The sequence below is a fragment of the Varroa jacobsoni genome, unplaced genomic scaffold (assembly GCF_002532875.2).
Source record: "Varroa jacobsoni isolate VJ856 unplaced genomic scaffold, vjacob_1.0 scaffold_1321, whole genome shotgun sequence".
NCBI classification, from domain to species: Eukaryota; Metazoa; Arthropoda; class Arachnida; order Mesostigmata; family Varroidae; genus Varroa; species Varroa jacobsoni.
In genome coordinates this window covers 107,051-173,527 of record NW_019214223.1, presented here as the reverse complement: position 1 = coordinate 173,527, position 66,477 = coordinate 107,051, and the positions used below count along the sequence as shown (strand labels likewise).

The 66,477-nt window shown below is 41.1% G+C and overlaps 3 long non-coding RNA genes and 1 pseudogene across 4 annotated transcripts in view; 3 read left to right on the top strand and 1 right to left on the bottom strand.

Annotated features, from left to right (window-relative positions):
• The first annotated feature begins 17,714 nt into the window (after positions 1 to 17,714).
• LOC147752316 (uncharacterized) lies at positions 17,715 to 21,443 on the top strand. The gene is made up of 3 exons (XR_015314379.1): positions 17,715 to 17,850; positions 19,090 to 19,187; positions 19,802 to 21,443. It is a non-coding gene; the product is annotated as an uncharacterized LOC147752316 (long non-coding RNA).
• A 24,711-nt stretch (positions 21,444 to 46,154) lies between these two features.
• Positions 46,155 to 51,884, top strand: LOC111268801 (uncharacterized). The gene is made up of 3 exons (XR_002685411.2): positions 46,155 to 46,294; positions 50,937 to 51,267; positions 51,722 to 51,884. It is a non-coding gene; the product is annotated as an uncharacterized LOC111268801 (long non-coding RNA).
• A 7,459-nt stretch (positions 51,885 to 59,343) lies between these two features.
• The window catches only part of LOC111268800 (uncharacterized), a 49,818-nt gene continuing 42,684 nt past the window's right edge, over positions 59,344 to 66,477 (top strand). For both annotated transcript variants that reach the window (XR_015314384.1, XR_002685410.2), the window contains exons 1-2: positions 59,344 to 61,489; positions 62,511 to 62,703. This is a non-coding gene — a long non-coding RNA (uncharacterized LOC111268800). The remainder of the gene's footprint in view (positions 61,490 to 62,510; positions 62,704 to 66,477) is intronic.
• The window catches only part of LOC147752315 (toll-like receptor Tollo pseudogene), a 5,808-nt pseudogene continuing 5,257 nt past the window's right edge, over positions 65,927 to 66,477 (bottom strand).

Here is a 66,477-nt window from a genome sequence, read left to right as displayed (position 1 = left end):
ACACAAAGTACTGGCAATGTCCCCTAACATCAAACAAATACTAAAATATCTCAAGTCATCGACGTCTTGGTTTCTCACGCACACACCCATTGCCGTACAATGCAACCGTGGCACTTGAAATATTAATGAAGACAAAACTCAACGTTGTTGTTGTTGATATTTCAAAAAACAGCTATTTTTACATGGCTGTGTTTCGTGTAACAACCGCAAGGCGCTGAAAATTTTTTGCCCGAGCTAATTATAATTATGTCCAGTTTTGCAGTATCGGTGTGTCGATGCGCCAGTATGTTCCATAGGTTACCCATTGTCAGCAGCGCAGATCTGTTTTGGGTACTTCGTCAATGTGAGATAGCTTCCGTAGCTGAATCGCTTAGCAGCAATGGTATAGGGTACATTATAATCGGTACCTACACAGAAGTGGGTATTTATCGATAGGCATGTGGATAAGTGCATCCGTGTTGTGAGACTGCCCCACGTTCGATGTATCGCAATGTGTCAATTATTAAGTAAAGAGGTAGTTATTTCTTCTTGAGCACATATCCTACTGAGCTATATATTTGGATAACTTTTCGTAAATAACGTATGAACTTGATCTTATCCATTACACGTACGGGCGATCAGGTGTGAACGTACGTACCGCGAATGTGATTACATTATTGAAACTTAGCTTACATTGCTGATTACGAGAATCCGGAATTACTGAAACTGGAACACGTTGCACCCAGCATTGGAATATAATAAGAATAATTAGTAGTAGTAGTAGTGGTAGTCAATCGACGCTACTGCTTTTATGCGTTGTGAAATCCATTATTCAGTGATAATGAAAAATTAATTACAAATATCGCAGTTGCGTTCTTTTCTTTTTTTTTTTCGTCTGTTTTTTTTACTAGGTTTCTTTACTCGTTTTACTAGGTTTTCCTGAAGGAATACTCGATTGAAAAGCACTAGGGTTCTTATAGAAAAATGCTTATCAGCGACTATATCGATATTTGTCACTATTGGAACTACTATCCCCAGGTGCCCAGCTCGACAACTAGAATATCACAACTTAGAAAGTAAGTGCCGCTTCACTTGTATTGATACAATATAGGTAAGTTGTTTACATGATTGTAATTATATTTCCCTTGTGTCTGAATTGCTGACAAATGGGCCACTGTACTCCAATTCAAGTAAAAAAAAGTACCAGATATTTGACTATCGTTTTTGAGCCCATGGACGATTTGATTTATAAAAGAAGTGGTATAGTTTCTCACACTTCCATTTAGCAGCTACTCGGTCAAAAACCTAGATGGCAAACATTGTGGGGCCTGGGGGAAGAGCGGTCTATTTTCATCGAAAAATCACAAGCCTGTTACCTGTCCTCGTAACGCTGACTTGTTGAGTATAGTAGAAAGTGGCAGAAGAAATATACAATTTGAAGAAACACCATGGCGACAGCGAGTTAAGGGGACGGAAAAATTGTAGGGTCAGCGCGAAATCGGGATATATTTCATTAAATCACACTTTGCTATACGGATGACGACGGTGCGACCGTTCCCTCAGAGGGGCCCCTTCTAAGACAAAGATTTGTCGGTCAGATGAAAACCTCATTTGGCTTTTCATATTCAGATGGACAGTTTACGCAGGTCGTTCGGACTTCACATAGCCGACCAGAACGAAAGCAAAGTCTGTGTCGACAAGAAGTCAGATGCGTACTGTATACGCAATTTCCTATGCCGTAATCCTCTATCAGAAAAACCTAATTTATTAAAACTAGTTCCGTGTTGTAGAGTATCTACGATCCGCAAAAAACATTTTAACGGATGGTGACTCGAGTGCCTAGTAATTAAAATGCAGGACCGGTTTCGCATTTGCAATTTCTAGGCGGCGCTAGATCTGTGAAAAGTAGAGTCGCAAATTAAGGAAGTCAAGCCATAAAGATATTTAATAACTGCAGAAGCGAGTTGAGGCAACATTTTTTTATACCTTCACGTGATATCCTAGGAGTTTGAAGGGTGATTTTAAGGGACGACAGATGTTATTTGCACGTTCAGTGGTGGTGTACTGGATAATAGGTTTGCCTGAAGAAGTTAAAGAAACGGAGCAGTTCAGGTTCGAATCGTGGACACCGATCGTTTTGTGCCAGCCATTCGTAGGACATGAAAGGAACCGTTCGGTGATTGTTGTATTGATAAGCATTCAGTGACAGATATATAGGTCAGAAAAATGTTATATATTACATGTGTGTGTGTATATATATATACATATAAGCCGAAATAATTGAATCAAACGTACAGGATCAGTTGGCCGGTTATGAAGATTTACTCAGCCGTATTTTATACTTGCCGCCCTCATTGGCGTCTATATACAGACAACTGTAAAAGGGAACGCAACACATGTTGAGTTGGTACTATTGACAACTTTATAGAACTAGTTAGTCAAATTTAGAACTGTAGTTATATAGTCTATATATACCAAGACCTGGGGTGTTCAGTAACGGACCTTTGTACCCAAATAGTTAACGAGGGTAGATTTAGACAGATCAATAATTTCTCCTTGTCTCAGTGTTCAGTGTCGCACTAAAAACTTAAATAGTCGAGAGACTATTCGACCGTCGGATCAACTATAGGTTAGGTCGTTTAAACAAGAACGCATCTTGTCCTATCTATCATGACAAAGGAGCGGCAGGTTATGTCTTGGCTTTACTAAAACACAAGATATTGTGAAAGTAAGCTTAAAATAAAAGGAGATTCTTTTGGTAGATACCTATTTACCAAAAAGAGCTGTTTTCCAATTGGAACACTTTTTCCGGAGAGTACATCTGTTTCTAATTCTAGTGTAATCCTATTTTTTTTTTACTCAACTTGTGGCTGGTTTCGTTTTCAAGTCGCTTCATAAAGGGCAATAAGCTTTTTAATAACAGCAAATCAATAATATATAATTTCAAAATTAAAAATATTTTTGCTGATCCTACATAGTTTTTTAGTGGTCACTGTACAGCTTGTAATAGCGTATATCTGTTCAAGCATAACCCATAAATAGTTGTTTGAAGTGGTTTCAATAGTCAATATGCAGAAACGACGGAAAATAAGTAGTTGCCCAGTGTGCCGATGAGGATCAGCCTCTAGTGCGCACCTACAATGTTCGAAAATGCTTATCGAAGCTGTACGTATGACGTCAGCTTTTTAGTGAATCTGAACTTCTACTTTCTAAAAAAGGTCGAAATTCAGAAGGCGAAAAAGGAAAACGTATGGTAATATTTTTGCTTCATCTAAAACATCAGACATTCCGGCAGAAGCTTGTGCATCAGACGGCATCATGCTTCGTTGGTCCTTGATTTCACTTCCCTGTATTATAGATGCGCTTCGTTTACGTTTAGAAAGGAAAGGCCAGATGCATCTATTGGGCCCAAAACCCTTTGAAAACTATCCCCCGTCAGTGCACATGACCTTTTACCTTCTTCAGACAGGCTGGCTGGCTGGCTGGCTGGCCGGCTGGCTGGCTGGCTATCTGCTGCTCAGGATACAGGGTGTTCTTGGGTTACGGGGTTTATACTACATCTTATCTTTTGTACCAGAAACGGATTATAGAAAAAAAAATAATATGCGAGATGGATGTGTGCAATACTGTGTATTGGTCAAAAAGTTAGCAAAACTGATAGAAATCTGGCACTGATTTCTAAACATTTGGAAGCTTCGATCACTTATTGTCAATATATAGTTTTCTGCTTTTTTACGTTATACTGTTATAGCAAGAAAATCACAAACGCTTCTAAAGCTAACTGTAGGAGAAACTGTAATTTAAATGACAAAACTTTACGTTGTAGATAAATTCGAAAAGATCAACTATATCAGTCAGTGATCGAACAAATTGGGTGAGTAATCTTATTTTATACGAAGTGGAATGAACGATTTAGCGAATGTATAGGAAAAACAGTGGGACCCATTTATTATGGCTTAAGGCAAAAGGGTTTGGAGATAGCGAAAATAGGAAAGCATACGGAAAAGACCAAAAATTCGTTTTATTTCTGAATTAACATGTTTTAGTAATAGCTTTCAAATTGTTGTGAAGTCTCGTTCCATAGAAGATCCCGATCTAAAAGAGACTTACCTTTAAAGGCATGTCTAAGAAGGATCTGTGAAACCAGTCCCAATCGTTGTTTTATCTCGATCGAGTTTTTCTAATCTAATCACAAACGAGTTTCATAGCACTTATCGATATCTATGCTACGGCGCGTAACAATAATATATTTAATCGTAGTTATTTTTGCCGCTATTATCTTGTAAGGACAAGCTGTAGAGCAAATCAGTCGGTACTGGTGCGTTGTGGCAACAATCGGTAGTGGCAAGAAGAGAGTGAATCTTCCGAGCTAAGGGATTAGTAAAATTGAGGGTGGACAAAGCGGCTGGCCAACCTACAAAGTTACGGTCTGCGGTGGAGCATCTAATAGAAAATGTGTAGACAGCCGCATTACTGTCGAAATTACCAGTTTTTGGCTCTGCTAACAAGTCTAGATACCAGCGCTAGCAGCAGCCAGATCCGGTGCATTCGCATAGCTCGGAACAAAGGACTTGTATTGGATGCAGACACCTGATGATGCCCACCATGATATTAGGTCTTGAGATGATCGGAGTGAGGAGAATCCACCGGAAGAACTCGCACCTGAACAAGATCTTCAATGAGCTCGACACAGGACTAGATACTCTGGGGCGCGTACTCGTTAGTTGGGTCCTGATTAAAATCAGAGATAACACAGCACGCCCAGTAACGCGACCCAAGGTTGAAGGTATGTGCGCTGTCACTTTGGGAAGCTATACATGAGGACAAATATGGATCACATATGTGCCCGTACTAATACGTCATTACCCTCACTAGCCTTTTAAAAGCATTCGTTTTGTATTGGCATTAAAAAGTACTAGCGTAGCAAATAACAGACCGGCCCTTAAAATAAGCAGAACGCTAGCTTCATTATGAGCTTAGCGTTTCTTCCATAATATTCGCCGGTTGTCGAATACAATGATACCGAAGATAAGCGACCAAAAACGAGCGTCCGCTTATACCCTCTCGATACAAAATCAACGGCGGGTACAGTAGGTGGGCATAGTTTGATTATGCTCTAATTGGACCATTGGACTCTATTCTTGAATTGGGAATAATAACCCTCTGTCTACCTATGCTGTTTGGATAGCATAGTTCTTTATCACATCTGCCCATAGCCCATTGATGTCGAATCATCTGCGTTTGAACGATTAGGACATCACAATCAAATGTTTTCTTTCTACTGCCACGTGTTCATTCCCTTCTACCGGTATAACCAAGTTAAACAATACCGGTACATTATGCTCTGCATGAAAGGCCATGCCGACGACGTAGCAGATGCAACTGGATCAATAGACAGCAACAGGGTGCTTATAAGACAAGACATTTCAACAGCATGTACAATTCACCCATTTTGTTGTCGACATGTTAATTAGCAGCCCTCTGACTTTTGCTGTTTTGCTTGAACATCTGCCCTAACAAAGGCTCCTATGAAAGACACAATTGAAGACCAATCGTGGACCATGGGAATGCTCATAGTATTTATCGAACAAATCTACGCAGTCGAGGGCTTACACAGATGTGTCTAGCAGAACCCGAAAGGGCATGTATGTGCTTTCACATTTAATCATTCTATGACGAACAGCTCAGATGCCATGGTTGGTCTTAGTTCATCACTTACAGGATTGCGTCAATACACGTGACAGGGTACGTGTCTTTGAATTACGTAGCGTATCGTGTTGGGGCAAAACAAGACACGCCAACTTTTCACTGCACTTCCATGATATTTAAGATAAGATTGTACACGTAATATTTACTAAATCAAACACTTACACGTACGTTACATCTGTAACAGTGGCGACGTCAAAAATAGTTTTATTTAGAACTTTATCACTCAAAAGCCATACTTTAACATGTTATAAATGAGCAACAGTCAGTAATAACAAGGTTAAGAGGACGAGTTATATTTGTAATTGACTAACATGGGCCGATACATAAATGATACACTCTCAACACCCACCCAGCTTCAGTATAATCTCTTAACCTGGTCCATAAAGGTCATCAAACTTAATGAACATAATTAGAAAAAAAGTCAGTATATATATAATTTAAAAGTTTTTGCTACATTATTTGGATCGCACATACACATTTCGAGATTACTACCCAAAGCAACCAGGGACTAGAGGTCCAATACAGGTACTCTAATTTCTTTGTAATCCGCATCGAGCACTAACACACAACTAAACGTTAGTAACAGTGAATCTACGGAAAAACAGTTACCTTTCAAGACTACAATAGATCAGATTTTAATATTTAAATTTTGCGAAGGGAGGATATTTATGACAAAACAGCCTGTTCGGAAATCAAAACCAGGCAATACGAAAAACGTTGATCTGGCTTGTGCTGTCAGTTCAGGGAAATCGAAAGCATATTTTAATGGAGAAGTAGAAAAAAAAAGTCAATATGTATCCCGGAAAAAAAAACTCAGTTTTGTCCTGTTTTAATTCGAACTCCGGTTCGTCTGTCGCGTAAAGCGTGGACCTGGTTGTATAAGCCTACTACTGCTTACGATCATTCAATACGCAGCTTACAACGACGGCCTTTACCTCCCGCGACGACTCCTGCGAACAGCGGCTTAAGGTAAAAAACAGACCGTTGAAGAAAGCGGCTAAGAGCACGCAAGTCCTGCTTATGAGGGTCTGTTCACCTGAATGTCCTTATTACTGCCACGTAACGATTTTAATAAATGCAAAATATTAATTTGATCTATTCATGGCCTTTTTTCGACTCAGCACACTACGATGGACACCGTGTTCCTGCTAATTTCGTTCATGCCGCTGGCAACGAGTTTCGCTCGTTAGCACTCGCTGCTGTATTTGCTATCAGGCCTGTTATCACGGCATCATCAGACATTTGTACTACATCGCTAGCACCATAACAGGAGCTTCTTGTTTAGAAGCCATAGCTATTATCTACATCGTCGTCAGCATTATCATAAAGTTGCTCTTTTAACCGGTCAGAATGTAACGAGCCACTGCCTATTTATAGAAGAGTTACATCTCCGGCTGAGCTCCTTTCGACAGAAACCGCAGCTCTCGTTGCTGATACTGTTATAGAAGGTTACACCAGCAGCACTGGCATAGTCACGGAGTTGAAAATAAAAAAAAAAACAAAAAAAAAAAGAAATAAAATCAAATCGTTACGCTTTTGCTGTTTTTTTTTTTTGTTGTTGTTTTTTTTTACCACGACCAGTAAATGCTGTCACAGATTTTAGCAGGTCCTGAGTCTTGTCGTCGCATCTATGAGATTTCTCTCAGACGTCTATGTGGCTAGTCCGAAGTCAGCTGACCAAGGAACTTCTTTTCAAGTTCATATATTAACTTTATATACCTGTAAATTTTTCTGACTCGCCGTTTTTCATGGCTCGCAATATTCTTTTTTGCTTTTTAAAAAATCGTCCTCGCAGACATCAGCACCGCAACTTCTGTTGGGTTTGGTCGTCTTCTTCCATCGTGCGTTTCCGACGAACATTGCGCCATTCTCTCACTCTCTCTTTTCCCTTCCCGACGAGCACCGAAGTCTCTGACCGCATAATAATGTGTGAGCTCCTTTTTTTAAATTGTCAATGACTTTGTTCACTTCCCGTAAAGTAACATTATTCCAGATGAGCCCTGCATCAACTTACATACAAACACAAATGTAGAATATAAGATGTGTATTATGAACTAAAGAATGTAGTATTTTAGCTATAACAATAAGCTATTATATGGATGGATGGATGGTTTAGCAGAAGTGTCGATTGAATCTACCAGTCGATCAGAAACAAAAAAAAAATATATATATATAACGTAGACGGTTGGCACGTAAAAAGTTCTTATATATTAAAGTAGTAGCACTTGTAGCTATAACGGAGCCAACTAGAATAGGCTTCAACATTAACAGAAATTCGTCCGTGTTTGGCACTTCATGTATATATATAATATCTGTAAGAACGCATCGATTTCAGAAAACTGACCTCGAAATAGACAATGTTTCCTTTGAGATTTCTCGGACAATGTTTAATGAGCGCTATTAATTTTTATACTCTATATATATTTTGTTTATATGTTTATGTTATTTACGTATCATCACAAATAAAGCTCACAATTTTCACGATACATAGCATTTTGGCTTAGCTAATCCTATCAGATGATTGTAGTTATGTAATTTGAAAGTAAAAAGAGATCTTAGTTTGTGCTCTTGACAGTTACTCAATGGGTGGATCATGGTATGTTTTTTGACATATACGTTACATAGGTTAGCGTCTAGCTTTCTTTGAATCACACTTACATGGAAAAAAAAAAACAAAACAAGAAAGACGGTAAACTGCCGATTAATAGTCAGGTCACAATTTATAAACGTTTGATAAATGGTTACGGTCACTCTACAACGTGAAACGTTACGTGATAAAGGACCGCCTCGCAATTCATGTATTTGCTGGCTTCGCTTGAACATCGTTGACGAAGGAAGGGGAAAATTTCGAAGATACAGTTTAAGGTAGTGTTGCTTGATATTTTCTGTGCAGGGCAATGTCAAAGGCGTATTTAAGGGTCGTAGCTTTCAAAGGTTCGTTTATTTCAAACAGGTTCAGAGGCAGACGCTATAGCAATAACAGAGAATCAATTGTCAAGTCGAATAAATGCAATTTGGGCTAATGCTAAACCATATTGCACAGATGTGGTACGTTTGGAGAGTTTGAAGCTGTTGTCAACATATTTAGCGTATGAGAGGTCGCACACAACGTATACTCCATACTGAATTTTTGCCACATTTTCAGACCACGGCTTTTTCTTCTATTTTTGTCTACATTAGATGCAAAATTCGTCTTCTATCCTCGTTCAAAAATCAATGATTTCCTTCAATCTTTATTCTTGTTGAATCTGTCCCAATCAGCATCGATCATACCGTACAAATCGGTTGCTTGAGTTTGGAACAAGCATCATTATAATTCCACGACGATCACTATCGAATCAAATGTTCTTCATGATGACGATAATTTAGAAAGTTTCACTTAATCCGAACTAAACAGAACAGCTAAGGTGCCATAGCTTTCATTGTCTTACATGAAATACAATGTCAGACTTTTTTTTTACCCCTATCAACCAAACATAAACGGTCGACGTTATACTACCTCGTTGAAAGCGTTAAAGCTCAGCTCAGATTCAGCAATACATCGTTCCCCGCAACGGCGTTCCATGGTAAATATAAAAGTTAATTTTTTTTTAAGAGAAGTTATTGTAAATCGCATTTTTTAAGTCTCATCTGTCGGTAATTTCGTGTAAGACTTCAATTCTCTTTTAATAGTATTCGTTTCCTTTTTAATTTCATAACCTTTTTCCCAGACGGAAACTAGATGAAGTATGGCAACGTGACAGGCAGCTTTTTGCTTGCAGACCATCCATGTTGGGATAGTATGAGCGCTTCATTGTAGGCGAGGTTCCATAGGATTGGTTCCAAGATGGTTAATCTTTTTGGTTGGTATTCGTGCCGACGCAGTGTCTCACTAGGATTTTAGGTTGTTCAGATGGCCAGTTCGAATGTTTGGAAGATATGAGAAAAATCCAGTTCGTCTCTAGTGTGTCCAATATCAAGACCAAGTCATCAAATTGATCATACGTTTTTTACATAGCGAAACTTAGACCCCTTGTCTTCGACGTGTACTTAATAAGTAACTGTAGGCTCGAATAAGTCGATCGACTGTTCTTAAACCTGATATGGTTTTGGCCAAACGCTCCTTTTACTTCCATTTCAATAGCTAGCCTCTTCATGAAGAAGGCTTCAAGTGCCCACAATACCGCGGGAGCCAAGTGGTCGACATATACTCGGTCGTCTAATAAGCTTTCCATGTTTTGATATGAGTACCAGCCTAGCCTCGTTTCCCTCTTATGGCAAGTGATCTTCTTACAATATTTAAGTGGCCATTTTTTGGAAGTTTCCTGGTGGTTGGTTAGCAGATGCCAGCAGATCTTACGGTATGCCATCCGGCTCTGCTACCTTCCTCAACGATATTCTCCCACTTACATTACCTCCTCCTAGATCAGCTTAGTACTGTCCTAATCCTTAATCGCTCCTCTTGGTGCCCTCTCATTCTTGGTGTTCTGGAAACAATTTTTGGATTTTTCACCTGATTTGAAAATTTCGACAGCGTTTCGCTTAAATTACCTTGACAACTGTATACCTTTTTCCTATCGATCGTCTCCGTTTTTTACTTAAATTCTTACAGTTTCTTCACTGTGCTTCGCTTGATCTTGGCCTGGTTTTTTTCGAGCTCACTCAATTGTTTCTTGAAGCCCTTCGTTTAGCCGTAATACATACCCTTCTGGCTCTCTTACGAAATGCCCTGGCTTTTGTGTAACCCTCTCTTGTCTACTAGACGGGATTCGCTGAAGTCTTCTCAGCCTCGCAAGCGGCCACCAGTAACTTCAGCAATGTCCATTATTCAGAGGTGTCTTGGAACACATGACAGGCCTGCAGAAACCCTGATAGGCGCTGTAGTCAATTCCGTGAATGACGGTCTAGTCCCTGGCGACTACTATTGTCGCCTTCCCGCTGAAAGGGTTGTGGCTTCAGGAATCGGGTTAGACCTGGCAACTCTGTTTCAAGAAGCTCTAAAGACTTGTTGTTCCTATCATATTCTTTACAGACCGGACTAGCTTCATTCACGTATACTATCGCCACGTATTTTCTTGCGTGTCACTTCCGTTCACGTGTAAGTTCTTTAGCTACTGCTCCTTCATCAGGAATGCAACATTCTCGTCCGAGGTTGGTCCTCGTTTTTATTCAAATTCTATATCTATTTCTGTACGACTTCTTCCTCACATATTGTCTTGTAACATCAACTGTAGAACAACGCCATTTATTCCGCTTAGCTCTCCGCTTCTCTCCATTGCTGCTCTTTTTCTTTTTTTTTAGCTTTGCATCCACGCCCCTTTCCCGTCAGGACGTTCACTATCTTCTTGAACTCCTTTGCTGCTTCCCTTATGTTTTCATGGATGTTTGAGACCTCCACTGCGGCAAGCTAGAAAGCACTGCCGGACTATTTCCGTACTTGATTTTCTTCAGTTCTCTTTACTTTTTCCCGTGTCACCAATTAAAAATCATAGCCCTTCGCAGTGTCCATCCAGCCATTATACATGTTTTCTTTACTAGGATGAGCCGCGTACCTGTAGCCCGTCTCGTTATCCGCCAGCTTAGCCACTTAAGTACAAGCCACTTACTCCGATCTCAAAAAGGATTTGCAATACTTTTTGCTTCCCTTCCCTTGTTTGCGTATGCCACCTTGACCCGTCTTTATCTGATATTGCTACCCTTTGTTAGCCTCCCCTAAATTTGGAAAAAATTGAGGAGACCAAGCATCGCCTATTCTATAGAAAAAAAAAATGGTTCATGAGTTTTTTTCAGTTCTATAGCTAGTGCTTTCAAAAGTTGCCCACATCAATGAAACATCTTGAATCGTCACTAAAAATGAAAAAGATAAATCTTCAACGAAAATTGAGAGGTAAGACCGGGACCCATAATTTTCCAATTCCGGGCGATCACACGGCTCGAAGGGTAGGGTGCAAGGAGGGTGGGGACGCGTTAAATGCCTCTTTGCACTTTCCGCGGAGCAAGTTCTACAGTTAACTACTCTGTAGTATATAATTCGCCCGAAAATTTTTGCTTGTTCCGACCCCGAAGCAATCAACTGCTTGCGACTGTCATCACAACCTTCAGGGTTTTCGATTAAAATCCAGGTTTTGAGTTCCAAGCAATCGAATTTATCTGGGCATTCGACCTTTTCCCATGCTTCCCGCTACAAAAGCTTTCGACCCTATCGGCTATTTAAAATAGAGGTTATGTCTTGCTTTTCGAGTACGTTTAAGGCAAACAGGTTCACTCAGTAAGGAGCCATTTCCTGGCAGACCACTTAATGTTCTCACATCGGAAGATGCGAGCCACTTACAAGACGACTTGTCAGAGTAGATTTCTCTCGTTTACTTTCGTATTTACATCTTTCGCACGCACCTCTCACTTGTAAAACCGCCCGTAATCAGATTACATGATAAATAATTAATCTTTAATTATAGTAAAGATAATTATGTAACATTTCTCACTGTTACTGTGTAACTAAGAATATTTTTAAAATAACATTTTTTAGCGTTTTTCAGAGCTATGTTTTTATACGCTACAAAAATAAAATATTGATTAAATTTTTTACATAATGGAATTGAAATAGGGAGAAGATTAAATGTGTATATATATATATATATACATTTATTTTTTTATAGAAATTTTTGTAATTTTATTAAAAAAATCAGAAAATTCAGTATAAATGTCATACGTAGATTAATACTTTCTAAGAACCATATTTTGCTTAAAAATCGTTTCAGTTTCCATGAGACCCGCATAACTGATTAATATTGAACGTAATCCAAATAATGTCCAAACTATGGACAATTTTCACATATCATGAGCAGGCTTACACAACAGTTAGGCAACGCTATTTTTAGTCTGCCCATGACATAATCTATTGTGAGTATAACATGTGTAGACGTAATTTTTCGTAAAATTTTACGTGAATAAATATTATATAAAATATCACATTATCTTCATTCTAGTCTTCTTCATCTTGTTGGGGGAAATAAATCATTTTACCCCATAGGTCTTCATCAATACATTCAGGAGCGCACTGATCATGTATGATATCGCACAAAAGGTTCGCTACAATCACTTAGTGTTAGAAATTCACTATATATACATATAGAAGAATCATTCCCTGCCCGTACATTACCGAGTTTCGTCTAAGGCAATGTGCTGGTACACATTGGCTGGCTGCGTCCCCAAAGAGACAAAGTGCATGTAACATTGGTATATTTTTGCAAAAATTTTTCTACTAGCCTATTGACTGTTGACGTTTCTATGCAATCCGCACGATATACCTTTCGTCTTTCTTCTGAGCGTCCAGATAGAGCGCGTTTATTGCTTCAGTTAGCATCGTTGGACGTTGGCTGTTTTCCTCTAGTTACGGAGGCAAACCACCGTAACAAAAGGGTAGCACCTGCACAGCGACAGGAGCCTGCGGCTCAAGCTGGCATCGCGGACAACAGCGCGAGAAGCAAGCACGTTTTTTTTCTAATATTTTGCTTTGTTCTGTTTTTGGCCCTTGGTAACAGCTGTTTGGATCATAAGGAAAAGCATGATGTTTGCGTTACAAAGCAGTTTTGTAGGCAGCGCCACCTAAACGCCTACCGACCATGTCTGCGGCTGTGTATTGCAATGTATATATAGATATGCATCGGTTATTATATATACACATATAGCACTTTCTGTTTTGTTTGCCGGTGAGATCTCTATGGTGAACTTCTATTCGTCGTTCTTACAATTGAACACCGCATATGTAGTTCGTAAATTCCACATAAATAGACTCGAGTGGGATTACACAACATAATAGAAAAGTAGGGAATATATAGGTAAATAAAAATATTTAAAAAAATGTAATTTTTTTAATGGAGCAGTGAATGGTATCACGCACTTTGTCATATCAAATTCCGATACAGCTGTCGCACACAAAGTTTATTATAAGTGACGTTGAAGATTAGAACACGAAAGCGCTCAACTGATGACTCCAGAAGCTGGGGGGCTTTTAAAGGTGATGTAATATAGAATAGTATGCAGAAAACTCGCATACATAGGTAATATGTATAAGACTCGCCGTTATGTTTTTGCATTTACGTAAGCAGATCTTTTCAGAACCTACAATTCGCAGCTATTGTATTATTGGTAATAGAATTCTATGGCAAAGCTGAGTTTGTCCGTGCAGTCTGTGCATGACGTTAATAGTGCCATATTATTATACGATGGCACGGTACCTTTATCGTCAATAGCAGGCGCACCATCTTCACGATCACCAACGTCAACATGACGCTTACGCCATTCATTTCAGTGCTGCTATCGGAGGTTATTTTGTTTCTGCTGTTGCTACCTTCGAAATAAAGGCCCAACTTGTTACATAGAGCCACCTACAACAGATAGGCTTATGTAATTAGATCAGTACACATTAGATGGTCCATGTGAAGGCTATGGTCAATAATGATATCAGGTTATGACTGTGTTCGGCGCAGGCAAATTATGGACGCATGGAATAAACGTCACTACGATCACTACTCAGCAGGAACGCCGCCTAAGCCGCTGACGCGACTACTGATGAAACTCAGTTGCTGGTCTCTCGAGCCCCACCTACGACCGCCCCGTCGCTGAGCGATGACAGAAAAGTGTTGCCGGCGGCGTGGGATCACAAACACGTGCCGACTCCACAGACATCAACCATTGCATACGAGCGTGGCTTTCTCGTTTGTTCGATCGCCGCGCGCTGTTTGCCGATGGTTCGAGTTACCCTTTCACCAGCCATTGGGCGTCTTCCTTCAGCCTTTTGCATACGTGTCCCGGTTGGAGCACACCGTATGCTTTCTATTATACACTCAAGCTATACCCGTCAACACGGCAGTCACACCCCCCACTCCCCACGGTGGTAATCCTCTATAAACCTATGGGAGCCGTGCCGGCTGTACGTTTTCTCGTCACTGTCTCGTCTCCCAGCAAGTAGCGCTGTCCGCCGAAGCATATAACGTCTACCAGCCAAGCGCAGGACCGCAAGGGACACCTATGCAGAAAAAAAAAAGCGAACAAAGAAACATCTATATATGGCTTTAGTGTGGATGGCACACCTTGTAGACGAACGTACCGGGACAATACGAGGTAATACTACAAGGAGATTCTCCCGTACATTCGAGAGAAGAGTGATGAGTCAGTGATGAACGATTCTTATGGAAGCTTTCACGCTTCCTGCTCTTTCGGTTCGCTGCGGTCAATAACAAGTTAGGAAAAAGTTGATAAAAAGCAATTGCTGGCAATAATATTTGGCAGATTCATTGACGCTCTAGTAGATTCTAGAGTTTTTCTTCTATTTCTGTATTGCATGATTTTACAAAGTTTCACAGAAATAAAATACAGTATTAAGCCATAGTAAGGACACATAGGGATTCTTGCCGTGGGGTTCTTGCGTCTTGGCCAACTTTCGCTGACTTCTTGACGCGTAGCCCTTTGAGGAAATCGGCGTAGCGGTCTTTCGTTTGCAATAATTTTTTCAATAGCAAAATTGATTTGGCCTAATCAGCAGACCGTTCATCGCGGCTTTAGATCGCTTTAAAGAAACATTGTGGTAAGATCGTGAAAAAAATATATAGGCGACATATATGCCTTAAAGGGGCTAAAGGTTCTACGCAAGTGTGTGAATACAAAGTTGTTGAAATGATCAAAAAAAAAAACATTTATAGTAGAGTGACCAATTGGAATATCATCTGAAAGCCTTCGAAAAGCCTGTTTACTATTTTTTTTTTAATTACCCGAGGTAACGTGCTATCAAAATACTCGATCGATTTACGCAGCTATGTTGAATTTAAGGGTACTGCTATGATATAGACATAACGCGGTACAGAGTCAGGAGAGCGAATTACAACGTCCAACATTGACGCATTACTCATAATGCAAAAATATAACATACGTTATATACGTAAAAAATATATATATATATGCAAAATATAAAAAAGAATATAAAGTTGTATGATACCTGCTTGACAAGCGATAAAACAAACATTTTATTGTGTTTGCCTACAAGAGCAATTCTCTGAAACACTCGCTCCCCTTGTATATATGTATACAACTATCTACGGTACGTGAACAGCGAGTGTACTGATAAAAGCAGAGTTTGATTGATTCACGTTACTTCCTCTATCAGGAAATCCCTTTATCGCTGAACACCAACCGTTAAGAGTAACTATTTATGAATAGCACGCGCGCACATCCTGCGGGAATAGACGCCAGTCATTTTCTCATAGCGAATATTCCATTTGTACGATACATCAAAGCTTGATTTGCGGTAATAAGTTATACGACAGACGATTCAATGTCACACGGGGTGTCCCTACGGAGTGACACGTATTCACGCCATCTATCTACTGTAAGGCTCTATAAAATAGAAAGTAATACTTGTAATTCCACTTTGCTTTTTTCATCGAGATCACCGTGTGTGTGTGTGTGTGTGTGTGTGTGTAGTTTACGGCACTTATGAAGCAACCTACCGGTTACGAAGGCAGATTTACGTAGCCGAAATCACAGATACTCGGCACTCTATATTTATATTATTAAAATATGGCGGTATTGGGACCATTAATTCGAAACTAAAGAGCCTTTGGTAAGTGGTTCATGAAAGCTGTTCAAGTACACTCAGGATAGGTCTGCTTGGACACCGTATCGTTGTGCACGGACTAGAGTGTTGTATTGCACGCACGTTCTTGCTTACTGTAAGAAGCGAAGTTGATATACAACGACTAGCTTCGATACGTTTGTACAGGCGTCCATAATGCATAACTCGAGTAACAGAAAACAAAAAAAATATAAGCCCGCCATCGGCCACGATCGTACAAAATCAAATCCTACCTATTCAGCCTGACTGAATGCATCAAGCAGTGTGTACGCGCTTTCCATCTAATGACTATAGCGCTTGACCCGCTTAAACGTTCAAGTAGCGGAATATTTGGATTGTCTCGATTAGTGCTTCCAATGACGCCGGCACGTGGGTCGATGAGGCAACGAGTCCCGGACACTCGTTAAAAAGATGGCCAATTATGTAGATCGTTACTGACAAAAGTCTTCGCAGTAGCAGCGGGAGCATCAGTAGCAGCGCTAGTCGTGGCGGTTGAAACCCCTATTGAATCTGTATGCAGTGCAGATACGATAAACACAACTGGATTTTTGCCCCGCGCAGACGGACGTGCCGCTCGCACAACCTGCCTAGTCGAGCACGCGTCCTCTGAACCCATTCCAGCAGGTAGCACCGCACAGGTCATCGGTTTAAGGTTTTAGAAACGCAGTTTCGCCCACGCCCTCAAATTAATGACTAAAATAAACTGAAGACTCGACAAAAGTAAAACATATATAGAAAGCTTGCCTTAAGGCTTAAAGTTTACGATTGGGCAGCGCACGTTGCGTATAAGTTTCATAGCTGTTTCTGTGATAAACTTTTCAAGTTCAGCGAATGGAATTCAAACATTAACAGCTACAACATTCGGCTTCAACTACGTCAAAGATAGAACATAGGTTAGAACGGGTTAGAGATATTAGCTAGTTACATAGGAAATGTCGACAGCAAAATACATGACGGCCGTACGACTGCTGGAAGTAATAGGAGTATGTTTCCGTCCTTGACGTCTAATTGCTTTGTCGAATAATACATCGATTAACGATCGTTGTATCCCGCAGCGGGTATATTCGTTAGTTGCAAATAAACAGCAAAAGTACACTACGAAGAGTACGGCAAAGCTTGTTCGGGGAAACACACCATATCTTAAACAACAAGCAACACTATCTATGTACCGCTTTGTCGAAAAGAGATTAATGGGCCAAGAGAAGTGCGAAGTAGGCCGAAGTGCTGAAAATAGCCGAGTATAACATTCAGTGAGCATTCTCAAAGCATGTCCAAAGATTAGATCGAAAATAAAAAACTATAATGTGCCAATTCAAATTTGGCGCCCTTATTGTCAACTAGTTGTTATATGTACTGAGACGCTGCTCTAAATCTTTACAGGAGTAAGAGCGTCAACCTAATCCCTCGGAACAAAACTTGCTGTGTAGCCTATCCAAACCGTCAATATTTCACTGCGAAAGGGTCGTTAGTCTAGTTTTGTCTACGTTCAAATAGCAATATGGACTCAGATTGAAAATAGTCCCGCACCCAGGTTGGGATTCTTACGCTGCAGGGTAAGTCGTTGCGTATAGACAGTACAAATGTCGCTTCATACTATTTGCACCTTACGTCTCATATCCATAATGTTAAAACGTATTACCAATGAGTCTAAAAAAAAAAGGAACGTTTGCAGTAGTCAATGTATTAGTAAGATTTCCATTATTTTCATTCCTGACAGAGGAGCATCGGAGAGAATGGAGCTTACCTTCTAGTTTCGCCTTGCTCGAAGCTTTGCCATGTAGGGCCGAAGCTACATTTTCAACAGTTCAACCTCCCCTTTGAATTTTGGGCGTCCCATTGGGAATAGATGACCATCTATATTCATTTCCAACGAGGCAAGCTTATTGAACCAGAATAGACTTTTGAGAGAACCCATACCTAGCATAGTCTATCACACGTTTTGTTGTCTCCTTATGTGATATTAGTGCAATATCTCGTGCTGAAAATGCCTCAGGTTTTAATAAAATTGAAATTTTCTTCACCACACAAATCTTACTGGAAAAAAGCTATTTAAGCTTAGTTCATGATAGCTATGCACACCCATGTGATTACTTGACCAGGTGTCAATTGTGAAATAGCAGCATACGACCCTGTTTCCATTAACGTTGATGTTTTAGCCCTATTTTAGAACAATTACATAAGTTAAAGATATTTCCGCCGTTTGCCTTGCCACGTTATGGTTTAAAGTTTGCTCAAACTGTTTACATACAGACTGTGCGAACTAGAAAAACTTGAGATCAAAATCTGAGAAAAGCAATTGTCATACTTTGTTTATTTCTCTTAGTACGTTCTTCGCGTCCCTTTGTGCATCATCTGAAATTTTACTTAAGTTCTCATACAAATACATTATGTATATATTAAAAGTTTAGTTTGTGACCTAATACAATGAAAAACTTAAAATCGTTCGCCTGCTTGTAGCTCGTTCAGCTGAATAATGACTAGCTCCTTAACAAAACAGCTTAGTAATCTTGTCAAATAAACGTAACCCTAAAGCAATGCGCCCGTGTACCCGAAAGTGTAAAAATAAACAGTATTATTTGTCAACTGTATTAAACTGCTACAAACGCACAATCAATGTACGAAGCATCTAGGCTATCTTATTCTTTGTCAATTTTCAGGCCTAACCGACTAATATATCGCTCTATGATCGCATATGCTACAGAATCAAACTAGACGCTTTTATTAAATAATATTTCGTCTCATTAACTGCTATACTTAGTCATTTATTCGGCAATTTTTCTTATCGTACGCAGGTAATATATTTCAGTCATATAAAATGGATAATCAATTCTTGAGGACGTTTCGTCCTCACCATTGGAGTAACGCACGCAGCGCAATGAAATTCCGCCAGGTAGGGAAAAATTGTTTACCGAACACTGTAGAGTAGAGAGAGAGAGAGAGAGAGAGAGAGGGGGGGAACAGATATTTTCGATAATACTAAGAAAAATTACGTGTTTTCAAAATGTTTTGAGTAACCGCTTTCTGTCTGTGAACTATATGAAGCTCTTGTAGATCTATCTACTTTGACAACGTTTACTAAATGTCAAAAAATAGGACCAGTGTCGTCATCCGCGCTGACCAGAATGCAGAAGGCATTCAGGGCCTGGGCGAGCATCGTTTGAGCAAAAGTTCATCCGTACACCTATTAACTGTCGTAGCTCTACAATGAACGCCCCGACAAGAGAATTACCCGTACAATTTTCGATTTGTTATTTTTCAACGCTTTAAAAACGCCAGTCAACTCTTCCAAACGTTTGCTATTTATAGATAATTGAGATTTCGTAGATGAATATTGGATTCTGCTAGTAAGTCTTTGAGGTGACAGTCGCAATCATAACGAAGAAAGTCAACAAAAAAGAAAGGATGAGTGTTATCGAGACAAGGAAAAAGAGATGTCGGAGAGCACATTGAAAAATTATACGTTTTCCTTTTTGCCTGTCTTTCACCTGTGTCGAACGAAATAAGGCCGGGAACTGGGCCCGACCATGGTCTCGAGAGACTTCTCACCCTTTTCACTATATAGCCGCTACACCTATAATATGTACCCGATCGGCTCCGTGAAGTTCAACCATCGCCCCCGTCCCCGCCGCCGCCGTCGTCGTCGTCGTTGTTGTTGCTGCTGTTGTTGTTACTGTCAGTTTAAGACGCCTTGTCGAGTAGAACCCGTCTTTCAACCTCTACTCCTCCACATATTATCAACTTTCATGATGCGAAAGGTCTCAAGTCTCAATCCTCGGCATACGTTAAGCCTTCGAGCCATTCCTGCTGCTCATCCAAAATAGCGAACGGATACAGGTACGTCAGCCCTCGATCTAACGTCTTACTGCATGATCGATGACAGCGTATGAGAACGGCGTATGTACACTGCTACTTCGACTACTGTTTATGAATGGCGCCCGGAACCTTGCTCATAGGCGTTCCTCGTATACGATGATCGGCCAGCAGGCGATCGGGACCTAGTACGACTTGTCTGTGTCTATATTTCTGCGTGTGTGTGTTTGTGGTCAGACCGATAGCTGGCGGATCGGAACAAGCATGAGCTCTCCTCACTTTTATTCATGAACCTCGACGGCCAGAGGAGCGCTTCTTTTCTAACCAGGGTTATATAACATTGCTTGTCTCCTTTGTTGGCTCTTAATATAAGACTCTGCAGTAAATGCCAGAAGCAAGTAAAGGAAATATAGGGTATTCGTGTACTATTATTTTGAACGGCAACAGAATGAGCTTTCGCGAAACTGCGCTACTTGCAGCGTTCGTATCATTCCTCAAAGACACGAAGAGGTATTCTACTGGCCAATGGGAGAAGGTTTCAGTAAACAGCCTTCGTTAAATATCCAAAAAAATGCTGGTGTTTCTCATCTTCGAAATTCTAAAATTGCTACGCCAAGCTGAAGCCACAAGATGCAGAAGTCCTTCTACCCCTGTTTTTCGTATAGTTTCGTAATAGTTATTTGTTACGATGAGTAATTCAAGTTCATTTAAGTTCATTTAAGTTCAAGCATGAGAGGGACATTTTTTTCGCATTGAATCAAGTCATTTTCACGTTATGCGAAAACGAAGCTTCCGCGATCGTCGGTCTTCCTTCTCCCAAGGTGTCATCCTTACGTTACAAAGCTTGGACTGAGCAAACAAAATGATGAACGCCTTATTATTTGAAGTAACACTTACTTGCATTTGCATAAACATAGGTAATTAAAAGATCATGACCCTTCTTAACCTTTTATTCTGGCGTATGTACATGTACAATGTTAAACAAAGCACGATATTTGTTGTATAGATGAAATTAGGACAAAAATATTTTTATCATGCGACCAATAGTAGCACTCTATATATTTGGAAACTAATGCCAAAGCTCGGCATACCTGCACGCATATATATGTTTAGTTTATCTGGTAATTTCATCAGATGAAATTAAACGTTTTCGTTGATCGCTCGAATATATATTATACGGTTCCACGTTAGAGCTACGTTTTAAAATATATACTTATATTACTAATCCTAATGTCCGCTCTGCAGAAGATCAAAGACAAAGAAATAAAGCAGATTCGCGTCACGTCACGAAGAGCATGACCGCTTCTCTTTCGCTCAAGTCGTCATAATCGCAACCTTTCCGACAACACCTGCCACCCTAATGTTGGCACTTGTATATTACGGGTTATATATATATATATAGTGTTTAAAGAATGTACGGTTTTTTTTTACTAGGGTAAGCTTACTAGGGTCGTATTCGTAAATTATCTACCCGCCAAAAATTTTGTCGACGCCAGCGTTCGCCGTCGATGTGACCTGTCCTTTTGTGATATTAGTGCATGTATAAACATACGTGCTCGTGCTGTCGGCAAGAAGTGAATTGAACACTAGACTCTTACAATTTAATGAAAGCAATTAATGTACATAATATGGTCCAAACCCGACCCTTTTATCTTCATTCATCAAGATATAGATAAGTTTTTTTATATCTGAAAACATATTTAGTTACCGAAATCGATCCATGAACAGCCAGTTGCACCAGTCTTAAATTGCGATCAATTGCAAAAACGTTCCTTCGAAGCGTTCTTCGAAAGGTGGTGACTTGAATGGTTTTTCCGGAAGAGCTTCTCGGACTCAAGTTTGCTTAGTTCTAAGGATGTTGTTCATTCTGCAAGAGGATCGTAGCGTTTAAGCATACTTAAGCATACAGTGTCGTTAAAGCTTTCTGGGGGCGTTTGGGGCTGGGGATGGGGTGGGGGCAACCGTGGCAAATAAATTCATCCCTACTTTTTACTGTAACACGTGGTGGGTGTTATCTTGAATTATTATCTTGGCGTCCATAGCTGGCTATGAATACACATAGTAACTGGGGCTCATCATTATGTCATTTGATAGTTCTCGATTAACATTGCGTTCGACGTTCTGGACCTCAGAATTTGTAAGTATTTTTAATCGCGGAAGCCGGTTTTTAACCCTGTACTACTTTTCTGCTACGACACAACGAACCTGTCAATATATACATTTACACACCGCAATTCCTACGCACTACTATCGCTTATGCCACACCTTTACGATAACGCCCAAGAGGCCAAGATTAGAAAATATCGCTATTGATGATTAAAGAAATTGATAGTAGGATGACTTTTTTCCGTCATATGTTGAACAGCAGAACGCTTGACCGATGTTATTATTGGGCCTATGGAGACCTGAGTGTACCTGGCATTTCTAATCTTTTGCGTTTGATAAATTGTTTTCTGCCTGTCAAACCATCGTCGTATTCATTAACGTCCTAATTGCCGTACTATCGTCGAATACGAAAGATAGAAGTGCTAACACGTTCAAATGGCTGATAGTGTTTTGAAGCACTAAAAGTTCTGGAGGATTACCTTACATTTTATTTGGGTAGTTAATACTATGTGACTATACTTACCGTCCTGCTGGCCGACGTACACGCTCAGTCCCACGTGGCGACACTGCCGTTTATCGGCTGTTGTTGTTAAATGACAACTTGGGTCGTCAAGCGAAACATGAACATGTCTAAACTCCTGGGTACGACAAGTGCGTTCGAGGCTAGCGTAAAGGTAAAATTGGCTAACTTTAAAATCATTTAACTGTTAATATTATAAATAAAATATGCTTAATGGAGCAAAATAGGCTGATTTTCAGATCGAATCGTGCAATCCATCAGTGAACCTAACTAGGGTTAGAAAACAGCGCAATTTCCTTCTTCTCGTTTTATTGTGTGCTATATATAAGCCTGTAAAGTTTGCGAGGATGAGCAGGCTTTGCATACGGATCGAACATAGATAAAGTAACGTTGAATAACCTTAGCAGCAGAGTTCGTCTGCAAATAATCGTGTTATAGCGCGATTATTTAAAATGAAATGTACGTGTTAGACTCGGACGCCTGGCTAGCGTATCATTGGACCGGCGCAATCGCTGCGAACAAGCTTGACCTGTTATGAATTTTGAGTTCACTGTTAAAAACACAGCATCGCAGAATAGAAATACCTATAGTATAGAAGATACATTATATACTAATACGCCAATCCTCAACGCTTCACTTTATTCATTGAGTAGAAATTGCGTTTTCAGATAGCACAGTCTCTTGGACGGTCAGTCTAAGACGGACAGCTTAAAACGGTCATCGGTAATCAAAACAAAACACAATACCTGATTTTGAAGACACGATGATATTTCTACTTTATTCTGTGCGAGTTGCCCGAGCGACTTACGCAAGAATATAGATTAGTTCTGAAATGGTGATGTTTTTTTAAAAAGGGGCGCTGAGCACAAGGAATTCGTCTGTAAAATGCTATCACGAGTTAAATATAAGACTACTCTGTGACAACTGACCCTGTGCAAATTAGCTATTGTTAGAAAAGGGCGGGCTTTAAGATGTCGAACTTCAACAAGCGTTCTATATTGATTTTTTCAGTGCTAATGATCGGGTGTATACGCGCCTGCATACGCACCACCTTCCAGCATGGGATCTTTCCTTACCGTAGCTTTCATCTCTCCACCGATTGATTATTTCCTGACTATTAGACAAACTCTCCCATCGTCCGAAAACTCTTAGTCAATAACTTAATCATAACTTATGCTACTTGTTGTTTTCTTTATTCTTGCCTTAAAAGTCCCCTTTTCATTCATTCGGATACAGAAAGGTGCACTTGAAAGGATTACTAACCACTCGTCCTCTTTGCTAAGACCAATATTTTCTTTACAAGCAAAGAAGGCTGGCAAAAGAAAAACAGAAATTTAGAAAGGAGAACGCAGTCAATGCGTTCCTACCATGGCAGTCTCACGTGCATCATCGTCGTCGTCGCTACCGTCGCAGTATTATTATAACGATTTGCTCATCGCCTCCTCGACTCGTACCCCTTTTAACGCTGTCAAATTGTCACTTTCGATCACGTCTCGGGCGAGAAATCGAACGGCCATTTCCTCAACCGATCGAAAACTCGGTGTAGATGTAGACCTATCGATCCTTTTTTCCGAGATTACCGCCTATTTTTAACGTAGTCCCTTTTGGCAAAATATTACCTAGAACAACGCTAGTTTTTTTTTTTCATTCTTGCTCTTTTTCGTCACACCATTGTTTTGCTTTGAACCGTTGTTGGTTTTTCCGCCCCGCCCTCTCTCCGTGACCACCTTCCGTTGCCAAAATTGTCATCGTTCGTCAAAAGACTTGGGAATTGCAGCCACACAAGCGTTCGCATAACCGCCTTTGCGGCAGCGGCCTCGTCCATACTGCTGCCATCAATTTGATTTCATGCAGTTGTTTTTCTCCGATCAAACAACGCGGACAGGGAAAACGTTTGTCTTGCCCAGCGACCCAAGCGGCTCGATATCTGCGGTAAACAACAATCAGTGCATTATCATTGCGTGGATGGTGAGAAATACAAATCTGATCTACCATTCAAAAGCCAGTCCAAAGGTCCATTCAATCCATCTGGGCTTCTTTTCGACACGCGCCCCTAATGAAGCTGCAAGGAACCATTTCTATATCAGGCTTGCTTGTATAGGGTTCCCGAAAGGGTAGCTGGTTGGCTGGTTGAAAGAATTATGGGTAGCGGTAGAAATTCTCCTTTAGACGTTATAGCTTCCTTTCGATACGTCCCAGGTTGGTATCTTACTGCATGTTAGTTTCAATACAGCTTTCCTACCAGATCAGGCAATTTTTTCCATATAATCTTTATAAAATGTTCATTATATCTAGTACCCATCAGTAATATTGAGTAGTTCCAGTATTACTTGTCTAGTTGCATATGCCAAATGGCAGACAGATGCACCGCGTACTACATCTCAGGGCCTTAACATACACCTTTCCGTACCTGTTAACAGTTATATCGTTCACATGTATTATTATGTATATTATGCATGAGGTCTCCGTTTGTGACTGTGCATATCTGAAAGAAAAAAAAAATATCATTCATATGGAGACTGCCTCAATTGATCTATTTCGTTATAGGTGCCATCTGCACTGCAACTGGTTTCTGGCGCATTTTCCGGTTATTTCTGTTATCTCAGTGTTGAATACATGTTGTGAACGTTTTAGTCGTGTCCAACTACAGGGGGCGAACAGGACCGAAAGGCCAGAAAAGGTCCAATTTTGTTCGTAAGGCTTTGAGACAGCCGTGCCGAAAGAAAGACACCTAACAGTAACGAAGGAGCCACCGCGAACTGGCTGGTGAGCGAAAACACTATGTACACATATAGCAAAGCACGGTCATTCATAGTCACTCGCTGCCGCAGGCCGGAGGGACACTCAGTTAGGGGCTCAGCAAACGCAACTTGGCACACAAGTAGATAGACGTAAGAGGATACAGAAACGTCAATGACACTGGCATACCTTGCGTGTATGACGTGTGCGTTTGGGATGGGGGTGTGTTCGAGGGGGAACAACGGTAGCGTGAGTACAAGGTTCAACTAAAATAGCAGCGAATAGCAACACGCTGAGTAAGTGTATTGGCTGGATCGCTGGCCGACTGACTGGTATATCTAGCCAAAGAATCCCTTTGTCAGTTATAGTATCAGCAGTAGTCAACGAGAGCAGACTAGAGGTACTCCATGTTAACGAGTGAAATCATTCTAAGGAGGAGGAATAAAAGAGTCGGAGAACGTCAAAGGAAAAAGAGATATAGCCTGGCACCCATTACAGCAAAGAGCCCTCGAGGGCAACCCATTACTATGGCTGGTTGCTCGAGAAGGATGCTAGCGCCGCATTCACCAACAGAAACAACAAAAACAATATGTGTCTCTCTAAGGACGGCGCATGAGACGCTGGAACATTTGTTACACATGTAGTTATTTACGGCATCTGAAAACATTGAAACAAGTGGAAACATCTGCACTAGAGTTAATATTATTATTCAATAACGGGTAGGACATGAAGTAATAAAATGACACTGTTCTATCATTGCCAAACGAAGTGGACTGGCGAGCGACAATGTCCTAGGTTACAAACAGACAGCTACTGGATTAGAATACACTAATTCTAACAACAAACGGCTAAAAACACTTTTTTCCATTTACAAAATAGGAGAAAAATGTTACTTTGAAAACCAGTAGCAGTTTTCCGCATGATGCAGCTCCGATATGTCTGATAAACTAATCAATGTGATACTTCGAAAAGAAAACGAGGTATTTATATCAGTGTCTACGAGAAATGATATATCTAATCATATCGTTCTCAACATAGTACCATAGATACCGTTTTACCATCCAATACAAACGGCTATAGGTACTTATCAGCAGAATACATGTAGAGAATATAAAAACTGCTACCCTATACTTCTCAAACAGCGTGAATACTATATTGATGATAATGTTCTGTTAAAGCATGGCCAGACGGACCAGGGCACTAACGACTAACAAAAAAACACTCCATATTTACCCCCAACAGCCGTTACCTCATGAATGGGATACGCAGAAGAGCCAGATGCGTATTCCAGCCGGCAACAAAAGCGTTAAGATGTCATCATTGTTCAGGCACGATCTGATGAAAAAGGCAGGAATGAAACAGACTGTCGCGTGCGTGGGAGGCGCCTTTAATACTACCGTTTGTTTAGTCAGACAGGGCAGCAGTTCGTTTACAAAATACTACGAACCGTGAAATTACAAGGTATTTTAATTTATTGTCAAGGAGAGACTGGAAAAGGTATAATTTTTTTTATTGCAGTTCTCGTGCTAACGTACTGTGCTTAGAAGATATTGCCTGAGCACACTCAATATTTTTTATGTTGAGTGAATTGAAATGAATCTTATTTCTACATTGCTTAATTTATTTGCGTAAAGCAGATAAAAATACCTGGTCAATTAAGTGTTGCATTAATTAGTTGTATTGCGAAATTGGCGAAAGGGGTACACCACTTAGAGGCAAGTGGGGTGATTCAAGAATAGTCTACCAAGAATCATCTTTCTGAAAGAGACTCTTTATATTAAGATTTAGTAAAAAAAAGTCAAGCATAGCGAATAAATCGCAAAACCAATAGTTTTACACGTTATTTGGCGTGTCTATGTCAAGCTTTATGGTGGATAACGTTTTTTCCAAAATCAGCACAATTTTTAGATCGCTATTTGGAGAAAAACGTTATCCTTTACAACTAAAGTTATCTAAGATTTAACGTTGTGTGCTTCGCCATCTTTCACCCTTCCTATGTTTGTCGCTACATATAAACATACGGTGTCTTCTATCTGTTCTTTCAACACTGCGCCTCCGGTTCACTTCCCATTTTCTCTATTTTTTACGCTAACTTCCGTACGTCAATTACGATTTCAACTACAATTTCCTATCACGTCGACTATCGCCTCCATCTCATCGTCGGCTTGTCTCGTCACACGGTTGAACCAGTTTACAGCTCTCAAAAACACGTAATCCACGCTGTCAACGAACGGAACCCTCCCATTGAGTTTTCGTTCACTTACTCACTCGTGTGCGGCGCCTACGGCGAAGTCACTTTTCGAAGCGACGCAAAACTCGTACACACATGACTGTCGCGTCGCGCATACACACAGGCATAGGCGCATAATCGACGCAATGTGTTTCCTTCCCCTAGGCCTGGCTGCAGCAAACCTATGAGAGGCGCGACCAGTGGTCCCCCTGCCTACCGCCCAATGCGACGCGGAGGCGTGCAAACCTCAAGCGACTCTGCCGGTTACGCTCCTGTCCAGCTGTGTGACGCACTCGGCTGTAACTACTAACGACTGATCGTCGGCGTTGTTACAACTACTGTTACTGCGAACACCGCTACACTGCTGTCGTATTTGAAAAGCTCAAAAACTCCAACAGCAGGCGCACACAATGACTACTGCAGCAGCGGTCCCACTGGGGAGTAACGGTGAGGCTAAGCGACAGCATTGCGAGGCCGACTACCCAGAAGGAATAGCAGGAGCGACAATCAACAGCTATCCATTGGTGAACGGTGAAATAACATCCTGTTTAGATATTGTCATTATCGTTGTTACAGACGTTACGGCTGCAGTCAGGAACATTCGCTATAAATAGACGGGGCCTACGCGCGCTCCGACAGAAATACAATGACCACGCGCATGGACCCCGAAACGCGTCGGAATGAAGGCGGGAACACAGCATATGTATACATACATAGATGGAAGGTTATTATGCAGTTTGTAGTAGTAGCGGCAGCAGTAACAGTGATCAAGGTAGCTGAAGCACATTCTTTACTATAATTGGCCTTATTGCAAAGTGGAAACGATAAACTAGGCCACAGTAATTGGCCAGCAATTGCTGGTGAATTTCTAACTTGACCACTTTTCGTAAACCTCTCTCCTCACAGATGTAAACAATGCTACATTCAGGCGGGTAGCTTTGTTATTTGTTTTGTTGTATGTCGTGTCAACAAGAACCCTAATTGATAACAGAATACAAAACTATTAGATACAGAATGTCGTGCCGGGAATTGAATCCGCTCGAGTCGGAGTGACTAGAGCTGGGCACCTTTTCCACAGATGTTTTGCATAGACGAGGCTTGGTCATGTAATAGCTCAGTGGGTACCGTATTTGCATGCTAATAGTAGATATACTAGGGTGGTCTGAGCATTGGCACACTGCATTGCGCCAGGAAGACCCGAAACATAGAAAGCTATAGCAAGGTATATGGAAACACATACAGTGCCTAACACAGAAGCCGAGAGTATAATTTTGTTCCTGACAACTGACCAAGAGTTAGAACTATTGGCGTCTTTTTTTATGCTTATAACAGCAGAAAACGGGCCACCTTCGGGTCTGTTTGTAATGGCTCATACGGGTGCAGTTATTCCTCTCTAACTACCTGCTTGTGGCTCTGACTACGATCGATCTATGCGTGTATCTGCAATCCGCGCTAGTGACAACAATGGTAAACCGTCATTCATCGCACGATATATTGATAACTTTTACTAACTCGTAAGTTGATCAGTTCTAACATCTGCATTGTCTAACTAAGTTAATGAGAGTTATAGTTGAAGTACTACGCTTAGTTACACTTACGCTTAGTACTATACTTCTATGATGTGAAGGCACGTGACGTCCGTATTTGGCAGAGACAATTCTCAAAACAGAATCACTAATCTAAGTTAAGTGAGCATTTCGCTGCTAGCAGGAGCTCGTTTATAACAAACAATGTCGGCCGTAACCAAAGTCCATGAGAAACTTTAATGTGGGCGTTGAGCATTTGGCAATTAAGACGAGATCTCTAGAAAGCACGCGCTACAGTCAACCCCTCTCGGTTCAAATAGAAGCTATGTAATTTGTCTAAAACACTACTTGCACGTGACACACATGTAAAATAGCAGCAGGACTCATACACGCAAGATATCTTGCGTCTTTGTTATGTTTACAATGTAAAGTTTTCTGTCATCGAACATCTGGATCTGCGCCACAATTCTACTATAAAAAAAAATTTTTTTTTTACGTACATTCTACGTTTTCTAACCTGTAATCAGTCTTAAAGAGGATGAGAGAAATTGTCTGATTGCACCTAACTTATTATATGTCTGGCCACTGTTAGTTCAAGCGCTGACTAACGCGCTGAGTAAGGCTACTTACAAGTTATTGGTAACCCGCGTATTGTAGCTCTCGGTAGTACTGCTCAATTTAGTACAAGTAACATCGGCAGCCTTCTTCTGTAACGTAAAAGCCAACATTATACAGCTTCTATTTTTTTGTTGTTTACAACTATATGCGAGAACTATGGGTAAAACTTCCCGACCGCAAGTAAGCCAGATGTTCAACACACGCTGATTCAGAAGCTTCTATATATTTAATTAGGCATAAGCATAAGCTACATATGCCATATATTTTGACCTTCCCATCGTTTTCAGTAGAGCGCAATGAAGAAGCCTCCGAAGCTGGCTTGTGCTATATGTTTTCTCTTGATTTGGCGCCCAGGATAGCTACATACGATACGACAGAACAGTAGTACATACTTTAACTGGCAGAAGGCTTCTCTTTAGATAAGATAATTTTTGTGTAGTCTACTAATCCAGATGCTCAAGCAATGTAACTAATGATCATATTGTTTGTTAATGGTACAATTATCTGTGGCTGACTTTTAGCCTTTGCTAGATCTTAGGTAAACCATGGACCTTCGACGGCCATGCTAAGGGGTCCCTTCAGAAGTCTTAGTCTTCGATACAGGAGATATCGTACGGTATTGATCACAGACTATTTTTTACATTTTTATTTATAGTTGATCTAGCTAGCGGGTTTGTTAAAAGGATTTGCATTGGCGCATGATAAAAGTAAACCTTAGTCGATTTTCAGTCCGCGATACATTCGTTGCCCCATCCGTCCCGGGCTTTACAGAAGACTTTCCATAGTGTATACTGTATATTTGTATATGATTCAGGAGACGTACGGTGTCAACCACGTTAAATATGTGCTTGATCAATGTCCATAACTAGCTATCATCTGTTCCGCTTCCGCTATTCTAATACTACTGAGAGTTTCACTATCTTTAACAAATACTTAGTTAATCTGAGCCTTTAAATTGGTGAGTTTTTTTGATAATTTTTCAATAAACAATTTTGCCTATACATTTGTTCGTCGCAATGCTAAGAATGGATATTAGTGGGTAAAAATGAAGATCATGCCTTCCCAATAGTGACTCAGTAACACGTTGCTCTTCGACTGCCTGAAACGAAACCCATTTAGATATATAGTGCTTCAGTGAACGACATATTGGAGTACATATAAAAATAAAGAGTACTGACCTATGAATTTTGAAATAAGAACAAAGATAATAGAGCAAAGACATCAGTTCTGAGATCTAAACACATGCTGGATTGATCATTCACTAACTTTATTGTTTGGTTACTTCAACCAATAGTACCTCCAATTGTTTTCGACGTACCAGTCGTCTGCGATCATCCGCTGCTATAGCTAGCTACAATCGATGTTTATAGCCGCGTATCCTTGCATCGGAAACCGCCAGGGGTCAATTCGGTTCAGTTGCCGCGAAAATTCAAACAGATCGACTAAATTGATATACTTACGAATCATTCCGAACGCCGTAGACGGTGCCCGAACGTGTGTCGTCGCTTGTTGGCATTTTCTTTTTTGTTCGCGCCGCTCCCTTCAAGACAATCTTCAACCTGTACTCGTTGCGATCGCTTTAACAGCGAACACGTTACGCGACATACTGTGTGACATCGCTTGGCTATCATTCTCTTGTCTATAAACGTTGGATTTCGCGGCTGAATCGGTCGACTTTTTATCCAGTTTCTTGAACCGTATTTTTTTTCCCTTGCCTTCTTTGGCTCTCGCATCTAACATATGACATTACACACATTTTGAAAATAGAAACGCGACAGAAAATCATTTAGTCTTTCGTTTTGTAGAATGTTCGAGTTCCTTTGCATAGCTTTCAATTAATGAAATGGACTGTTGTTATTCTGTTTACTTTAGCAGCGACGTTACGGCCAGACATTAACATACGTTAGGCTAACTCTCTGAATCTGTGGCTCGGCTAGTTTAATGGAGTACCCGTTGCCAGGTATGTCATTGGGGGTCGTACTATGCCTGAGGCAAGGGACCTATAAGGAAAAAAATAGGCAAGAAAGACATAATAACCGCAGCGTACAGTACCGTCTACGAAGGCAGACATGTGTAATTCAACATTTTTTCTAGGCATTTGATGGAAATTCACGTTCGTCCACATGAAGCTCCCCACGTAAGGACATTAACAGCACTTCAAAGCATGCCCTATCGGCACTAGTCGTTTAGCTTTGTAGCTAGTTAGTGGGATTAGATGATCTTTTATAGAATGCGGCTTGGGTATGACTATGGTAGATTAAGGATAATGCCTTCGGATACGGCCACTGGATAGCGGCGCGTAAATCGTTGCAGACTCTCAGCGCTTAGAAAACGGTCCTATAAAAATAATAACAACGCATATTTAAAGAGTACTAATTTTAATAGGGAGTGCCATGTGAAGGTGGCCGGTAATAAAAAACACACGCATATTTCACATTGATCCACGGTCGACTTTTGTCTTTACGGAAAAGCCGTTTATCCAGCTGATATATTGATAGGCTATGCACACAAACATAACGGCGGCATAGTCAGCCGCTGACATGCTGCTACGGAAATAGCAGATCGTCAGCTAAAGAGGGAACTCGTTTAATAAAGACAAATTATTTCATTCGTTGTACGTTAAATACCTAGCAGGTTTTACTAGTTGTGTCTTATACGACACTTGAACGCCGTCGGTGATCCTTTGCACAGGGCAAAAACCTCTCAGCACCGAAAACGACGATAAGAAACATTGCGTACGTTCATTTGCCAAACCTAACCAGAACTCTTAATCCACAAACTATATAGCCTATTGTTTACCTGAAATAGTCTAAAATGGAGTGATTAGCAAATATCTGTAGAGGCATTTAACAGTTAGTTGTAATTATAGGGAGATTTCTATATCGGCAATATCTGTTTGACGGCTGGTTTTCGCACTAGCCATCGATCAACGTTTTTAATGATTCCTAAATGTACGTTACCATCACATGACATGTTATGTAGGACTTGCGTAACACCTGCCGTTTTCCCACTCGTAAACATTGTCAATACCCGACAGCGGATAAATAATCCGCAAGGAGCCAGCCAAACACAAAACGAAAGATACCACGGTTGCATTACTCCCGTACAGGGTCACCGTCGTCGTTTTTATTTGCGACACGGTCTAACGCCTCCGTCTGTCATCTTCGTCCAGCCATTTCTTCTTTAACGCCAATCACAACCATATCAGACCTCAACGGAGTCCAGTTTACTTGCCTTCATTGCAAATGATCCCTCTATGCACAATAACAATAATACGTAGTCATGGTAATATCGCCGTAATGCTATAATAGAACAGGTGGAAAGCATTCCGTGAGAGACTGTTGTTGAATGGGATGAACGAATACTACTTTCTGTCACCGCCTTACGGTACTTTTCTTTTTTCAATTGCGAAACTCCAATGTTCCCTGAGCTCGTGACTTATGGCGTGCGTATGGTAGATGTTGTTGTCGTCGTTGAGAGGGGAACGGGGGTCTGACTATTTGTTTGGGGTTCGTCGGTTGGCTTGCTTCATTCATAAACTTTTTTACGTTAAAGAGCTCCGCACTAAAAGTTAGTTCGGCTCTCCGGGACAGTAAGTAAGCATTAGACTGGATCATTTGTGCTTAAAAAAACAGAGCAAATAAAGAGGTATCATAACATGACAGACTTCAATGTATATGTTAAATGTGCTTTAAAATAGTATGGTCCGCTCAATACCGTGCCAATGGCAAAAGATAGGCTCTACCTGTAGGGGACATTCAAAATGCCCATTTTGCACAGCAAAGCAAATTGCTATACTTCTGGTACTTATAAGGCAGGCTGTATGGCTGTCAGTAATCTTCTATCGTGTTTTCGCTCTCGGCTGTTAAGAAGCACCGATAATTGACTATAACAGTTAGAATTTGTTCCTACGTCATTCCGCGATAATTACGAACGATTACCAGCCGCTGATTCAAAAGACTATCATCTACGTGTATCTTCTTGAAGACGATATGAAGCAAAAGCCTACGGCTGCGTTTAGAGATACGCGTACTATAGTTCCGACAATAGCATTTCGAATCAATATTACGTACGTATTTTGCCGTGGCGGGCTATCGTTGACTGATAATATACATAACGGCGGTGTTGAACGCAAAAGTCGCGACGATCACTGATTTCGTTGATCATTGTCTCTCGTCGAAAGTCCATTATAAGTAAAACAATTAAAGAGCAGCCGCATGGAAAAATGGCCGTCTTTGATTTTAGCCGACTTCACGTTTTCGTTTTCCATCGTTCGTTGATATGTTGGGCAGATATTATCGGGGTAAAAGTTTATCTAGAGCCATCAAGATAGATAGATTCCCCATAGATCTCTGACCAAGTCCCATCGAGTTGATTTAAATCAAGCATTAAATATGCGCATAATGGAAACTAATTGGAACGTAAATGTAACAAAAAATTATCGAAATACTGTAAACGTTTATGCGAAATACTCTACGAAACGTAACCACTAGTAAAAGAACGTGTAGAGTAAGTTGCTCCGGATATGTTGTGCTAGCAGACTCAGAGTCTATTTGGACCATATTCGATATTATGAGGGATTACTACGAGTTCTCAATTTGAATAATGCATTTTCCATTTGATCATCTAATTTACTCTGATTTAGTGTTAGCTCGAACAGGTCTCTGATATGCGGTTATAGATGAATGGACAGTCTTGTGTGTCTTACTATATATCTAAATTTTTCTTTATTTTAGTCAACAATTGCGTTACGCATATATATATATATATATATATATAATTGTGTAAAAACGGTCGACGCTATCTAGTGTATGTTAGGTTCAATTACCCCTTATATCATTTGTCCGTTATAAGTAGGTCATAAGTAGGCTCGTCCAAAAATTGATTGCCCTAATGTCATAATTACATATTTTTAAAATTATCTGGAAGGAACCTTGAGTAACATTAACCAAACTGCTCATGCTCGACCAGCTCTGATATAGATGTATGTATTGATCCAGCTGCTCTTAAAAACTTCATTGAATAGTTAAAACGTAGAGGATGCAAAATGTGCCCGAACGTCAGCCATACTTCAATATAAATTTATTAGAAGGCGACACTAAACACTCTGAAAAACGGGCCCAGAAATCAATTTATCTTCAAATCAGCCGATACACATTATTGAAACATTCTACCATGAGTTATACACAAAATCTTCGTTTACAGCTTAGTGCTCCGCTTTAATGTTGGACCGCCCCGTTTGTATGCAAACATCTATTCCAAATAGATTACCGGCTTTATTTAAAGATGAATTAGTGAAGATATCGGCACAATCAAACTAATTCAACTTAATTAACTTTGTTTTTCACACAATTACGACAGTTATGTAGTAATTGCCTTTTTACTTACCACACACCGATTGCTATTATTTATATAGTGACTGCTACTACCATTACTTGTCGGTTTTGCTTTACCGCTGCCTTTGTGGGTATGCCACGAGTATAAGTTATTTAACAGGAAATTTCACAATACCCATACTCGTGCGTGCTGTATTCGAAGCTATTCGTACCATAAAGCTACCATAAAGCGTATCATAAGTTTTTCTCACCAACCCGCTGTAGCTTTCTACATAGCCGCGTCCCTGTAACCGTTAAATTAACTAGTCCGTCAAATTTTTGTCTCGCAGACATACGGGGGCCATTGTGCAGTACTATAGTTCGTTACGTTTTCTCTCCTATCGTAGTGGCTCTTTGTACTTGAAAATACCTGCATGTATTTCGCGAAAAACAGATACGCGTTTCCCAAGTGTTTTTTTTTGTTTTCCTTCGTAAGTCAACGAGCAAAAATCAACGAACATTTATACGGTTAATTGCGTGTTCCCGGCGCAGCAGCCGAATGTAGGATGCCTAACCAATATTGCCATTTTACAAGGCCTCATCGTTAATAGCTTTTGTTAGGTAAATAGGCCGATTTAATAAAAGCCTGTTAACAGAATTGTCTGATAAGCGTATTTATAGGGACGCTAGCGATCGAAAAAAAAAAACCACTTGTCAGAATATCAGTTCCTGTTGTTGAACAGTGATGTCCGACGCGTTTCGGAACCAGAACAACTGCCATCATTCCACCAGAGCTACTCCCAAGACAAATTTGAAGTATTCTATATCAGTTTTACATAGCGAACATGAAACATGTAAGATACTCTATCCTTCGAATATCGCTAAATTTGCAAAAATCAATTCGATAGCTAAAAATTAAATTTCAATCGGACCCAACTAAGCTGGGGCCAGCCTATGTAAGAAAATTTTCATTTTTAAAAAAGTCGAAAAGTTATAGTTAAATCTATGAGGTTGCCCACGCTTGACGCTGGACGTGAGAAGCCGCAGTTCGATGACCAGTCTCCTGTGTGTTGCATGCAAGAAAAACACAGACCAGATCTTCCTAACGATAGCAGTTCTACACCTAGCAAAATTGCTTTTAGTTTCCAGCTGGATCCACGGGGCAGCTGCGTCCGAGCTCGGATTCAGGATTGATTCGGCTGGCCAATATTATATTGCCAAGCGTTACTGACCAGCAGCAGCAGCAGCAGACGAGGCTGAAGCTGATGGCAAAAGATGACCTGTGTTGTTTCGTTTGTCTTAATAAAGTCGAACAGAAAGACTTCTAGAAACTTTCGTTTCGAACTTCAGTGACTCAAATGGGTCGTGTGAATCATTATAGAAAGAGTACGATAGGAAAAAATCAAACTAACTAGTTTAGCTGAAGTTGGGATTGCCTAAAATAACCAAACGCTGATTTAGCCTGCTTTATTGAAGCGCGTGTATTAAGGACGCATAATCTCGGACTCGATGAGTGGATCAGGAATATTACCCTGACAAGGCTATACGCAAGTTCAGACTCGACTTCATAGTAGACATCGTATAATGGTCCGAAAAGTCGAATAGATTTCTCTTGTTATTATATACACACGCAGCGCTATAAATAATACTCATTTATTTCATGTTTATTTTGGCACCACTGGCAAACTGTCATTGGTATTCGCCACACCCAATAATAGTTCGATGGGTGGAAAAAAAAACTCAAAAAAATCACAATATATATGATCACACGCTTATGTTCGTCATAATCACTATATATCGACAGGCGAAAATATAATAAATGTCGTTATGGAGAAAAAAAAAATGTCCCAGAAGTACCAAAAGGGGTACCACCTCTACAGATATGTTACATTAGGCGGAATATACGTGTTATCATGCGATTATTGGGCATGTTTGAGCTTGTACTTGAGCGCTCGCACGTAACAAGGTATTTGCCAACGTTTTTCATTTTTTGTGAGCGATAATCTTTTCAGAAATTCTATATGTATAATAGCGGTGACAGATAATTTTCGAGCCCGATTCAATATTACACGAATAAAAGTTATAGTAATTAAGTAACAAGTAATAGAAGTAGAATCTTAACTCTGGAATGGTTTGTTTTGCATACGATCGATATTGCTCACTTACGATGGAACTACTTTCGCCCGACACCTTCATCGGGCAATTAAACGCTGCAGTACAATCGAAGCCTTTTTGCTGAACGGCCGCCACAACAACAAACATCGTTATGGCATCAGGCCGTGTTTCTAGATATACAGACGATAGCTAGACCATAGACAGAACGTCATCCGATAGATAACACTCAACTTGAAACAAATAACAATGCAAACAGTTATTCTACTCCACAATAAATTATTGTATGAAGAGAGATACGCGCTCGAAGCGACGAGAGCGGTCGGACCCTTAATTAAGTGTCTTCATACACGTGCAAAGAAGAACGTATGCGTTTGTTCTTCCATATGAAACGCTAATCGCCAAGTTGTGAAGTTGCCAGTGGCAAAGTGCGGGCAACGCTTTTTTCCGTTGCGAACCTTTGCCGTACCATACTGAACAGGAGACAACACAAACGTGCCCGTTAGCTTAAAAGGTCTCGACACGAACGTCGCTGTTTTGGAAAAATCCTAGCTTTACTTACCTGTTTTCATTCATTATTATTATCGGCCACCATTCAGTTCTGTTTAGCCTATTTTATATTTAGGTATCTTGTTTAGGTCTCGCCAATACTTTACAGAAGCGCGAACAAGCTATGGCAGACTAAGGTACAGGAGAGTGTTGGCGTTCCCTTACAGTTTCGGCTTATTTCCTCATTCGTAGTATTTGCTCGAAAGCGTGCACGAATACGTACCGGCATTACAATGCGATTCTCTCATGACGTTCCCAATATAATAGAGCACCAAATGTACGGGGTGGGGAAAAACTACACATATCTTTCATGAGACCTTTTTCAAACTGTTAAAATACCCTCCGTAACAGAGAACAGAGATTATTTAATACGTACAGAGCTTAGGTGAGCTAACGAATCAGCAATGGCGTTTAATAAAGCCAATGACATTTTATGATGATCTGATCATATAAGAGATCTTATATCGAAATAGGGAGTACGCCACAACTAGTCCGGGCGCCGCACGCGTGTGTGTGTTCACGGTAAGTGACTATTTAAATACTTGAATGTCTACTCCGTGATGAACAAATCTCAAATCTGTCAGTTGCTTTTGCCTGTACGTAGCATAAGTAGTAACCTATTATAACGATGCCAGAGTATGGTGCATGTGTAGATTAGCAAACCAAAGAAGCACAGAAAGGCGACGCAGTATCTACAGACTGACTGCACCGGTACAAACCATTGTCGCTTACAGCCGACAAGCAAATATTGTTTCCACACGTCTAGTTGTCATCCGTCGATGGATGTCATCGAGTGGGGTTTTCTTTTGTGAAATCCCCAGATGAGATGAATTGATTTGATCGCTCCTCGGCCCCCCCTTTCGGTAGCTGCTGGGGCTGGTTGTGGCCGTTAATGCCGAAGTCCATTTGGCGATATTATACTTCCATGATGGCTTAGGCGTCCTTGTGAGGCAAAAAGACAAAAGTAGCGCCAGATCCCTTTCGCCGGTATAATAGCCGTTCGCTCTCAGTAGCTACCTAGCCATGCAGCAAGCTGCTGTGCCCAGCTACAGATCTGGTGGCAGACCTGGACAGAAGACAACAGACGTCTGCCACTGCTGCACCGGGGTAATCCGCTGAAGGGTGGTAACGGGACGGGGTAAAGAAGGAGCCTGGACAACTGTCATTACCGATGAAGTCAAAATGTGCTATTTCGTAGAATTCATCCGGACGCTGATCGGGCCAATGATGTTGATAGAGAAATCGACCGAGGGCAGGTAGAACTACCGGATATGCGACTACTATGAAGGATTGTGTGCAAGTAAAGATAAGGAAGTTGGTACAGAATAAAGGCTACCCCCAATTTTGCAAGGCACTGTAAAACATTGCTTGATCGTAACATCTACTATGTGGATTTGTCCATATGTTTCTATAAACGTGTGAGCAAATAGGCTTGCATACAGCACGCAATGCACCGACTATAGATCTAAGATGAATATGTTAATACGTCTCTACGATAGCGAAGCGATTGATGGTATACACTTACTATTATTAGGCCGATCAACTTGAAGCTTTAGGGGCGTATGTCCGGCCGCAGGACCAACTACCGCACATTTTCACTGTTATTTCAAGATCATTTTGTTTATATCTGACGAGACGCAACCTGAAAGCTATCAACCTGCTGCTTGAACCATGTAGGTCTGTCACAGATTTTCTGTGAGCCTTACAGATTCAGTACGGCGTCATCCTGAAATCGTTAAAACAGCGTTAATTTTCCATATCTTTGCGAAGCCTTTCGAAAATCTACGAAGCTATGTTTGAATCCTTCGAGCTCGTAGTCTGCAGGAGGCTCCGGCGTGAATCGTTCGTTATCAGACAGCGTTGTATTTACAAACCTGTCTCTTTGTTCGAGTTGCTGAAATGATGATCTGGCTGGTATTCGAAATTCGGCCAGGAGCGCTATACATAACTAGCTTAAATCGTTATAACTGCTACCAATCAGTATTTGGTTCCTTTTGTCCTTCGACAATTTGTAAGCTTAAAATATTTTACTCGCTGGTAACTGTGCTCTATTACAGTCTGTTCAACTATACTAGCCACTAGAGCCAACAGTTTTGTGTTCTGTCACACAGAATAGAAATTAGCCTGCGCTTTACTGTACAAAAATGGCCTGCTTTCCAATTCTAGCGTCGGCCACCTATTTATGGGTACGTAATTTAGCAAAGGCTAAATATACAACTGATATATGCGCAACTAGCCAATCTCTAGTTTGAAGGAAATCCGAGTAACTTTACGACAGATCCAGCGTGTTGATGCTATCTGTATGCGTAATATGCATCCTACTTCTTCACGTATTCAAGTTTCGTGCGTGACTTCTAGCGTGACACATTCTGTCACTGTGGCTGGTCACCACGTTTCACGTGAACGCCGCGGACATCGTACGCTGATTATGGGCAATAATATTTTACTACGGAGAGCCTCTGTCAAGCAAACTAATCACAAGGCCTCTCTTCTTTCTCCGGGTGAAGTTATGAAAAAAACGTTGGATACCAAAAAGAAGCTTGCGACCTAGATCAATCCCGGCGAACTGTTATTATTTTATTATAATAATTGTTATTACTAGTAGTTTTATAACTCTTTTATATGACACATAACAACTAGAAAGTAAGCAGACGGATAGCATTCGTGCCGAACGGGAATGATAATTCAGCTGTTGTTGCCTTGGGATTCATTCGTTCGTCGTCGTGAGCTCATTTCACGATTTGGCAACATCTGTTGGCCGACGTGGGATTAACGATGGTAATAATGGGACACGTGGAGAAAATTGGGTCCAGGCAGCCCCATGAGACAAAGTAGAAGAGCCTCAAACATCGAAAGGAGTATGACAAAATCAACGGCTACAGTATCGAAGACAATTAGCCAAGCTATTATAACCTAATAGGTATCAAAGAGAAGGGGCAGCTCGTTCGTAAAAAACGACATTACTTAATGATTTTGTCACTGATGTACTGGAATCATTATGCTTAATTAGTACGTTATCTGCGTAAACAGACTTGGTCCCTGAGAACTTGAGAAGAAAAAAGGCTTAAATAACTGTGGTGTACTATAACGCAGCTTATCATGGTCCAGTCAAATCAAATTCTTAGTGAGTTGAAATTAGATATAAGAAGATTTTTATGGACTCGTGTATATCTTCGTACGCGTCAGAATTGAACTACGTTGAAACTACTTTGTACTGTGTATAAAGCAAAGACAAACCAATTTCACTTATCGTACACCTCTTACTGCATCGAAATTTCTTGAAAGCTCTGAAATGCTCGGAACTAACAGGTGAGCTTGTTGTTTTAGATTGATACACGTTACTTTCGACGTGAACTTAGCAGAATCTTAGCAGGTATCTTAATCATGTCATAGCTTGCTCCGGTCTGTCCACTAAAATTTGTAGCCCCAATCCAAGCTTCCGCTTAGAGTTTTCATCTATAATTTACCTAAAATGCACAGTACGGTGTAATAGTGCCATTTTTCCGTCTGTGGGCCAAAACTTTTTGCACCGCCTTCCTTCGATGTATCTCTGGGCCTGCGTGGAAAGCGACCCACGTTTACAAACCCGCACTGAAGTAACTTATTTCTTCCACAATCGCAACCTAGCGCCGATAGGTACTTATTTCCCCGTACCTGCTATCTTCACCGGCAATTGCATTGATGACGTATTGTTGTTATGGTTGTAACAACACACGCATCCAGATGCATACGCACCTGTTTCGAAACATCAAGTATGGACCGTTGCGCGGAAGATGTCTCCGCAATTAGTTTCAGTCAACGCGATGGACGAAGGGAAGGTCCCATTTCGTTCAACGATCGTTCGTTTGACAATACTCCTTATGGTATCTGTTCGACCAGCCAACGAGCGGGAAAGCTAACTCTGTCTAATCATCCATGTCCGTTTAGCGTCCGGGAACGATGAAGAGAGGAATCGTAGTCGAATTATAAGAGAGGTCTGAGAAAGCATAAAAGAAAGATGAAGATACAAAATAAACAAATGGTCTATTCTCTATTACTGTTGTCTTTTCGAGGTGCGACCGATAGCCAGCTATCGGCGGCCCCCAGTTGCTAGCAAAACACTGCTGCCGCGTTGTCGGTCAACGCAGAAGCGGTCGTAAAAAAATGAAATTTATGAAATATGAAAGCTAAGAAGCCAACAAGATGAAAGATAGTCGTCATATCATATTATGAGGAAATGGACATAATCAAAGGCGAGGAAGTAAAAGCGAGGATAGTATACGCCAAATTGATGCTTCTCATTTGTCATCCGCCGTTCGAAGAACCACCCTTAACTTGTGTGAAGACAGAATCGCCTTAGACAACGATTGCTACTTAAGAACAGATTCGACTGAAAAGTGGGCTAGTAACAAGTTTCTTTCTATATTATTAACGAGCTTGGCTACTGAACCATGATGTCCCACTTCCATTCTCCAACTGCGTATCGAACTTAGAGCTACTCGGGGCTTAAGTTATAATATTTCTATAAAATGCGATTCAGTATTTTGCAACCCGGAGCCTTTCGATCTCTTGCATTAGCTTTTTGCTAACGCCCATATACGGCGACAACGGAAATGAGCTACTACTGCTTCCAACGAGTCGCCACTTCTTCATATGAACTTTCCATGGTCAACAAAATACGTTACCCATTAATGTCACTATGCTCTAAGTAGGAAGGAACGCCTCTAAGTGCTGCACGAAACAGAACACAGTCACCTACGCATTTTAGCGAACACATAGATGCCCCTAAACAGGACTTGACCATCGTATTTCAGTCACTGCCTTACCGTATTGTAATACACTTTTGTGAGCCTCACGTTACTTTTAGTAATGGGTATCTGTAAATAATTGAAACTATTGGCATTAAATACTTGCGTTGAAGGTGCTCAGAAATGCCCTTGTGCCCCTGCAAAGTGTGCACGAAGCCTTTCTCGCCTATGTTGTAAGGTCATTTTTGATAGCATCTGGTGCAGGTTGCTGATCGTCGTCGCCATCGCTATGTACGGTGGATTCGTGCTTATAGCTAACTTTCCATTTCCCCGGTGGCTCTGATACGGCTACGCTTAGCTGGGAGAAAACCATTTGTTTGGCGCCGACTATAGAGTTGGAGCAAGCGGTGGGAAAACCGGGGCGACTAGCACGTTAAAGGCCGACGTATAAAAACACAGCAAGGCCCATTGCACCAGCATCGTTTTGATGCCATACCCCAGAAAAAGCGGCCCCGACCTAGCCTCTATGTGGTCCTACAGAAACGATCGAATTGGACACTCTTAGAAGAGCGATGAACGGACAGCTTATACAAATCTGTTCTGACTGAAGAGGAATACGTTTACAATAACGTAATTTTTTGTGGTACTAAATCCATCTTATGCCATACGACATCTGGTTTCAACTGCACGGCTAAGTGGATCTCGTTGTAGGGCCTCACTTATTTTAGTCAACTATACAGTTCGTACATACGCCTTTACCGTTCGGATGCGTAAATTAGATTTTCGCAGAAGCATAGACCATTCGTTCAGCTAGGTGACTTACGTACAATGGTATCTCACGTAGTACAAGTAGCGTTGGTGTCATTTGAAGGGCAATAGTAAGTGCGTTAAAATTGTTAAAATGCCTATAGTCAGAGTCAAGATAGGGTACCATGAAGATGAGTAAAGTTTCCATGAAGGTTCGTTATATTTTACCACGATAAAGGCATCGGCCGGCAAAGCGATTTATTCGCAACTCTACTGCCAGTAATTAGCAGGATTGCAAAGAGTCGTTTGGAAAAATCCACCGGAACTAGTCATCATATAAGACGTTGTCTCCTGCCATAACAGTGCCGTGCCTCACACATATTAAGCTACCCGGTGAAGATTGAGAAATTTTCAATGAGGGATTCTTTTGCGCCCGTCATTTGAGCGGGGTCTTGCGCCATCAGACCCTCATCTATTTTCGGACTCTGTAGAACTCTTGAATAGAATATTCTAATGGTAAAAATTTAGTTTCAATAAAAAGACGCAAAAATCCTATATCGCAATTTTCCTTCCACAAGGCATGTTTTTATAGCAACGAAAAATTGCAGAACGCGATCGATGAAAATGGCGCATATTTAGTTTTATCATATTATTCTCACACTAGCTTAAGGATGGTTGATATCTTTTCGACGATAAAATGTATATATCTTTGTATGAAAGAGTTTTATGTCTCAACCCCTGGGTGGGTGTGATAAATAAGCTGTGGGTCCAAATAACGTCTTCTAATGTTCCTCATTTCATCTTCTGGAATATACTTATTTTTGAATGAATTCCGCCTGTACAGGTCGACCTTCATCAGGTTAGGTTTGTCAAACATTCCAAAACGGTGTCTCACCTTCTCTCGGATTGCGACATACTTCTTTAAGTGTAGGCAACGGCCCTATATCACGGTCCTCTGTATCCTCTTTCAGCAAACTAATACAACATCACGTTGGAATGCCCTGCAAATTTAGGGGAGTTCGACAAAGTTATACCGATAGTTTCCTCTACGATGCTTTAGAAATCTATCAATGAAACTATTCGCGCACCACTGGCCACTCCGACACAAAGGAAAGCCCATTTTCGAATTCCATAGGAAAGGAATAGGCCGAGAAGGCGTCTGGACTTCGGCTGTTTAGTTCTGCCTTTAGTTAAGGCGGTCAGAGGCACAAAACAGAGAGAGGTTTTGCATCTAAACCCGGGATGACACAGCTGCCCGCAAGCAAAGCTTATTTAGAGCTGGCTCACTACAACTCAATGGATGCTGCTCTCTGAAGAGGCATTCAACTGGGCAAAACTCTACTCGTACACTCTAACAGCTCCATTTAACAAAATTTCGGTTAGATTTTTTAAAAAGTTCGAGTTTTTTTTTTATGGCTAGGACCTGGAAGTTAAAGTTGGTTCAAAGTTTTTAATAGTCAAAAGCGTTATGTTAGGTTTTTATGAACGGTGGAGTAGGACGCAAAGTTGTACTCGTTCTGAAACAACTGTTTATTTATCGGAGCCTAAAGATGCAACGGGCGAATTCGTAATACGTATATTTCCCGCTTAAACTTAAAGCATTCTCAGGCCATTTTGTAAGGTTTAAACCGTTAACGTATAGTTTAGGCGGAAAAATTGGCTGAACTGAAAATAAATAAATATATGAAAATGTGATCGTGTGTGATTTTGATCGCTTCAATTTCCTCTTCTGCGGAGCTGGTAACAGGCTTAACTAACCTTAAATGTAATTGCTAACAGGTACAAAGGGCTTGCTTAAAAAGAATTATTTTAGCATCCCGTGACGTTGTAGTATGCAATAGTATTCTATTATATCTAGGAGCGCGTGCCTACGTCAAGCGACGGTTAGAATTATCTTGCGTTCGTCTCATCCAGTCGATATAATGGGTGGGCGCGCAAATAGATCAAGGTTCCTGGGTTTGGGCAGCTTGAGGGCACTCTGGCTATGATGGCCACCGGTTCTAAACGATTCCGTAGTTATTCCATAAGTAAAGTTTCCTAAACTGAAGCTGCAACCTAAAATTTAGTTAAATGCCATAGCGTCATACGTGCTCGTATCACATCAATGCTGCTTTACTCGGGACGCAAGCTAAACTACTATTAAAAACCTATCTTCAATTTCGCGGAGGCTCTACACATGTATTTCGAAACAGGACCGGACTGGCTTTTCTTTGCTTCCCGAAATAGCCTAAATATGTACATTTGGTGCTTATAGTCTATTTGTCGTCTTGTTTCGTCACTTATTGCTTGTTCTGCACGATTTTCATGCTAAAATTGCGCACGTATTTATAACACAATAGAATCAAAGGGTTTTTTAGATTGCTTTGTAGATGTCTTTTTTCATCATTGTGATAAATGTATTCGTACAATAGAAGACGATTATAAAAATAGTTCCTCTTCCATTAAACTACACTCACACAGCGCTGTATTAAATTTGAGAATTACTTAAATTGAGAAATACCATTACGCACTCAGGCTTACACAGTGCGGCTAATCAGTTGATGAAACTAGGAAAAAAACCATAAACGTGTCACTTTCTCTAATCCTAGCGGTATCCTCAACAACTATTGCAATTTGACTCGAAACGCGCAGACATAATCGTCCTTATCGCCACCATCTCCGTACAAATCGGCTACGCTATTTCTTTTGTCCTAACTTTCTTTTGATGGAGAGGACAAAGGTGTTCGTCCGCCTTCTCCACGTGTCCCAGTAAGTAATCCGCCTCCTGCTCCTGGGTTTATCGACCGTCAGTTCATATCCACTTCAGGTCAGCCGTAGCGTCCTCTTTCCAAGCCGATTTTCGATTCCCCCGGGAGAGCTGTCGTTCCTAAAGGCCAACTTACGTCATAGGCAGTTAATAAACAGCGAAGGTGTTTGAAGTTCGATTGAACGTCGACGCAAGTTTTTGTCTCTCGCCTCCCGAAATCGAATTATATTGAATGAGACCGCAGTTGGCTTGGTAAGTTTGTATATCAGTGTGTGTTTGTGTCTGTTTAGGTGTCGTTGAAAGGAGAAGAAGTGTGGAAAGGCTAGAAAGAGCAGGTTAGAAAAGAAAAGTGGAACCGGCAAACTGATATGGGCATGAGTAGTCTAGGTCGGTTTGTATGCATGTATACGTAACGGCACCGCAGAGTTCAATGTCATTCTAGATATAATATCTCATATATTGTAACGCACTACTGTTTTAGCGAGTACAAATCTAAGGGAAAAATAGACCCTCAGATAATACCTGGGCAGCGTTTGCAAAAGTGGAAAAATACGGTGTTTACTTTGTCAACTGCTTTTTCCTTTGGCGCATTAGACTAGAATTGTACAGATCTACACGTATCTATGAAAATTAGGCAAAGCTTCAACCGTAATACCAACAGTTAGAACTCTAAATCGTAGAAACTTGCATAACAATTAAGAGTACATAGCAATTGGAGTTGCGAGATTTAATCAATCAAAACACGTATTAAAATGCTCTGCGATCTACCCTTAAAAAGGCTTGGCTTTATATAGAACGTGAATTAAGGGATAGCATAATGCATCCTTTATACAACTGCTATGCTATAGAAGAATGGCTGTATCTGCATGTTTTAGACATATGAATTTATAGAAGAACAGAAAACGAATTTCCTCTGAAGTGTAAATTATGATAACGATGAATATTTCTGCAGTCAAACTCGATAACGCTTGAAGCCATGTTTACGACGATCCCACACAACGAGGAAGTGTCTCCATCAAGAGTCGCGTGTAACCCCCGAGATTCGTAAGCCAACTGCGCTGGTAGCTACAGCCCTGGGAATCGGAGCGTTTGCCACACCAGTTCTTGCCTATAATAATCATGATAACGCAATATTTGCACATCCGTTTCCGGAGACGCTTGTGAAGCGCCGAACGCTTAAGCCTCAGTTGAGGGGGAAGAGATGGTTCCCAGCTAGATGAGCGGAAGACGATTTGCACCGCTTCGGTGCCCAGTTTTCCTATTGAATCTTGCATCAACGAAAAGCGGGAGGAATATTCGTTACGAACCGAACAGCGTTGTGGTGTTGCTGCGCCCTCATAAATGCAACACACCGTGTGATAGAGAATCCTAAAAGTTGCCAGATTTACTCTCGTTGCCGTCGCATACGTTCTACTATTCGTTGCGTCTAAATGGCAATACGTTAGTCGACATATTAATTGAAGCAATAAAACGTAGCGGCTTATTAAGTAGGATATATAGAAGCTATTGGCTATGCAAGGCTATTGGTCTTTGCGAATGATCCTTGCGTTCTTTCTCACGACGTGTATAGGTACAGCATCGAGTCATAATTTGTCGTCACCGTTTTCTTCTGTAACTATCTATTACATATTATAGTTCTATTAGAGTTCACCACGTCGTTATTAGACAAAAAACTTCGGTGGTATAATCACGCCCTATTCTACAGGGTACGCGGTTCCCGCTATATTTGGTGAAGAGCTCTGTTCTTAGCTGTATTGTATGTGCCCATTTTTTTGTTGCAATCTTCAGTATGATCCTTCGCTTTTGCTGGGTACAACGCATGCGAACTATAATGTATGATAGATCTCATATGTTGGACAAACACAAGGCTCTTTTGTGTCACGTCGCATCGCGTTACCGATCCAACTTTGCTGCCTTTAAATTACAATCTAAACCACTAAACGGAGCCAAAAGCCAGCCCGCTAACTACTAGGTAGACTCGCGACTCTCGTGTTTATTTAGCATAGACAAATACGCATATATACATCATATAGAAGAAGAACAGAAGTAAGCGAAACAAGCCAGAATAAAAGCTAACGATTCTACTCGTTAATAAGTGGAGTCCGTCGGCGAAACCGAATCAAGGAGACCCAAGTGGTTCCTCGTTGTAGTTCCCTAAAAGTCGATTTGTCTTGTCGAGCACCTGAGTAGAGTACTCTTGGTCAGTAGATAATGCAGATAAAGCTTTCTTTTACCCTTTCTGTCCACTTCTCGGCTACTTCTTTTTTGCTTTCTTATTTTTCCTTTTGCCTATAGCACGAACTATCCAATAAAAGTCATTTAGTGCTATCCCAGCGAAGCAGTGTCAAGGGAGCAACTGGGGTTTGCGTAGCTGAAGGGGGCCAAGAGCAGTACGTTGGAGATAGATCAGTTAGTTGCAGTAGCAGCAGCGGAGACTCCCATGGGTGGGGTTGTGAGCCCGATCAACCACTATTCCCTATATCTATTGGCTGGATCGTCCAGAAGTCTTCGCTTTAAGATAGCTGACTCGTTAATTCCCATAATGAGTAGTTATTGGGTGCTGGCCAACCTTTTCCACAGCTTCTTTTCCCCCTTGATCCTTTCTTGAACGAACGACTGCACACAGCTCCAGCACTGTGGAGCAATTCGTCCGTTCGTTGGCCGACGTTTTAAGCGCCCTTTTGATAAGGTGATTGTGATGGCAGTGCTCCTGCTACCTATTTTTTAAGCAGATTTTCACTCATACACACCCAGTACACCCTAGAGTGCGATACCCTTAATGAAATAAAAAGATAAAAAACAAAAAAACGTTCTTTCAATCTCTACAATTGCGGTAACTGTTGGGATGCTTTAACGGCATTCAACCACACGAATGATTTGTTGATCGCAGTTTCTTTGCTTAGAAGGCTTCATGGAAGACCTGTGGCGTCTCGGAGGCCATGAAGCATAGAACGACAATGAGAAGATTTGACATTCTGTATAATGTTTTTAATAATAAAATCACTCAATTTAAGAAGTCGTTTGATTTAAGGACTGCATCCGCTGTAGCTATATACAGGAACCGGAGTTCCATGACAGAGCTTAATAGAGCGTCGTTTCGTAGTTGCATAGACCATATAAGAAGCACCGGGCAAGTGGATAGGTGGGTGACTGGTGGTATGGAGACGCGCGACAGAATTCAAAATAGCGGCGCCGCTGATGACGATGTTGACGTCGGCAATGCAGTAACCTATAAAACTGAGGTGATTCTGCCAACGAAGCTTTGGACCACCAAAAGATGCCGCCGGCCTGCGTTTTGCGATGGGTGATCCCACTTGAATTTCAAAACAGGTCTCAAAGCCCAGCACAATGTCAAGTCATGGTTGGTTCTCTCCTCCCCTTCCTCGTATATGCTGCTTGCTCAATCTTCTAAGGCTTGGCGATCAAAAGTCTTATAGCAGACGACGACAGGGTTCGACGACGCCGACAACGAAGCACGAAGACGGAGCTGTCGCGACTGGGAAAACCGAATGTCAACAACGGGTGGAGCTGACGAGATAACAGCGGCCTGGTTGCAAATGGCGAGAACATGAAAGCCCACGAAGGATAGAGCTATGTCTTTTTCTTTTTTTATCTTAATAATAATATCACACTAACAGAACCACTAATAGAACAAGCGTGACACGTTGACCAAATGTCACCGTAAGGTCGATAGGTGACTCTAGCAATAAGCCCTCTTGTCCTGCCAGATTAGCCTGAAAAGATCGTACATTGATGCAATATTCTGGGTTTCTGGAATAGGGCCCATTCGGGTGGACCGGGAAGATAGATCTATTCCCAAGCGCATGACAATACGGCAGACGATAAGTCAAGCTGTCGGCTGTAGCAGTGACCAGGCGATGATTAAGATCACGCCATTTAGCTTGTACAATTTAAACCACATCCTGCCACATCAAATAATACTCACATCTAATCGGGAGGGCATTCTTATTTAAGTCGCCATTTCTCTTATGACTAACTTACTGTAAAGCTCAAAACTATATAAGGTAGCTACAAATGTTTCAATTAAAGTCGCTCCCTCAGATTTTCGCCACGAACTTAGATGCATATCTGAGCTTTTTGTCTATATAAGCACGTCGGTCTTTACTGATTTATTTTGCGGGTCTAGATTAAAACACCGATAAACAACCGAAAAAACAATGTAAAGATGTGAGAGCTACGCTAATTCTATAGGACCAGCGTCAACATCGGTCGTATGGTACAAAGGTCCGGGAAGGTCTCACTGGCAACAGCTTCATTTCATGTTTGGACGAAGCATTTCTGGCTGTCTATTGACGTTGAAACAACGGCCGTATCCATAGTAGCATTAGGAAGCTGTACATTGTGCGTTGTTGACTATAATAACACTTATTATCTTGTTCGCAAGTCAGCCTAAGCTGCAACAACTGTGCAAATCATAATGGTGGCGACACCAGTAGTATTATAACGTTAGCAGCTCCCCGTATAGGGGGTGTATCCCCGTCTAGATTCGTAGTCGCGCAAGACTGCGCACGTTCGAACAGCTCCTTTCTTGCTCCCTTCTCTGCCTTTCACCAATGCAAAACGTCTTGAATATTTAACAACACCGACAATCCGGTGCTAGAGATTCCCGTAATAGCAAATGCGAGCATATCAATGATAACGTTTCCCGTTATCTCGCACTTTCCCTCGGTCGCTCTACGGCTGTTTTGACAATGACAGGCAGGTATAGCACTGACAAGCGCAACCTCTTTCCTATGAACTAATCATACCTGAAAATAAAAACCTGTCAATGTTGCTGATTGAAGATTTCGTCGCCACCTACGACATCCTTCTTGTTTTGTCTCGCTGTCTCCCTTTTTTCTCTGCTCGATGATGAATTTATCGCTGCACACAGTGTCTTCACGCTATTCTGCAGGCTGCACGGAGTCAGGTACGGTGGCGTGTCCTACCAGGGACACGGTCGTGGCCTCCATATACCCGCATTGTGGCCACGACGGCGCTTACAGCAAAACTCAACGATGACAACTACGACACTATGGATAGCTGTGATGATATCGGCTGTGTAGCAGCGGCGATAGGCGAAGACACCAACGGGGGCTGTAAGGAAAAGACGGCTTTTTCAAAGTCTTCGAATCACCTAGGGGCGGTCTGCGTAGCGCCACCGGCACCCAATAGCCGAGAACCACAGTTACAACCGCCCCTCTAAACACGTGCAATGTCACTCGGTAGGTACTGCTAACAAGTGAGGGCTATCGAAGTAGTAAGGATATAATAGTTGCATAGTAGGGGGCACACTATTAGTCACCTAAACTGGGCGGATGCATTGTAGACTAGGTGACTTTATCGCCAAGATGTTGCTGTTGATATTTACGGCATTGGACAGAATACAATAAAGAGTATAGTTTTGCGAGAAAATTTTTACCGAGGACTCGACTTACATGCAGATTAGACAGTGAGACGCTTTATCAGACAGACAGTCCCTCTGTTTCCAAACCTTCGGATCGTGTCAATATGAATGAGATTTAAAAATAGTCTTGAGGTCAATGAAGCTATTACTATACCAATAACTGTAATAAATATGCGTTTCATCCCTCCAATGAAACGGACGATGCTTCGTTTGCCCGTTAGACGCTAACCCATCTTTAAACTAACAAAAAGCCCGACAATTTTTGCGTTTAGACATGAATCTGTAAGCTAAGGTTCGTGACACTGAAGGACTGCAAGACAAGCAACTGTTGGAAGGGTCGTGCAACTCCATGACACCCAAAAAAGTTTGCAGCATTCATCAATAAAATGTCGATATGGTTGCTATTGTGTTTTCAAGCAAATTTAAGACTAAGGCCCATAAGCGATTCAAACAAAAAAAAATTTCTCATATACATATTAGAAACTCTATAGAAATTTAAAAAAATATATTGGCTTTCGTTAACATTATTACATGTTCGTACTGATTTTCAAACTTACAGCAATCATTACCTGTTACCATGTTAGCATACCTAAAATGTTCCTCATCTAGAACCTTAGTTAGTGGTGCATCAAATAGAGTCGTGGTCCAGGGCACGTAATGTGGCAGAATCCACCAATTTAGAACATCACAATAGACTAATCAGAATACGTATGATATGCTTTGCTGGTTTCCTTCCAAATGATCGACCCTGGCACCTTCGACGCCTAGATATAGCGTAGATCTATACACGTAGACTGATGTGCATGTAGCTTATGTTCAAACATACGAGCTATGAAAAGGTGACGCCGGAAACCTTGTCGCCTCCTACGATTCCTCACTGATAGCTTCATCATGAGATAGGTATCGTCTATTGAACGATGAGGGACGACAATGTGTAAAAAGGTGACAAGACTGACAAAGTTCAGGTATCGCTTCGATAATGGTCCGATATGTGACTGTACATTATACTGGCGTCTTACCCTTATTACGAAATACGTAAACGACCGATTCATATTAGCTGCGCCTTGTATATACATAGATATATATATATATACGCCGCAGTTCGGCTAAGCGGCATCATTACTCGAATAGGCACATTGTGGGTTCGATGGCACAGTCCTTCGTGCGGTACGCAATACGGAATACTTTTCCGCGGTCTCCTATCAGTCGAATGACTGGACGAATGTGCATTATACAATGCACATATGCACAGCCAGACGAGCAGACGTACAAATACTCGTATTCACTGTTCAGCACTGTATGTAGATACGCTGATTGTTACCGTGACTGTTAACGGTCAATGTTGTTGGAACCGTCTTTGATATAGGCTGGCCAAGTCCTGCATCCGGCTCAACTGTCCGCATCACTTACGCCTTGACAATTTCAAATAAACTTTTATAACTATAAATGATATCGTATGCTTTTTGCACTTAGAGTTGCTGTTCCATCGTTCCGCGGAAGAACTCCACCCGCCACACGGTCAAGCAAGTATGATTAAAATGTGTTTTTCGAGCTTTTTTCTTTTTTTCCCTGTAACTGATGTTCAGATATTTACTGATACACGACAGACTTTCTCATCAGACAGTATTGCTTCAAAGACTTATCCGGGTAGGAAGCTTAGTATAAGCAGTTTGTAGCACGTAGTTGAACTATATTCATTATCTTTTATGCTCTTTGGAGAAACAAAACAAATTTGTGTTTCGATTCAAACATAGACCAGCTCTCTCAAGAGTGTTCTGACGTCTAGCAAGCTCCACGAACTTTCCAGAGTTCGTCAGATTTTAGGTCGTTCTTGCTGTTTGACTGTCTAAGTATACGGTTATAGCCTTTGATCTAGCCACTGTGGGGTACACCGAATGCAATTCATTACGAGATACTATGTAAACGGTTTAATTGGGTTTCAAATTGTCGGTGGGCATGCCCACTGCTGTTTGTAATACGAATTATTTAAAAAAAAAATACTGTAACATTGTTATATAAGGGATCCGAGTTGGGTTAGTTAGTCACTAGAAGATCATTCAGCATAAATTGAATATTTAGTAGATAATGGAATTGGATGTTATTACCAACGATTATTTTCTAAGTATGCAATTTATACGTAATGAGAGAAAAGCCAAACGGTATCAATGTGTGCGTCAATATGTTTAAGGCCTATAAATTGCTACTGCTTGGGTAACAGGGTGTCTTTACTTTACTATCGACAAGTATTCAACGCAAGTCTATTATTCTAGCTAACAAAGAGTCATCAGCGGATACATCTGCTGCCTCGACTCTTTTCGAGCATCTACAGGATCCTCTCGAATGCTATCAGTACACCATAGGAACAATGACTGAAAAACAAACTATTGAATATCTACTCTTATTAGAGAGTGTGGATAATTAAGTGTACACATAATGCGGAGATGAAGCCTGCGTACGAAGACTCCGCATAGAAGTAAAAGAGAAGAGCGCAGAAAAATAGGCCCACTTATGGTCGTTGTTGCCAATGCTTACCGGTATACGTGGGTACATTTAATAGTGAAATGTAAAGCATAACTTCACAGGCGATAGATCAAGTACAAGTCAAAAATAATGGCGGCAAAATAAGACTTTGTCAACGGGTAACGTTGTTGCCCCAGTTCGAAAGATCGTTTACTATGATCAATGAACAGGTCGTTGCCACAACTGGGCAGAAAACGAGATCAGGGGCAATGGTATTTAGGTTTTTTCAAGTTGAAAAGTATATTACTCACTGGATCAAGGTCAGCTGAAATGATTTTTAGCTCCGCCTTCAACCTGTTTGTGGTCGTGTTATCCCTTTCACAGGAATTGTGCCTATCCTTCTTGTTGTAGGGAAGTCACGCGAGCTTGTATTTAACGTTAGGGTGTCGCGTGCTGAAGATACGTAGCGGGATCATTCGGATTTCTCAGACGCCCACTCATGATAGTCGGCACCTCCCCTGTGAGCTTACCTATCCACGTGGTGTGTATAAGCAGAGCACGACGACGGAAAACATAACCCTTGGGAAAATCTGGAGAGGTCAAAACTCGAGTTTACCTCGTATAGTTGCTATAATCTGACACATTATCAACTCTATCAATTGTTGCCCTTGTAGAAAGTTCGGTTTAAGAGGAAGCACATTCTGGCAATCATTGATTTGGTCCGTCATCTCTTTACAGATACACATCGTCTGTTAGTTGTTTGTTTCAGTACCTTACAAATTTCGAATAATTCGCAATTTTCTGCATGCCAATCAGTCAGGTTACAGGAAGTAACATTAATTCCGCGGACCAATTCCACAGATCCTTCAGAGATTTTTTCGATATTTTTTTTTGGCCGTGGTCACAAAATTGTACACGATCATTTAACACAGCACCCCTCAGATAACGATCTCGTAGAACTGGCTAATCATTGTCCTTGTTCCTGATGATGGAGAAAGGGCAGTGATGTAATGTTATCACGTCAGGTCACAGCCTGAGTAATCCGTGAACAGTAAACACACACAGTGAAGAAAAACTGCATATGAGCACCCCACTCTAAAAATATGCTTATGCAAAATTCTTACGGCAACGTATACGAGAATTACAGGCAGTAGCCGTTGTTTCTAAATGAATAAATGTAGATTGCAGTAGAGTAAGATACTGAGGCAAGCCTTTAAAGCTGGCACTCAGACCTCGCCTTCAGTCAAATCATAGAGAAATCAAGCTTGAAGAATTAATTACTATTTTTTTTTTAATAGACACAACAACTCGCATAGATTACGCTTAACCTGTAGTAATACAGTAATGAAGAGACAATGACGTAAAAACAGATAACAAAGTTTTGATTTATATTAACGCTAGGCCTAGCATAGGCGATTAGCACAAAGTTTTTTTTAGATGTCGCTATATCTGAACGTTGCCGTGTGGCCATCGGGCCTTACACCATCAAAAATTTATGTTTAATTATAAAAGTAACAATTTCTCAAAAATCGATTGTTCCAACTGAACACGCTTCAAGTAAATATACGTCAAGGGACATCCCTATACGTCTCTTGTCTATGTTAACAACGACATAGTAAAAGACGATAATTGTTTAACGGCTTTTTTACGTGCTTGTTATTACTCTACATATGTCTAAGAGTAGCATTAAACTATTCTTCGATATAACTTTATTGAATGAAAGACTTTTTGATAACTTATGCCGCTCAACCAATGGTGCTGAGTGACGTACAGGGTATTTCACCAGTTTGGCAATTAAAATCAACCCGTATATCTTTTACAGAAGGCCTTGGCTGGACGCTCGGTGTCCCTAAACATAGCTAAAGTGCCGTATCAGTCTGCATATATTTCATAGTGGTTTTCTCACACACATATATATATATATATATATATATATATATATCTATGAGCGTTTGTGAACCGTAGCTTCTGTTCAAAATAGAACACGACGTTGGAGGTATTCGTTTTCCTAGTCGGAGACATTGGGACTAAAACATGTCCATGATGGGATTAGGGCATAACGCTGTACGCGTCGAGGCTGTCGAAAGATTTAAGTAACCGCTTTATAGAATTTGCCAGTGGACGCTCGGGCACATTCGTTACCGTGTGATCGCCGTAAAATTCTGATTAAATTTAATTGGATAAATGTGCATCGATCATGTGTCGTGTGGACCTAAATCACTGACGGTATTCTTTCAAGTTGGGTCGTCAGATTGTTTCTGCTGAAATAGCTCATATCGTCATAGATCAAACATCATCGTAACTATTCATATTGTTTATTAAAAAAAGGTGGGTCATATATGATAATCTCCTTTATGGCTGATAGGAAAATGTTACGTGTTCCAAGGTTTCGATATATCATGCCTAAATATGGTGTATCAGCTTTTCCGGATCTGTTGGGTATTATTGTAAGTATGTTTCTTAAGATCGTAAGTAAATCTTGGCGGGAAAGAAGTGATTAAAGTTGGAATTTCCCAAACTTATAATTGGATAGCTTGGACAAGCGTATGGTTTAAAAGGAAATGCGCTTTCGAAGAATAATAGTAAACCAAATGAGATAAGATAGAATAAACAAGAATGCAATTCACGAGATAGTTATGGGTAGCTGGAAGATTAAGGAGCGAAAGTGTAAGCAAGGAACGTTCCCTTGAAGGGCTCTTCGAAAGATGGCGTTGGTGTCTTCCTGTTTGACGTTCGCTTCGATAGCGCAACGTAATAGAAGCAACAGAACAGCAATAAGTATGAACAGCCGAATTTTCTAGCCGAGTGTTTGCATGCAATATTTCAATGACAGTAATTATGCATACTATATAAGGGCATCCTGTGTTTGGACTATAATTGCCCCTTGGAAGGAATATCGCCTGTGAAAAATACTTGTATTTTTTTCGTCAATGCCTCCCCCAGGGCTCAGCGACCGCCTGAGAAATCTAATTTTTACCATTTTATGATATAAGTGCAAGATATATTTCGATGGAACTATTACTATAGGCCATCCCTAGTTCCAAAAATATCTCAAATCCGGTCTATTATTTGTTACTTTCCTTTTCTTCATTGGTACCTGAATAATTCTTGCTGAATCATTCGTAGAAATGTTGTCCAAGGAATATGTTTGAGCCGGATGTTGACCGAAAAAAGGGGGTGCAGCGGATTGCATAACAACGGTAATGTACGTAGCATGTCCCATAGTTAATTGTGTCTCTCGGACCTAAACCCAGTTTCGAGTTTATCATAGGAAGTCGGATCAGTAAACCAGTATACCCTTATAATCCTAAGTCAGCTAGGCTTGACGCTCTAACCGCAAACTTACTGAAAACTTCGACATTATGCAAAGATCAGATGACGGTCGGTCCGCTATTTACCGCTTCTATCGGCGTGTAATGCATTTACGCTATACCGAGTAGCAACTATACCATACGTAGTAAGCGGGTAAGTAAGTTTAAATTTTAAACGAACGTTTTATTTTCGCTACCCAAATACTCGCATTGCATGAAGGGCACTGAAAACGTCACACACGAAAAGCGCTAAAAAAAATACGCTGACTGTCTTTGACAACGAAGGCAGTCGCTTGAAGTTACCAGCCAACACGAAACGAATGCAGCTAGGGTTGCTGCTACCGCCGATACTTCGGTGAGTCACATCCCAGATTTGGTCCTGATGGTTTGCCGCTGCTTACTAGCCTTCTTGGGGATGCGGCTGAGCGTTCGTAGCATCGCCAAGAGCGTCATCGATACCTCAATGCGATCGATCACTAGCACGTCAAGTCGAAGAATAAACCGACGTGGCAGTCGACTGCTCGTTCGCCTTCGTGGCCATCCTTTCTCTTCACCTCGAACATCGGTTCATCATTGTTCGAACGGCAAAAATGCGAAAGAACCTGATCTGTAGCTTTATGGTATCCTACGCTGGGTATTAATACGTTCATATCAACTTATTTAATACCGAATTGAGTTATTAATAGTTCTACCTTTTCGATAGGCGGTGATGCGTCTGCTTGAACAATTGTAATACGTCGGCCGGCAGGGCATTAAAAAACGACCTTCTGGTTAAAATGTAAACTACATTGAAATTTACTAACGATGATTTGGACCGTACTTATTTCTTGTTATAGGATATCTGTGGCGGCAAGCTCCCTATCTCTCGAATACGCGCTACAAGGCCGATCAGGTTATTTCGTGCTCAGGATGAAAGTATTTTTGAATCCTGTATACTGAATTTTCTAAATGGTTCGGTTTGCGATTCTCGCCCGTGGTGTTGCTTAAGGCCTCGACACTCACCAGCGTTGCCTTTGTTTGGTTTCCAAACGTAGTCCAGATATATTACAGCTAGAAAATATGATATTATTGATAGTCAGCCAGAACCATCTTCCGACAGACCAACAGAGTAAAAACCCATTGATTTTTGTCATGGATTTTTTAGCTAACCGTTTACGGTCCACCGCTGATATATCGGTATTATAAGAATACGGTTCAACTTGTTTGCAGGATATAAAAGCGGGCATTTTTTCCCCCCGTCCATATCGTGTCGTGGTTTTTTTTGTTTGTAACAAGTCGAACTATATGACGTTAAAGTAGTTTGATGAAATTCGGTCCGTTCTCACGGTAGTACTACTAATAAAATGGCGATAATAACAATGTTTGGGCTACAGCGAAGTATGCACGAAATGTGAGATATAATGGTAGTGAAGTACCGAATGTGATCTTCTAGCAGCTGCAGTGGTAACATTTTCATTCTGTGAAGATATGTCTGCTAGCTGACGCTGATACTCAGATACACTGTATGCATGAATAGAGTGAACGCGTATCAATTCTGTAAATAAGGAAAACTGGTTCAAAATATTTTCCTTTAGAGGTCTCGTTGTCTTTTAATTACAGCAGTATGTTGTATGTATGCATCTATCTTTTGGCGTGCTTACTGCTAAATAGCCTAACGGCTAAGGGCAGGATAGGCACAGGGTGCCTACGTAGTACACCTGGTTACGACTGCAGCGAACAGGATAATTGAAGAAGCATATTAAGAGATGAGCCTAGCATCCGAAAGCGGCCTACGAGTGACAGCCACTAATCGCCACATAACTCAATCCTGCGTAGGCTAAAAATCCTTTTACGGGTGAGTACATATTTGAGCGTGTTTTTAGACCGATATACGTTATTGTTATTATTATTATTAGCGATATATTAGTAGCGGTTTGACGAAAGGCTTCTCTGTAACTTGACAACTTACAAAAGATGCGGCAAAAACTTTTCTTCTACCTAAAATACTGAAGCTTGTTATTAGACATCAAGCTTATGACATAAGATGTAACAAAATCTATATCGTGTATTTATTTTTGTAATAATGTGTAGTTTTATGAGCCGTTCACCGTACCATGATGATGAAGCTGATTGGTACCGATTGGTGAACATGCACGTACATACGATTTGCCCATGCATCGATTAAGGTTCGCACAAAAAAGCATGCCAGCAGATCTTATTTGCAAAACAATGGTTGTTGGCTAGTTGTACTGGTTTAAAAGTCAGCAGTACTTCGCAGCCGTTATTTAATATAAGAATAAAATGCTTGCTGAATATTCAGCTTCAGGATAACTAAATGATTGTTTAACAACTTTCCTATAGAATGTTCATAGAACTTCGCATGATCAATAATCCTATCACTGTTCGACTCAGCCATAGTCGGTCTGACCTACTCAGCCTACTGTTCTATTGACCTTTGAAATGGAACTCGTTCGACCCCTGTTCACCTTATAGTTCCTCCGTCAGATCCCGATGTAGCCGTCACGTTTAACCCTCATTTAGGCCACATTGTAACAAGCCCGCCTACCGCTCAGAACCTCTTTAAGGCTGACGTAAATGGAAGGTGTCGCCAACGTGAAGTACTATAATTAACATTATCATAGGGCGATGCGTTTGAGCAGTTTATTAGCTTAATAGATATAGCGTGCGCTGTATGTATTCATATATCACGTCAGAATCATATAGCTCTGTAAGAGTAAGAACTTTATCGAAGAGCAAGAAGAAGATATTAATAGACACGTGTTATTTTACTGCTTAACAATTTGTGCTTTGTATACCTATCTAGCAAAGGACTGATCTAGTTCATAATCGTGAATTACCGCCTATCGTTAATAGATAATTTCATAAAAGCTCAAGCTCAAAATCTATGTGACTATAGGGAAGCCAAGGTTGTTTTCGTCATATCACGTTAGTTAGTACCGTATAGAAAGCGCAATAATTTCGCCTTGACTTAGGTATTGCGTTACTCCTGAAGTGGCTTTTCATGTAAACGGCACTTTTGCACGGTACGCCCCGGTATGTGTAATTTTCCAAATACTTTCACCGATTTGAAGTAAGAACCAGGGACGCTTTGGTGTCCAGCGTCAGCTGCCAGCTCGACCAACGACTTGCATAAGTTCCAGGATTGTTCATTCACAAATGAGTTGATAAACTGAAATGACCTTTGTCACTATTATTGTTACGGTGTAGGTTAGTCAGGAGTTAGTTAATCTTTATTAATCTGACAGTACGTTGCTCTCAAGGCTTTATAACGAGAATCGATAGGCAGTTCTAGTCCTTCACACAGTCCATACGCATGCGCTTCCCTGTAGCGAAACATAGACCGAGTTAGTAGAGAAGATATGCAATTGTGTTGTCCTTCCTACGGGACGTCGTTCCGGCCAGTCGGGCTTTCTGCCCCGTCCTGGGCCTCTCGGTATAGTGATTGAGACAAATGGCAGTCCTAATGGCGGACGGGAAAAAGGGACGGCTCGCTGTTAGCACACTATAGGCTTTCGTTCTGACCTGTCTGGAAAAGAACGTGAATACGAATGCATATACGCACACGCAAACACACGCACGCGGCGATTGTCAGAGCATTGACTCACTGAACTGGCATTGGACTGCTGGACACGCTGAGAAGGGAAGCCGATCGAGACGTTCATATCCACGCAGTGGAGCTGGAAACGAATAATAGAAGGACGGACAGCTTTCTAGCAAGAAGTGATAGTCGACAGGCGAGGATACGACGGCAAGGGGGCGGAAAGGAGCCGAGTACATAGCATGCACAGCAAGCGCATATCCAGTGATTAAAACTCCCGACGAAAGGTACTAAGTAAACGTGTGCAACCTATCTTCGATAAAGAAGCTTTCTTTCGAGTGTTTAAAGAGCTTCGTCTGTTTGGAGCTACTTCGTCCTATATATACAAATTACGAAGAAGCCGCTAAAATACCTATCATAACTTGCCAGCTGGATATATTGATCTATAGTAGTTGTATATAAACAGGATATTGTGTCTGATTAAAGGATACTGCTGCTCACAGTATTGACTTCAAAAAGCCGCTAGCTGCTATTTAGCCACTGCTGCGTATAGACAAACGTTGCTCCCCTCTCAATAGCGTTTGGGCTCTGTATTGAAGAAGATATCGGCTTACAGATGTATCCCTGCTACATACGGTTACGGTCCGTACCAGCCATTAAATATTGGCTTAACAAATATCATTTGTGCCGGTGCTAGTGCGTCGTCATTGCAAGCCTAATTAGAATAAACGGTAAGTAATTAGATTTAGAAAGCTGAAGTACACACAAGTACTTTATTAATTCTCCAGACTGTATCAAAACAAGTACCCCGATTAGAGAACGATGTAGCGTTTCGGTGCGACAGGTAATACGGTTGAAAAAAATACGCGAAAATCTATACGGGACGCCGCTAGCAATGGCCTTTTTGGCTGTTGACTGTCTGTGCATAGCTAATCGAAAAACGTAGAAAATCGTAGATAACTACACATAGCTTAACTACAAATCCCTGTGAAAAAAAAACGTTCCAGAGGATACCGTCGTACTAATTATTAGGTACTATCTACTTGCTCTAACAGACAGAAGAGATAATACTGATTTGGTCTATCTGTTTCACCATCTTGGAACAGCTAGTCTTTTATATTTACGAGACAGGCATATATTGTTCGTTCTTTTTCCGTTCTCCCTCTGTTTTTGACCACTCTGCCCCTTTACCCCGACCCCGTTGCTCCTAGCCAGCGACTACACGCCCGTATTCCGTTCTTGTATTTCGCCTTGGTTTTCCTCTATTGTCCTATTTAGTCGGTGGGTTAGTGGACGCCTGTCGAATGGTGCGGCTATCAGGAACAACTACGATGATCGCAGTTTCTCCAACTGAAATATGTCGTTTCTGTTATTGTCGTTCATGCTGCTGCCTCTGCCGCTGCTATTTTCTATTGATGATGACGCCGTTGTAGTTGTCGCTACCATCCATCGCTCGCTGGCATCGTTCAGAAACCATGACAATGCTTGCCGAGTCATTGCTTCGTCGGCTTGTGGCTTCTGCTGTAGTAGTAGTAGTAGTAGTAGTAGTAGTAGTAGCAGTTGTTGTTGTTGTCCGTAGTCACTTTTGTTTCGATCGCCGGTAGCCGTCGTCGAATCAACGTTGGCGGAGCCGCCGTTCGTTGTCTATGTCCCCAAGAGCGTCGGAGTCCCCGATCGTCCTGCCCCAGCCACCGCAACGGGAGATCGACAATTCCATGGACAATTTTCTTATCTTCCTTTTCTCTGTCCTAGTCTCTTTCAGCCGCTGCTCCTTCTTCGTTTGTTCGTGCTCTATTCCAGCGCTGACGGGAGTGCTGCGTCGATACAATCCGATTCGATTGTCAACAACAAAGTGGGTCGTTGTTGTCACAGGAGGCAGAGAAGAGATTGACGAAGAAGACGAACAGAAACTTGGAGAACAAAAGGAGCGGCCTCGAGTGAAACGGTGAGCGCGTAACGGCGGCGGCAGTGCCGATGGCCACCATCGTAATCCATCCTATTTTCAACTGGTCTTTTCCTTCGAATTATTGCTTCTGTTGTTGTAGTAGTATTTGCTGGTGTTTTTTGAGATGATATTGCTGCTTCGTTGCTTTTCTTGCTAGACAGAACTCACAAGCTTACGAAGCATACGCTATTTATAGTAGATCGGCTGTAATCCATACGACCACTTGTACCTCGTTAAAACCTTTCGAGTAAAATCAAATAAAAAGAAGAGCTATTTATATACAAATTCTGCAAAATGACTGCAGTGTTTGCTGAACCATGTCAATTTCTGCCATGGGTCTCCCATTAGGTCGCATATTCACTATTTACATAGTATACTTGCTGAAGAATGATGTTCTGGGTTTTAAAGCTGCAATTATGGGCTGAGAGAACGGGATTCCACAAGCGTGGCAACGCCACAGATTGCGCAATGTAGTTCTTCGGATATAATAAAATACTACGGCAACCGAAAAATCCCATTTGCTTAATATCAATTTAACAATTCAGGGGTTGCCTTTTTTAGCAGTACTCCGGGTGAATGATGAATGCATTACATTATACAATCCCGTAATGAACTGCCTGTGAGAGAAATCGTGCATTAATTATTGTCTTTAGAAGGTTATGGGATATCATTTACTGAACATAAATAAGTTCACCCCTCGTGAAAAATTATAAGGTCCCATGTTAAGTTTAGTATCGATATCTAATTTATCTAGATTCTGCTCATTTACGAGCTACCTGAGTCACGATAGTTGCTTAATATTATATCGCCATTCAAGAATGGTCATAAAATTGCTAGTGTTTACCAGCTTCCTCGTTCCTGCTACCCGGGCCTCAGGCCGGATGTCTCTGATATCCTAATTCGTAGAGTTCGATGAGAGCTTTTATGTCAACCGATAGTAATGATGGTCGATATTTACTTTTGACTACTGACAGTGCAAACACTTCTAAACGGGAGAACGAAATAGGGCTGCTAAGGCGTTATAAGTAGGAGTTGAATTGGTCACGGGCCACATTACTTCCAGCCTAATTGACAGTATTTCATTCATTCGTCTGGCCTGATTCAAGCGAAGCTCATCGACCACTTCGCTCACTAAATTTAGCTATCTACTTCTTTCTAAATTGAAATCTATAGCTTCCATAGATCAAGCTTACGTAGACGTATTTCGAAAACTATTACTATGTATCCTATCTTCATGATAGCGTTGCCCTTGAGTTCGTGTATGACATAACTGTAAATATCGCCTGTCTCTCGTCAATACGTTAACGGCTCTTATTAACAAACCCACCTGGTCAACGGGGAATCAGTAAACAACTAGCAAGCAACTTTATGTCATACATCCAGCCCTTTACCTATTTCATTATCTCGATACACGTACATATATATTCTACGTAGACGGAAAATAGCAGAAATGCATTGTTTGAACCTTTTATTAATTTACAATTAGTGGCGACGACCACAACGGCGATAATGACAACTGCCTCCATCTCGCTTTCAACATTTGTCTCTCCTATGCCTTTTGTGACCGTCATAATTATCATTATCATCATCGTCGTCGTCATCTTCCGTTTGTGTGTGCGTCCCCGTTGTGTTTTTGTCTTGTATCACAGCTTACAAAGTCAATGTACATTCGGCCTTCCGCTGCACGCGCGCACCACCTTTCCGAGATGATGGCTGCACGACGGAGCCGCGACTCTGCACCTCTTTCTTCCCCTCTTCTGCAGAACAGCTTCTTCCCTCGACCCAATATATACTCGCGTTACGCTTTTCTCAACTGGTCATCCGCTCTTCGTTCATTGCTACTACTACTACTACTACTACTACTACTACTATATATATTTATATACTTCGGTGTATTTTAATTCATCATCAGTTCACCATTATCATTAGCATTTAGTTAGTTCTTGATAATGTCTCCCCGGCCCTATTCTACAATCGCATTGCGAGAACGCGTACAAAATTCTCTTGTTGTCTTTGTCATGACCGACTTAAAAATTTCTACTCTGTTTCTTCGTCTTCTAGTTCGTTTAGTACAGTCCATCGTTTACTTCGCGTCAATGCCTTTGTTTGCGCTCGCGCAAGACAACATTCGACAATGTTCTCATCCCTATCCTCGCCGTCATCATCATCACCACAGTCATCGTCCCGATCTTCCTCAGCGTCATTTCCACCGTCAGAATTAGTGGAAGGAACGTCTGAGGGAGGATCGTTCAGCAAGTAAACAATCAATAAGTCGGTGCAATGGCGAGCGTTACTGGTCTAACTATGGCTGGCAAAATGACAGCAGCAGAAACCCGAAAAAATGGAGCAGATCCATTTTGACCGAAATCGATTCTCGGGTGGTCCATCGCTGCCGTCGCCGCCGCTGCCGCCGCCGCCGCCGCCGCCGCCGCCGCCCCTATAGCCACTACGACGTATTCCATTAGAAAAGAAAAACGCACGGAACAGTAGTAGTAGTAGTAGTAGTAGTAGTAGCAGTAGCAGCAGCAGTAGTGGTAGTAGTAGGAAAAGTGATAGCAGAAATGACACAGGAGAGGGATTTCTGATGCGCAGATGGACGGAATAAAAATCGAGTAGATTGTGAAGAAAAACAGCAGAAAACAGGAGTATCGAGACGAAAAAATCGTACGCGCATGATGAGTACATTCATATCTACACAGCTGTCGCATAGACGGCGGCTTCAATCACTGCACGAACAGGTGTCCATTTCTGACGGATCTTCTACGATCGGAAGCGGAGCGCAACACAAACGCGACGAAGAGAGCCATGACTATCGATACTATACGATAGGTGTTGTACGCGAATGGCCGCTGAGCAACAGCATAGAAAAGCGGCAAAGTAGAATATTAAGGCAAAGTTCACTAGGGCCTCTGAACTTAGCAAAGGTAGACGCAAAACCGTTGAAAACATTCAACAAGCTCCACAAATCGACCTCATCCAAGCCCCTATTATCTTGCGACAACAGTTTTCCGGCGGCCGTTACGCTATCGTCGAGATTTTTTCGTATGCTATACCTCGAGCGTGGCGACAATTTAACGTTCGCATACACTCGACTTTGCAATTATCAATTACTACACAGTTATTCATCGTTTACAGAAATCTATCGATTTGTTGAGATATCTGTAATTAGTTGTGTGTCTGTGCCTCGGCCTTCAAACGATTTGCAATAATAAATACAGTCATATAGAATTCATCCCGTATTGGCTTGTTATTTTCTCTCTGTTACAAACCTTGTCGACCAATGCCAGCGGGCGTTTCTTCCAGCTCAATTATTATTAGTTATACACTTTTATCATAAATGGCCCAGTCGTGGCCTCTGTTAGTTGATTACGTTCGTCCCAAGCTTTTTTTTTTACGTGAATTCTTGCACTTTTTCCATTCCCTGCCTTTGCGTCAACTCACAGCTTTTGTCTACTTCACTAGTTCTACGAGACGCTACGAGACTACGTAAAGCAGACGATTTTTGTTGGTACTGTCCCTTCTTCCTGTTTTTACGTCCGCGTTAAATCTTTTACAAAATAATGAGAAAAACCCATATTTACATATGGTACAATAGGTAACAAAGATAACACGGTCATTATCGTCGTAGAAAGATGGCTGGAACAAGAGAAACCTAACAATAATAGGTTTTTTGTCGCCGAATCGAGAGAAAATTGAAGTAACTATACGAACACACATGCCACTAAATAGGTGTAGCTGTGAAAGTGTCATCGACCATTTTTGCTCCGTCGTATG